Raw genomic sequence first — 72089 nt, forward strand, 5'->3', positions numbered from 1 at the left:
CCCACCTCCAGCTTGGGAAAACAAATATTTTCTATTCTATCTGTGCCCTTTACAATCTTATAAACTTCCATCAATTCACCCCTCAACCTCCAGTGTTCCAATGAAAACAAACCCATTCTATCCAGACTTTCTTCATAGCTACAATCCCCCACACCAGGCAATATCCTGGTAAACCTTCTCTGTGCTCTGACTGTGAGTCAGGTGCTGCATTCTTGATTATCACCCTTCCTGTATTTATCCTGTCCAGTCCTGTTAGAATTTTATAGATTTCTATAAGATGCTTCCTTGTCTGAAGTCCAGGGAATATCGCCCTGACAGATCCAGTTTCTTTTCACATGTCCGTCCTGCTATCCCATGATTCAGTCTGGCAAACCATATTTCAATGCCCTCACAGTCAGTACTTCTTTCCTCAGATAAAGAAACCAAAACCACACAGAATACTCCAGGCGTGGTCGCACCAAGGTAAAAACAATGACTGCAGATGCTGGAAACCAGATTCTGGATCAGTGGTGCTGGAAGAGCACAGCAGTTCAGGCAGCATCCAAAGTGCAGCGAAATCGACGTTTCGGGCAAAAGGCCTTCATCAGGAATAAAGGCAGAGAGCCTGAAGCGTGGAGAGATAAGCTAGAGGAGGGTGGGGATGGGGAGAAAGTAGCATAGAGTACAATGGGTGAGTTGGGGAGGAGATGAAGGTGATAGGTCAGGGAGGAGAGGGTGGAGTGGATAGGTGGAAAAGGAGCTGGGCAGGTCGGACGCCCTGTACAGCTGCAGCAACTCATCCCTGTCCCTGTACACTATCCTCTCACTATGAACGCTAACTTATCATTTGCTTCCTTCACCTCCTGCTGCACCTGCCCACGTACATTCAGCAACGGTATACAAGGACATCCAAGTCTCATTGCACATCCCCTTTTCCCTATCAATTGTCTTTCTGTTTGTGCTACAAAGTGAATAACCTCACATTTACCCATATCATATCTCATCTGCTGTACGTTTTCCCACTCACTCAACGTGTCCAAATCACACTGAAACATCTCTGTATCCTCCTCACAGCTCACCCTCCCACCCAAGTTCTCTCTGTTCAATGTGAGAGATTCACATGGTAGAAAACATTTCAACGTTTACAAAGTTAACTTCTTTTCAACAGCAACAAAAATAAAGATAAAACAAGGAAAAAGAAGCAGTATTTTCTTTGGGAACAAACACAGATCACTTGCCTTTCAATCATCAAGAAATTTACAGCCAACGGTTGGAAGTGTTCACCCTCTGGAACAGCTCGACAGAATGTTCGGACACTGGGAGGTGGTCAATGAGATCCGAAATGGACAATATACTCATGGAGCTGTCCTCTCAAATCCCCCCTTTAGAGTCATAGAGATGTACAGCGTGGAAACAGACCCTTCGGTCCAACCCATCCCGACCAGATATCCCAACCCAATCTAGTCCCCACCTGTCAGCATTCCCCTGTCCATGAGAATAGACATTCCGTATTCCCTGTACACACAGTCGAAAACCTCGAGGTGGGTCTAATTAAACATCCCGTTAGGAATGGATGAGATCAGATCCCTGTCCCTGTATTCCTGGACGGGACATAAGATTTATCAATTACTCTCATCTCTCACGGAGCTGCTGCATTCCCAGAATCTGCAATGCTTATGTTTTATATTGACACTGTGGAGATGTCCCCATATCCCCTAAATTCCTCATTGCTGGCATTACCTGGTGGGGCCCGGGGGGAGAGAGGCTCATGGGGGTGGGAATAACAAGCCGCCCGTTCTCTGGTCCCAGTGACTGGGGAGAGCATCCGACAGCCTTCGGTACCTCTTTACCTTTCAATCAAATGGAGGGAGCTTCCCAATGAGCTTCAATGTTCCGATGGGACATTTCCCCCTTTTCCCAACACACAGCTCCGACGGCCCAAGTCTCCTCCTTTCCAGGACAGTGCCATGCAATGCCCAGTGGGTACACCTCTCCCATCCCAACAGTGATGAAGACATGCCTTTCACAGCCACCATTCCCATCCTATCCCCACTGAAGCTGGGGCCTCTCCCAGGCCTCACCTCTTTCCACATGGTAGGCATTCTAGAAATCTCTACTCTTGCTGCACAGACATATTTTTGTCATTTGACACCAAACATTTATATATATATTATATCTCTATATCTCTTTTACACCATCATCACTTCTTTTGTCTTTTGCTCTGGGAACCTTCACTATCTGTTACTCTCTCTCTTCCTCCCCCTCTGCCATCAACACAAGATCACGCCATTTTCCAGCCCCTTTCAGTTCTGAAGAAGTCGTTCTGGTCTCGAACCACTAACTCTGCTTCTCTCTCCACAGATGCTGCCCGTCCTTTTGCATTCAATCTGCTGCAATCTCCAGCATTTTCAGGACCACCACCAATGGTCCACAAGATCTCCATTTCCCCAGTCTCACTGAGGAGTCCCGTTTCCGGACTGATTCCGTTGAAGAATAAACGTGGGAATAGTACCACCCTCTGGCGGCGAGCGGTCCTGCAGGTCACAGACGTCGCTGCAATTTCTAAACGGCGACGGTACTAGTGGTGTAGGATTGCCACCAGCTGGCCATCACCGGTACTGCAGCCAAATATCATTCATCATGGACGATCATAACCCAAAAATACTGCAGATGCCTGACATTGAAATAAAATCAGAAAAGGTTTACAATTGCTCAGCAGGTCAAGTAGCATCTGGGAACAGAGATAACGTTACAAATCTGTGGCCTATTGCCAAAATGTGAAAAAGTGAAAAATAAATCAGATGACAACAGGATCTTGACCAGATTGGCCAACAGGCTGAGAAGTGGCAGATGGAGTTTAATCCAGATAAAAGCGAGGTGCTGTATTTTGGGAAAGCAAATCTTAGCAGGGCTTATACACTTAATGGTAAGGTACTGGGGAGTGTTTCTGAACAAGGAGACCTTGGAGTGCAGGTTCATAGCTCCTTGAAAATGGAGTCGCAGGTAGATAGGATAGTGAAGAAGGCGTTTAGTATGCTTTCCTTTATTGGTCAGAGTATTGAGTACAGGAGTTGGGAGGTCACGTTTCGGCTGTACAGGAGATTGGTTAGGCCACTGTTGAAATATTGTATGCAATTCCAGTCGCCTTCCTATCGGAAAGATGTTGCAAACTTTGAAAGGTTTCATAAAAGATTTACAAGGATGTTGCCAGGAATGGAAGATTTGAGCTTCAGGGAGATGCTGAACAGGCTGGGGCTGTTTCCCTGGAGCATCGGAGGCTGAGGGGTGACCTTGGGATCAGGAATCCAGAACTAGAGGGCATAGGTTTAGGGTGAGAGGGGAAAGATATAAAAGAGACCTAAGGGGCAACTTTTTCACACAGAGAGTGGTACGTGTATGGAATGAGCTGCCAAAGGAAGTGGTGGAGGCTGGTACAATTGCAACATTTAAGAGGCATCTGGGTGGGTATATGAATAGGAAGGGTTTGGAGGGATATGGGCCGGGTGCTGGCAGGTGGGACTAGATTGGGTTGGGATATCTGGTCAGCATGGACGGGTTGGACCGAAGGGTCTGTTTCCATGCTGTACATCTCTATGACTCTATAACTCTATCTGAAGCCTGACAGAGACGGGGAAAGGTGAGAAAAGTAACAACCATAAAGGGGAGGATTTGTGATGTGGTGGAAGGATCCGTTCCAGTGCAGCCTCCCCCATTTGATTGTGGGAATAATCCAGCTGTTGGTGTCTCGCACCATTCCCACTGCAGTGTGCAGGCTCCTCCCACTAATCCGAGTGATATTCCCAATGAAAGGACCATCTGAAAGTATTTGTCTTGCTCCTGAGTTTTTTCCGCAGCTTTCCCTCTTGTTGTCCTCTTGAGGTCGAAGCTTTTGGCACACTGAGCCTGCATCGTGGCAGAGAAGTTTAGTATCTGCACTGTCAGCACCCCCCCCCCCCCCCCGCCTCACTCCACCCCCCCTCCCATTAGTGTCAGTGCTGCCCTTTAGGGAAAGCAATCTGCCCTCCTCTCAGGCAGGGCGGGGCCGAGAGGGGGCGCTCGCGGGCGGTCGGTAACCAGGGGGTAATGCAGGGGGAGAGAGGGAGGGACAGGAATTGGACAGCACCGGTCACCGTTCATCCTTCATTAAACCGGTTCAGGCAGATTGTCGCTCTCTCCTCGCCCCTCCCCTTCTCCGGGGGCGGATTGAAAGAGACTGGGATCTTCCTGCGCTCTGATCCTCCTCTTCCCCATTTATTTAAGGGAGGGAGGGGGCGGGTGGGGATTGTGTGAACCGACCCCCCGCGGGGGCAGCATCATGATGGAGGGTCGAGTGGGTTTGGGAAGTGGAGCTGCCTCTGGGCTATTTCTCTCTCTCACACACAATCACACACAGAGAGGGGAGAAAGCTGCTAGAGCCCACGCCCCTGAGTCTGAAATGGAGAGGTCTCTGAGCTTGCCCAAGGTGAAGGGTTACAATCCCAGGATTGAGGGGGCACCGTGTCTTCATGGAGGGTCTTGGGAGGAAAATATCACCAAATGACAACGGATTGAAATGTTCTTCATGACTGTTTCAGGAGGTTGTACAGGATGTTGGTGAGGACACTTCTGGAGCAATGTGTTAGATTCTCGTCACCCTGCTGTAGGATGGATATTATTAAACTGGAGAGGGTTCAGAAACAATCTACAAGGATATCACACAGACTGGAGGGTTTGAGTTACAAGGAGAGGCTGGACAGGTTTTTTCACTGGGGTGTTGGAGGCTGAAGGGTGACTTTATCGAGGTTTATAAATCATGAGGAACATGGAAGGGGCGAATAGCAAAGCTTTTTATCCCTCAGGGTAGAGGAGTTCACAACGAGAGAGAGGTTTAAGGTGAGAGGGAAAGATTACAGAGGGATCTGAGGTGAAACATTTTCACACAGAGTGAGGGTCGTGGATGGAACGAGCTGCCAGACAAAGTGATACAACGACAACATTTAAAAGGCATTTGGACAGGGAGGTGAATAGGAAACGGTCAGAGGGTTATGGAGCAGTCACAGGCTCCTAGGACTTGTTTAGTTTGGGAACGTTGGCCGGCATGTTCGAGTTAGTGTACGCCTCTATGACAGAGATTAAAGGATGTGAAAAACAATGATTGTAAATGGGAAAATGAGACAGAATTTGAATAAACACAAATAGAGAATGCTGGGGATACGCAGCAGGGTCTGGTAGGGTCAGTGCAGAGAGAAACAGAAACTGAGCGTGGAGTTCTGAACAAGAGACACATTGGACTGAAATGTTAATTCTGTTTCTCTGTTCACTGACTCGACTGTACCTGCTGTGTTTCTCCAGCACTTTGTACTTTAAATCACCAGCATCTGCAGTATTTTGCTTTATTATAGTACGTTCATTGTCATGCATCGACAAAGAGGTTCAAATGGAAACCGCAGAAGCAATCAGACAAAAAAAAAGGTCTACCCGAAAAAATAGAGAGACATAGAGTACGATTTCAAAATTCTAAATGAGATGTTGAATCTGCAAGGCTGCAATATTCCTTAAACAAAGTTAAGGGGCCATCTCTTCACTTTACAGCTTTATCGGAACGAGAGGATTTGGAGGGGAATGGTAAGTGGAGCAATACTACCACCAGGTGGCGGGCATAGGCAGTGCAGGGAAATGAAATAAAAATGTGGTATCTCAATAACAACCACCAGGTGGCGATGATGGTCCATGGAAAACATTATTTGTAACAGATGGCCTTCGTCAACTTCTTCCAAAATCATTGATCGACATTTACTCCGCGATTTATTTCAAAGACGATGTTGTTTGATTTGGTGGACAACCTACAGGCAGGGTTTGCTGGCAGAGCTAAGAAGGCACAAGCAGCTGGGTTTAGAGGAAATGCAAGAAGCGGATTCTCCAGGGAGTGAAGCAGTGAAATCAGGGCAGATGCAGTTCCAGTGAAGGCAGCTGGAGCATAAGGAGAGAATGAAGACACTAGAGAAGGCAGAAAAAGATAAAGTGGAGCAGAAAATGAGAAAGAAAGAACAGAGAAAGTTCAGGCAAAGGAGATGGATATAGGAAGCTCTGAAATAGAACTGAAGAGACAGGAAATGGGAAAGAGAAAACTAGATTTAGAAGTGAAAGTAAGAAAGAAGTGAAATAATGTGAACATTAGTTTAACATAATGCATTTGGAACAAGAGGCATCCTGTAGTATTGAGAGTTGTGGGGCTGCCGTCACTGACAGGATTTAAAGTGGAGGTTGATAGATGTTGAACTATCTGGGAGTTAATGGCTATGATGAGCTGCCATCAAATGGAGCTGAGCTCTGGGGCAGATTATCCATGATCCTGTTGAATGGCAGGGCAGACCTGAGGGGCTGAATGGCCTATTAAGTCTCCTATTTCTTATGTTCATATATCAGGTGCTCGCTTTTCAATCCTTCTTCATTTAATTTCCTCCTGTAGTTGTGGGTTTATTTTGTTTCTGAGGAGACCTTAAATCTCCTGGTTTTATATGTTTTCCCCAGCCCCCATGTTGTGTGTGTGTGGGTGTGAGACACAGTGACAGACAACAGGTGTACAAATCTTTATTTCCACCATCAGGAAGAAAGGAAAACGCCAGGGTGGTCAGTGACAAGCAGTGCCCTTCGCCTCAAAGAGCAATGCTGAGTGATCAAAAAAGTGAAGGGAAGGGTAGGGATTAAATCTAAATAGAGTTGGAGGGGGAAATAAAGCACTCCACTCTGTGCGGTGCACATCTTTCCCTGAACAACTCGAGGGAGTTGGTGGCCACCACATGCTCCCTCTCCAGGGACACCCTGGCTCAGACATAACCATCTGTTTCTCCTATATAATGCTTCATGCAGTCTTTGCATGCAACCTTGTAATGATGCAGAGACTGCGTGAAACACTGTACAGGGCAAACAGAGAGACAACTGGCAATCCTCATTCACGAACACCAACTCGCCACTAAACACCACAACCAACTGTCCCTGATAGCCACACACACACATGACAAGGATTACAAGTTTGATTGGGACATGACAACAATCAGAGGACAAGCTAAACAGAGGACAGCCAGAGAATCTCTAGAAGCATGGCACTCATCCACGGACTCCATTAACAAACACACTGACCGTGACCCAATATACCGGCCACCACAACGAACAACCGGAACCAGCAACTGGAACCAGCAGGAACGGAACCAAATACATTCCAGAAGAGACAGTACCACAGCGCCTCACTGGAGAATCCCAAACCTTGAAGATGTCCCCTGGACGGGAGAGAAAATGTCTGCAAATCAACTTCCCAGCTTGGTGAACATAACCACAACTACGGGAACTGGCATCCGAGCTACAAATCTTCACACAAACCTAGATCTTCATTTCCTCTTTTGGTTCACACGACACACTTCAATTCAAATGTAATGAATGACATCAAACTGATGGAGCCAAATGATAAGGTTTCCTTGAGTGAAAAACAAAGAGGAATTTTGTTCCCAAAACCCTGAGAAAATAATAAAAATGTACCATCAAGCATAAACACAGACAAGAAGGGACAGGGTGACCAGACTGGAAGCTGAAGTCTTTGAGTGTGAGAATTACCTAAATTCTGTCTGTTTTGCTGTTGTCTTGTTTGTTATAGTCCAACAGGTTTATTTGGAAATACAAGCTTTCAGAGTGCTGTTCCTTCGTCAGGAAGCAGGACTTAACATTTATCATAAACGATCAAAGTGTTTTTGCTTCTTGTAAAGGACCGTGGAAAAAAGCTCATATTTTCCATTCCATCTGTGCCATTCACAATCTACAATCCCCCACACCAGGCAACATCCTGGTAAACCTTCTCTGTACTCTGACTGTAGAAAGGTTTGTAGATATCCTGGAGTCCTTGGTGAATGGTTGTTTTGTCAACGTTGCTTTTCCACTGGGCACTGACTTTGAGTTTGACAGAGAGAAGCCTTTAGCTCTTTCACTTCACAAGGTGATATCACGTGGTGTTGGTTGGGATTTACGAGCTTGGGTGGAGGATTGGCTGACAAACAGAAAACTGGGAGTTGGGCTGAATGGGTATTTTTCTGGTTGGCAAGCTGTAACTGAGTGTGTCGCAGACCCCAGATATCTCCAATATTTATGAATGACTTGGAAACAGGAACAGAAGGAATTATGGACTAGTTTGCAGATGATGCTCACATAGTTGGGGAAATATATTGCAATGAACAAATCAGAAATATAAAAATGGATCTGGGTAGATGAGGTGAATGGGGCAGAATTTGATAGATGAAACATGAATACGTGTGAGGTTATCCATTTTGGACAGAGGAAGAGAAAAGCAACTTTTTATTGAAATGGAGAGTAACTTCCAAGTGCTTTATCCTCAACCACTTCCTGAGGCAGAGAACTCCCCAGGGTTAGCATCCTCTTAATGATGAAATTTCTCTTCATTTCAGACCAAAGGAACAATACAGCACAGGAACAGGCCCTTCGGCCCTCCGAGCCTGTGCTGACACATTTTGCCCTTCCATTCTAAAACTGTCTTCACTTACAGGATCCATATCCCTCTATTCACTTCCTATTCATGTATTCGTCCAGGTGCTTCTCGAATGCTGCTGTTGTGTCTGCTTCCACCTCACCACCCCCCCCCCCCACACCCACCCCACCCACCTCACCCCCCTGCCCTGTCAGCATATTCCAGACAATCACTGTCCTTTGTGTGAAAAATGTGACTTGGGCATCTCGTTGAAACAGCCCCCACCCCCAGCCCCCACACCTGGAAATAGTGCTTCTTGTAAAGGACCCCTCCATCATGGAAAAAAGCTCATATTTTCCATTCCATCTGTGCCATTCACAATCTACAATCCCCCACACCAGGCAGCATCCTGGTAACCTTATCTGTTCTCTGACTGTGACTCAGGTGCTGCATTCTTGATCATCATCCTTCCTGTATTTATCCTGTCCAGTCCTGTTCGAATTTTATTAGCTTCACTCCTCAACCTCCGACACTCCAGGGAAAACAGCCCCAGTCTGTTCAGCCTCTCCCTATAGCTCAAACCCTCCAACCCTAGCAACGTCCTTGTAAATCTTTTCTGAACCCTTTCAAGTTTCACAGCGTCTTTCCGATAGGAAGGAGACCAGAATTGCATACAATATTCCAACAGTGGCCTAAACAATGTCCTGTACAGCCGCAACATGACCTCCCAACTCCTGTACTCAATACTCTGACCAATAAAGGAAAAGCATACCACACGCCTTCTTCACTATCCTATCTACCTGTGACTCCACTTTCAAGGAGTTATGAACCTGCACTCCAAGGTCTCTTTGTTCAGCAACACTCCCTAGGACCTTACCATGAAGTGTATAAATCCTGAGAAGATCTGCTTTCCCAAAGTGCAGCACCTCACATTTATCTGAATTGAACTCCACCTGCCACTTCTCAGTCCATTGGCCCATCTGATCAAGTTCCCGTTGTACTCTGAGGTAACATTCGTCACTGTCCACTACACCTTTAATTTTGGTGACATCTGCAAACTTACCAACTGTACCTCTTATGCTCACATCCAAATCATTTATATAAATGTTGAAAAGTAGTGGACCCAGCACCGATCCTTGTGGCACTCCACTGGCCACAGGCCTCCAGGCTCAAAAACAACCCTCCACCAGCAGCTTGTGTCTTCTGCCTTTGCGCCAGTTCTGTATCGAACTGGCTCGTTCTCCCTGTATTCCGTGAGATCTAACCTTGCTCATCAGTCTCCCATGGGGAACCTTGTCGAACGCCTTACGGAAGTCCATATGGATCATGTCTACCACTCTGCCCTCATCAAACCTCTTTAACACTTCTTCAAAAAACTCAATCAAGTTTGTGAGACATGATTTCCCACACACAAAGCCATGTTGACTATCCCTAATCAGCCCTTGCCTTTCCAAACACATGTACACCCTGTCCCTCAGGATTCCCTCCAACAACTTGCCCACCACCGACTTCAGGCTCACTGCTCTATAAGAACCACTCCCGCCACATTCCCATTCCATGATCTAAAACCAATTATACAAATCAAAACCACACACATTTGAGCATTGATCATTAATAAACACCAATGTCTACCTCCCAGCAGTTTGAAAAGTAACCAGTTATCAAAGGGGAAGGTAGTGTTGCTGCCACTGAAAGTGTAATCCGTGAGCCCAGGCCTAGGATCAGATTAGATCAGATTAGATTACAGATTCCCGACAGCATGGAAATAGGCCTTTCAGCCCAACAAGTTAACACCGACCCTCCGAAGAGTAACCCACCCAGACCCATTCCCCTACCCTATGTTTACCCCTGACTAATGCACCTAACACCACAGGCAATTTAGCAAGGCCAATGCACCTGAGCGGCACATCTTATTCTGGCTAATGTGTCAGACATCTCTCAACCCTCCCACTGCAGAAAAGACCAACAAAGAATTAAATCAGATGGACCACTGGCATTAATCCAGCTACTGGAAATGACGCTGGCACACACAGTCCTGTCAACAAGCAAAACATTCCTTACTAATAACTCGGGGCTTGAGCCAGAATTGGGAGAGCTATTCCATGGAGTCATCAACCAATAGCCTGTTAATCCTCTGTCCAAGACAGCAACCTCCTCATTCAACAGGACACATCACCAGAGGTTAAAGTGCAGTGGTATAGAGGCAGGAATGAGTTGCCCTGGGGATTTTGGCATTGAATTGGGACCCCATGATGTCACATAGGCACAGGTTCAATCTGGCCAAAGAGTAACTGGAACAATCACTGAGGGTGGAAAATGTACAGAAGGTATTCTAGCTCTGGGCTTCAATGTCCATCACCAAGAGATGGCTGGTGAGCACCATTATCCATTGAACTGGCTCAGTCCTAAAGGATCGAACAGTTTGACTTGGTCAGTGACAGATGGTGAAAGAACCAGCAAGAGCAAAACAGATAGTGAACCTCATCGCCACTGACCCAGCCGTCAGAAATATACCTGACCATGGTATTATCAGAAGAAGGGACCAGAACACAGCTGTTTTGGAGAGAAAATCCAGTCATCACATTGACAATTCCCCCTGTTGTGCTGTGCAGCACTATCACCGTGCTGAATGGGATCGCTTTCCAAAAGATCAAAGAACTCAGAACAGGGAATCCCTGAGGTGCTGTGGGCCATCAGCAGCAGCAGAATTATATCCAGCTCCAATCTGTGACCTCATGGCCAAACACAATCCCCTCATATTTCCAGAATTTTCTGGTTTGATTTCTTGAATGATTGTGTGTGATGAAATCACCTGGATTTGTTATGAGGATGTGAATGTATTTGTTAACAACATGTTCATTGCAGCTTAAGAGGAGGCAGGAGATTCAAATGAAATGTCTGTCCTTTGCAAAAGTTTTAGTTTTTCATGTTGGTTTAGATGTTTTTGTTTATTGAAGTTTTGTAGTGTTTTAATGTTCAAATGCACATTTTACCCCAAGCTGAACCTACAAAGTATCTAAGTATGACAATAAACTGGAATTTTCTTGCAATGATTTATTTGTTGATTTAAAAACAGATGTAAAACTGCGATTGTGCAGGAGACCACTCCCCCTCCCTGAGAGTTTTCCACAAGTAACTTGCTCCTTGCTGAATGTATTTGTTAACAACATGTTCGTTGCAGCTTTAGAGGAGGCAGGAGATTCAAATGAAATCTCTGTGCGCTGCAAAAGTTTGAGTTTATAGATTTTGAGTTAGATATTTTTGTTCATTGGGGTTTTGTAGTATTTTAATGTTAAAATGCTTGTTTTCCCCCCAAAATGAGCCCACAAACTATTGAAGTATAATTATAAACTCGAATTTTCTCATAACAATTTCTTTTTAGGTTTAAAAACAGATGTAAAACTGTGATTGTGCAGGAGGACCACTCCCCCACCCTGAGAGTTTTCCACAAGTAACTTGCTCCTTGCTGCTTCCTGCATCCTTCAATGTAAACACATGGCAGACCTGGTTTGTTTTACAGTATCAGCTCCAAGTAATGTCAGTCATGCTCAGTCCTGTGACTGTTCTTGTGGAGCACGTTGTTACAAGTTGGGGAAGTTGAGATGACAGACAATGATGATTTGTGGGTGATGTGATGAACAAAATGTAAACAGGTTCAGGAATGGAACAGAAAGTCCACTTCTCAAAGTGATCAGGCTCAGTGGAAAAGGCAAACTGAACAATTCAAGTATGTTAGAGACCGTAGGACTGTAAGATAGGAGCAGAATTAGGCCACTCAGCCCATCGAGTTTGCTCCATCATTCGATCATGACTGTTCTGTCTATCAGCCCCGTGCGACTGCCTTCACCCGCTAACCTTTGACTAATTATGAACCTACCTATCTCTGTCTAAAACACACTCAATGACTTGTCCTCCACTGCTGTGGACCCTGTTGTGCAATGTGTTCCACAGAGTATCCACACTCGATCTGAAGAGATTCCTCCTCATTTCAGTTCTAAAGGGTGGTCTCTTTCCCTCTGAGGTTATGCTTTTGCGGCCTAGTCTCTCCGACTGGTGGAAACATCTTCTCCATGTCCAATCTGTCCAGGACTGTCAGTATTCTGAGATCCCCTTCTTTTCTTTTTGATTTGATTTGATTTATTATTATCACATGTCCTGAGATAAAGTGAAAAGTGTTGTTTTCTTTGCTAGTCAGGCCGACCATACTGTACAATATTACAGGTGGCACGGTGGCTCAGGGGTTAGCACTGCTGCCTCACAGTGCCAGGGACCCATGTTTGATTCTAGCCTCGGGCATCTGTCTGTGTGGAGTTTGCACATTCTCCCGTGTCTTCATAGGTTTCCTCCTGGTGCTCCGGTTTCCTCCCACAGTCCGAAGATGTACAGGCCTGGTGAACTGGCCTTGCTAAATGGCCCATAGCATTCCGGGATGTGTTGACCATGTGCACTAGTTAGGAGTAAATGTTGAGTAACAGGATAGGGAATTGGGTCTGGGTGGGTTACTCTTCAGAAGCTCGGTGTAGACTTGTCGGGACAAACAGCCTGTCTCCACACTGTAGGGAATTCTATGATCAGGGTAATTGAACAGTTTTGGAGGTGCAGAGAGAAATAAACTTAAACACTTGAGATGTCCATTCGGAAGTATGATAACATCAGTGAAGAAGCTGTTCTTGAATCTGTTGGTTTGTGTTTACAAGGTTTTATGTCTTCTGCCTGATGGAAGAGGCTGGAAGAGAGTACATTCGGGTTGGGAAGAGTCTTTGATTATATTGGCTGCTTTCCCAAGACAGCGGGAAGTGTAGGTGGAGTCAATGGATGGAAGGTAGGTGTGTGTGATGGACTGGGCTGTGTACATGATTCTCTGTAGTTTCTTGTGGTCTCGGGCAGTGCAGTTACTCTACCGTACTGTGATACATCCAGCTAGTATGCTTTCTATGGTACATCTGTAAAATTGGTAAGAGTCATTTAGACATGCTGATTTTCCTCAGTCTTCTAAGGAAATAGTAACATTGCGGTGATTTCCTGACTGCCGCATCAACATGGATGGACCAGGACAGATTGGTGGTGATTGTTACTCTGAGGAACTGGATGCTCTCCACCATCCCCACCTCAGCATCATTGATCCAGACAGGGGCATGTCCTCCACTCCACTTCCTGAAGCCTATCACCAACTCCTTCGTTTTGCGGACATTGATGGAGAGATTGTTGTCTCGAGACTATCCCATTAAGCACTCCATCTCTTTCCAACACTCTGTCTTTTCGTTGTTTGAGATCTCACCCGCTATAATGGTGCCATCAGCAAGTTTGTAAATGGAGGTGGAGTGAAATTTGGGCACACAGCCGTGAGTGTATAAGGCGTACAGCAAGGGCTGAGTGAGCAGCCTAGCAGGGCACCAGTGTTGAGGATTATGGGATTATAGTGGAGGAGGTGTTAGAGCCTATCCCTACTGCAGTCTGTGGGTCAGGAAGTTGAGGATCCATAGAACATAGAACATAGAAGAATACAGCGCAGTACAGGCCCTTCGGCCCTCGATGTTGCGCCGATCCAAGCCTACCTAACCTACACTAGCCCACTATCCTCCATATGCCTATCCAATGCCCGCTTAAATGCCCATAATGAGGGAGAGTCCACCACTGCTACTGGCAGGGCATTCTATGAACTCACGACTCGCTGAGTAAAGAACCTACCCCTAACATCTGTCCTATACCTACCCCCCCTTAATTTAAAGCTATGCCCCCTTGTAATAGCTGACTCCATACGTGGAAAAAGATTCTCACTGTCGACCTTATCTAAACCCCTAATCATCTTGTACACCTCTATCAAGTCACCCCAAACCTTCTTTTCTCCAATGAAAACAGCCCCAAGTGCCTCAGCCTTTCCTCATACGATCTTCCTACCATACCAGGCAACATCCTGGTAAACCTCCTCTGCACCCGTTCCAGTGCCTCCACATCCTTCCTATAGTATGGCGACCAAAACTGCACACAATACTCCAGATGCGGCCGCACCAGAGTCTTATACAACTGCATCATGACCTCAGTACTCTGGAACTCAATTCCTCTACCAATAAAAGCCAGTACGCCATATGCCTTCTTCACTGCACTATTTACCTGGGTGGCAACTTTCAAAGATTTGTGTACATGGACACCAAGATCCCTCTGCTCATCCACACTACCAAGTATCCGACCGTTAGCCCAGTACCCCATCTTTTTATTACTCTTACCAAAGTGAATCACCTCACACTTAGCTACATTGAACTCCATTTGCCACCTTTCTGCCCAATTCTGCAGCTTATCAATATCCTGCTGTAACCTGCCACATCCTTCCTCACTGTCTACAACTCCTCCGACTTTCGTATCATCCGCAAACTTGCTCACCCAACCTTCTAACCCCTCCTCCAGGTCATTTATAAAAATGACAAACAGCAATGGTCCCAAAACAGATCCTTGCGGAACACCGCTAGTGACGGCACTCCAAGATGAATCTTTGCCATCAACTACTACCCTCTGTCTTCTTCCAGCCAGCCAACTCCTAATCCAAACCTCCAACTCACCCTCAAAGCCATACCTCCATATTTTTTGCAGTAGTCTACCATGGGGAACCTTATCAAACGCCTTACTAAAATCCATATACACTACATCTACTGCTTTCCCCTCGTCCACCTCCTTAGTCACCTTCTCAAAGAATTCAATAAGGTTTGTGAGGCACGACCTGCCCTTCACAAAACCATGCTGACTATCCTTGATCACATTATTCCTATCCAGATGTTCATAAATCCTATCCCTTACAATTCTCTCTAAGATTTTGCCCACAACAGAAGTGAGACTCACCGGCCTATAGTTACTAGGGTTATCCGTACTCCCCTTCTTGAACAAGGGAACCACATTTGCTCGCCTCCAATCTTCTGGCACTACTCCTGTAGACAACGAGGACATAAAAATCAAAGCCAATGGCTCTGCAATCTCCTCCCTTGCTTCCCAGAGAATCCTAGGATAAATGCCATCAGGCCCAGGGGACTTATCTATTTTCACCCTTTCCAGGATTTCCAACACCTCTTCTCTACATACCTCAAAGCCATCCATTCTACTTAATTGTGACTCGGTACTCACATTGACAACAATGTCCTGTTCCTGATTGAATACTGACGAAAAGTATTCATTCAGTGTCTCCCCAATCTCTTCAGCCTCCACACGCAACTTCCCACTACTATCCTTGACTGGACGTATTCCTACCCAAGTCATTCTTTTATTCCTGACATACCTATAGAAAGCCTTAGGGTTTTCCCTAATCCTACCAACTAAGGACCTTTCATGTCCCCTCCTTGCTTCTCTTAGCTCTTAGATCCAGTCACAGAGTGGATCCAGAGGGGGAAGCAGAGTGCTAGGCCTCAGACTTTGGTGATGAGTTTGGTTGGAATTATGATGTCGAAGGCAGAGCTCTGACCAATAAGTAGGAGTCTGACATTGACATCTTTGTTTCCCAGGTGTTCCAGGGAATGAGAGTAGGCCAGTGAGATGGTGTCTGTTGTGGACCTGTTGTGGATCTGTTGTAAGGGTAGATGAACTATCCTGGATCTAACCTGGGAGGCTGGTATTGGTGTGTGCTATGACTAACCTCTTGAAGCACTTCATAGTTCTTCTGTTATACTTCATCAAGTACAGACCCAGAGACACAAACTGTTCCTCAAATGGTGAGTTCTTCATTCCCAAGACCATTCTTGTTAACCTCCTGTGTAACCTCCCCAAAACCAGTACATGCTTCTTCAGAATAGGGGCACAAAACTGCTCACCATTCAAAAAGACAGACCATCAGAGATGGCAGTGCAGTGGTACACAGTCAGGAATGAGTTGCCCTGGGGATCTAACCATTGCATTGGGTTCCCATGATGTTTCACATGAAATGGTTCAATATGGGCAAAGAAACAACTGAGGGTGGAAAAGCCAGTGCAGGTATTCTGGGTTTGGGACTTCATGGCCCATCACCAAGAGCTGGCTGGTAGCACCATTACCCACTGAATCTCCAAATCCTGACTGGGTCTGTCACAGTTGGTGAAGGAACCAACAAGAGCAAAATCATTGTTAACCTCACCGCCACTGATCTACCTGTTAGAAATACACCTGACCACGGTAGTTTCTGAAGAAGTGCCCAGAACACAGCTCTTTTGGAGAGAAAATCTTGTCTTCAAGAAATACCCTGTTTTGTGTTGGATAGCACAGCCACCATGCTGCATGGGATAGATTTCCAAAAGATCAAACAACTCAGAGCTTGGAATCCGTGAGGTGGTGTGGGTCACCAGCAGCAGAAGAATTGTATCCAACTATAATCTGTTACTCATGGCCAAACACATTCTCCCTGTATTTCTAGTATTCTCTGTTTTTATTTCTTGAATGACTGTGAGTGATGAAATCACCTGGATTTATTATGAGGACGTGAATGTATTTGTTAACAACATGTTCATTGCATCTTAAGAGGAGGCAGGAGATACAAATAAAATGTCTGTGCTTTACACAAGTTTAACTTTAAACAATTTGAATTAGATATTTGTTGCAGCTTTTTTGTGTATCCATTCATGAGACAGGGGCATCGTTGGCTGAGCCAGCATTTATTGCCCGTCCCTAGTTGCCCCTCCAGAAGGTGGTACTGAGCTGCTTTCTTGAACCACTGCAGTCCATCAGAGAGGGATTTCCCAGGATTTTGATCCAGTAACAGTGAAGGAACAGTGATATATTTCCAAGTCAGGATGGTGAGTCGCTTGAAGGGAAACATGGCTGGTAGACCCCTGTATCTACTGCCCATGACAATTTCATTTTTAAATTCAAACTTATCAAGTTGCCACCTGAATTCAGGAATGTTGGGTTAACTGGCATCCATAGAGTCATAGAGATGTACAGAAAGGAAACAGACCTATGCCTTCTAGTTCTGGACTCCCTGACCCCAGGGAAAAGACCTTGCTTATTTACCCTATCCATGCCCCTCATGATTTTATAAACCTCTACAAGGTCTCCTTTTTATATATGAGCTTGCTTGCACTCATATTTCATCTTCTCACCCCTTATTTCTTTTGAATTATCCTCGATTGATTTTTAAAGTGTTCCCAAATCTCTGGCGTCCCACACACCCTCACCACATTGTATGATTTTACTTTTGCTTTTATGCTATTCCTGACTTCCCTTATCAACCACGGTTGGCTTGTGCTCTCCTTAGAATGTTTGTTCTTCTTGGGGATGAAAATAGTGAAAATACCTTCAGCTGCCTGGGCCCAATTCCCGGCCGGCACTTTTCATCATCTCATTCAGCTTTCCTCCTTTAAGACAATCCTGTCTCTTTGACCAAATGTTTGGCTCATCTGTCCAAACACCTCTATCTGTGGTCTGATAGCCTCATAATCCAGAGGGACAGGCTAATGATCTGGGAACATAAGAACATGAGAACGAGGAGCAGGAGTAGGCCTTCCGGCCCTTCGAGCCTGCTCCACCATTCAATAAGATCATGGCTAATCTTTTCATGGACTCAGCGGTGTATAAGTCAGTGCGCCAAACTACCACTGCACCCTCCTTGTCCGCTGGTTTGATGGTGAGGATGGGATCGGAGCAGAGGGAGTGGAGGGCTGCGTGTTGAGGATGAGAGGTTGAAGTGGGTCTCCTCTAAATTGGGGAGACAGGATGCCCATTGCAGAGCGCTTCAGGGAACTTCTCCGGGACACCCGCACCAACCAACCCCATCAGCCTATGGCCAAGCACTTCAACTCCCACTCCGCCGAGGACATGCAGGGCCTCCTCCATTGCCATTCCTTTACCACCCGATGTCTGGAATAAAAACACCTCATCTTCTGCCTCGAGACACTCCAATGTGGATTTCACCAGTTTCCTCATTTCCCCCCCACTCCCCAACCTTATCCCAGTTCCAACTTTCCAGCTCAGCACCGCCCTCATGAACCTGTCCTACCTGTCCATCTTCCTTCCCACCTGTTACCTTTACCCCAACCTCCATCTACCTATTGCATTCTCAGCTACCTATGCCCCAGCCCCACCTCCCTCCCATTTATCTCTCCACCCCGTAGGCTCACAGCTTCATTCCTGATGAAGGGCTTTTGCCCGAAACATTGATTTTCCTGCTCCTTAGATGCTGCCTGGCCTGCTGTGCTTTTCCAGCACCACACTCTCAACTGATAAAGGTAAGTGTCCTGTGTACTTTCTTAACTACCTATTAACCTGTTTAACCACCTTCTGGAATCTGTAGGCAAGCACCCACTACCCCTCTGTTCTTCTGAGCTTCTTAATGTTCTGCCATTCATTGAGTACTCCCTTGTCTCCTTACTTCTCCAAAGTGTATTACCTCACACTTATCAGGGTCAAATTCCATTTGTCACAGATCTGCCTGGAAGTATAGATCAACAATATCCTCCTCACCATGAACCACCTAGCCAATCTACCTGTCATCCAAAACCTTACTTATCATCCCCCCACCTTCTTATTTTTGTTATTTATAAATAAACACAAACAATAACAGACCCATAGTGATCCCTGTCGTATGCCACTGAACAGTCACACAAATAGCCTTCCACAACCACCCTCTGCCGCCTGCCATGAAGCCAATTTTGGATCCAGCTTGTCAAGTAATTCTGGATCCTATGAGCTTTTACCAACTTTATCAGTTTCCAACACGGGACCGTGTCGAAGGCCTTGCTGAAATGTATACAAACAACATTAACTGCAATGCCATCGATACGAGTAACTTGGCTTGATAAAACATCTTTTGTCTTATTTTGGTTTTAATGAGGTGGTGTGTAACTGAGACAGAAGCATAGAATGATGTAGATTTTAACCAGAAGAAATGAAGGTTTTGTATAATAAACCGTACTGTATTTTTTCCTTCTCATTGGAGGACATTGAATAGGCTTGAGCAGCTCGAGAGGGGACCGGGTCTGTTGGGGATCACAAGTGGAGGTGATGGTGGGGTTGAGTAAATCAGTCACTGCAGAAATGTTGTGGTGAATGGAGGGTCAAAGGCCTGGATAACGTTTTTTGTTTTGAGTGTGTGGTTATCAGTGAATTGGGGAATAGTTCTTTTTCCCAAGGAGGAATACAGAAGGCCGCAGACCTGGAATGTGAATGTGGGATGTAGATTAGGGTAAGTGATCAGAGCTGGCCTTCTTTGTGATGGAAGGATGAGGATGAGAGGACTAAGGTCGGGTGAGACAGCAAGACCAAGGAGGTGGCCAGGAATCATGGTTGGAGAAATAACTGAAACTGACAGTCAGGACAACCAAGGAAACATCTAGAAAGATGATTATTCCTCACATGTAATCGATACTTTGCAATATTAATTACTGACACACAAAAAAGCAAACTTCAATCTGTCTTTTCGTTCCTCAAGTTGATAAAATTAGGAGATCACAGCAGGTCAGGCAGCATCTATGGAGAGACAGCGAGCAAATGTTTCAAGTCTAGATGACTCTTCATCAGATTGTGTTTGAAAAGAAAGGGCCGGCCCACAAAAAAGCATCAAATTTGGCAGTAATTACCTAGAGGTAAAAGGTCAAGTTACAATCACCACACCCCCACAAATTTTGGACAGCCCCAGTGTCCCAATGGATAAGTCACTGGCCTCCTAAAACTAGGATAGTGGGTTCAAGTCCCAGCTGGGGTGGAGCAAAGTTTGGTCAAGATACAAACCTCAAAGCCCTTTCTCTCAACATTGTTTGATCTGAATGTGGCAATCTGGGCAGTTCCCACTCAGCCCCTTCTCACTCTGTCACTTGCTTTCCAGTGACACAAACCAATGTAATACTTCTCTCAAGCTGAGCACCATCGCCATCTCACCCCAGTTCCCAGACAAATCCTGTCCCTTTAGATGCTGTCTTCAGTTTAACCAACACCCCACAATCACTACTTTGAAATGCCAATTGATGAAGTGTAAAATTCTATTGAGAGATTTATGTCAGAAAGGATTTTTTAAAATTTCAAAAATATACTTTATTCATAAAATAATTTGATGGTTTGTACAGTTGGTCATGCCATACATACGTAAAAATTTACATACAGAAATCAGAATTTTAAAAGACCCATACAACCCAAGGACAAAACGAATGTCATCTACAAAATTCCATGCAAGGACTGCCACAAACACTACATAGGACAAACAGGAAGAAAGTTAGCCACCAGGATACACGAACACCAGCTAGCCACAAAAAGACACGACCCTCTCTCCCTCGTAGCCCTACACACGGATGAAAAAAAACACCATTTTGACTGGGACAACACATCTATCCTGGGGCAGCCTAAGCAAAGACATGCCAGAGAATTCCTAGAGGCCTGGCACTCCAACCACAACGCCATAAATAAACACATAGATCTAGATGCCATCTATCAACCCCTCAGAAAATGAACAGGAAATGACATCACCACAACCCCCAGGAACCCCATCCAGGAGAAAGATATAAATAGAAAGCAGGAGACAACAGCTTCGCTTCACTTGGAGGTCGCCACTGATGATGTTACCTCGCCAGTTAATGAAACGTCTGGATATCAAACCTACAGCTCAGCGAACAAACCTACACCCTAAACCTCAACCTGAGCTACAAACCTTCACAAACCTCGCAAACCTGGTGTTGTGTGGTTTTTAACTTTGTTCACCCCAGTCCAACACTGGCATCTCCCAATCCAGCCTTTCTCTGGTCTGACTGGCCGCCAGGTTCGAATTGGGCTGTATTTAAAATGTCAGGTTCGCTTACCCTGTTCAGAGAAAAAGGAGCCGTCGACTCATATCGACAAACTGTCAGAGAAATTAGCCCAATAAAGCAGATAGCACACAACCAGATCGGGTGAAATCGACAAGCTATTTAGTCCAAGCGATTAAGATTAAAGGTGCCAGGTACCAGTAAATATTTCTCAACATTGTTTGGATGTGAGTTTAAACTGAGAGCACCATCTTCTCTGGCTGCACATTCCACGTTTTCAACACCCTTTGTTGCTCTGAAAAACAGTCGCCTGTGATTCCAATGTAAACATCGTTTCCACATGTCTTTGATTTACGGCACTTGCTTACTTACACTCATAACGGAACGTGGTTTACCAATGAGATGTGCTGATGATCGTTGAAACACAAGATAGATATCTGATGAGATTAGATTCCCTAGAGTGTGGAAACAGGCCTTTCGGCCCCAACAAGGCCATACCGACCCTGTGGGAGAAATTAGCCCAATAAGGCAGAGAGCACACAAACCAGATCGGGTGAAATTGACAAGCTGTTTATTACAAGCGATATGGTTGGAAGAGAAACTGACTAGTCTGACACAGAACTGACAGTCTGTACAGGGAGATCAAGGGTTCTCTTCCTCCAGCTGAGGTTGAAGCCAGGTTTTATAGGAATCTTGTACAAAAAGATTAATGAAAATGGGGAAAGATACAATGTATCTGGAAATGGAGTAATCTCGTTACAATGATGATAATTGAAAAACAGTTATCGAACGAATGTCCTGAATCTCGATACGATACAACATCCTGACAGTATCAACGGGATCAGGAGATTCCAGCTCTTTGCAGGTTGGTGAGAATGTCTCTTCTGAAACAGTAAGGGGCTTCCATTGTTCCTGTTCTGGGAGCGATGTCCTTGGTGGTGTCTCTCCGTCTGACCTGTTCTTTGTGGGGCTTTGGTATTGCTGTGTTATGAGACAGCCCTCGGGGTTGTGGGAGGTTCACAATCTGCTTTGAGAGCACAAGATTTCTTTTAATTTTAAAATTTATACTTTATTCATAGAAATGTCTTTACATAGATGTGTTTTCTCACAAATGCAGGGTACAATAGCAGATCAAAGAAACTATTACATATTGGAGTTTTACTCTCATCAACAAACAAAAGGCATCACTTAGATTAAATTATTTACAGTATGAACACAGGCCCTTCGGCCCAACAAGTCCACACCGATCCTCTGAAGAGCAACCCACCCATATCCATTCCCCTACATTGACCCCTTCACCTAATACTGTGGGCAATCTAGCATGGCCAATTCACCTAACCTGCACATCTTTGGACTGTGGGAGGAAACCGGAGCACCCGGAGGAAACCCACGCAGACACGGGGAGAATGTGCAAACTCCACACAGACAGTTACCCGAGGTGGGAACTGAGCCGGGGTCTCTGGCACTGTGAGGCAGCAGTGCTAACTACAGCGCCACTGTGCCACCCACAAGATTGCATTTATGGAATATGATAAAGAGGTTTATACCACCCCGATCATAGCGGGTCAAACTGAAGTTCAGGCTGTTCTTCCTGCTCCCAAAGAAGAATTGAAGCATAGACTATTTCTAAATGGGGAGAACATTTGAAAACCTGAAGTGCAAAGAGACTTGGGAGTTCTAGTCCACCATTCCCTCAAGGTCAAATTTGTAGGTTGAGTCAGTAGTTTTGAAGGCAAATGTAATGTTGGCATTTACTTTGAGATGAACAAATAACAAAGAAATTTACATGAACAGGCCCTTCAGCTCTCTAAGCCTCCGCCGATTCAGCTTCTCTGTCTAAACCTGCCACCTATTTTCAAAAGCTCTGTGTCGTTTTGTTCCCTCCCCATTCATGTATCTGCCTGGATACATCTTCAATGACGTTGTTGTTCTAGCCCCTACCACCTCCACTAACAATGTGTTCCAGGCACCCACAACCTTCTGCCTGATGAACTCTCCACATATCCCCCCTAAACTTTGCCCCTCTCACTTTGAACATGTGACCCCTCGCTTCTCGGTCTTTTGGCTAAGATCAAGTGTCTGTTCTTATCAGGACAGGGGTCGTGTCACGAGTCATCAGAGCTCGTGGAGCTCATCGCTGGATCATGATTGGACGTTGGAGGATCGTTTGGTGGTGCTGACCTGCTATTGGTGGATCTTCATGCTGGCTTCAGCCGAACGCCAATTCAGGGACTAGCCAACCTCAGAGCTATGGCCTCAACAGCTGCCCGCACCCTGGACCTGGGGGTTCGAAACACCGTCCGGGTGTCTGTCAAGAAGGTGGAAGAGCGTACACCAGTCGATCGGATGGTGTTCGTCAAGAAGGTGCTGTTCGAGTGCTGTGGGTTCGCCACAGCAGATGTGTACTGCCTGCACGCTTCAGGCTCACTGCCTTTATTCCTGATGAAGGGCTTTTGCCCGAAACGTCGATTTTGCTGCTCGTTGGATGCTGCCTGAACTGCTGTGCTCTTCCAGCACCACTGATCCAGAAAAAGCTTCTTGCTGTCCATCCTGTGTATACTTCTCATGATTTTTTAGGCCTGAATCAGGGTCCTCCTCCACCTCCGTCTTTTCAATGAAAATAATCCTAATCTACTTAACCTCTCTTCATAGTGAGCCATGGTCCACATTCTTTCGGGAATGTTGGGACCAGAATGTAGAACTCCTAATGTGGCCGGACCAAAGTCTGAAACAACTGTAACATGACATGCCAACTCTTGTACTCAATACCCCGTCTGATGAAGGAAAGCATACCGTATGCCTTTTTGACCACTCTACTGATGTACGTTGCCACCTTCAAGGAAAAAGTGAGGTCTGCAGACGCTGGAGATCAAAGCTGAAACTTTATTGCTGGAACAGCACAGCAGGTCAGGCAGCATCCTTCTTCCTGAAGAAGGGCCTGTGCCCGAAACATCGAATCTCCTGTTCCCTGGATGCTGCCTGACCTGCTGTGCTGTTCCAGCAATAAAGTTTCACCTTCAAGGAACAATGGTCCTGAACACTAAGATCTCTCTGTACATCAATTTTCCCCAGGACTTTTCCATTTACTCTATAGTTCACTCTGGAATTTGATCTTCCAAGATCCATCACCTCACATTTGTCCGGAGTGAACACCATCTGGCATTTCTCTGCCCAACACACCAATCTGTCTGTATTCTGCGGTATTCTCTGACAGACCCCTTCACTATCTGCTACTCCACCAATCTTAGTTTTATCTGCAAACTTGCTCATGAAGCAACCCACACATTCCTGCAAATGATTTATGTACATCACAAGTAACAGTGATCGCAGCACGGATCCCTGTGGAACACCATTGGTCACAGGTCTCCATTTTGAGAAGCTCCCCTCCACTAATACTCTCTGTCTGCTGTTGCCCAACCTGTTCTCTATCCATCTAGCTAGAACAGCCTGGACCCCGTGCGACTTCACCTTCTCCATCAGCTTACCAGAGGGAACCCTATCAAATGCCTTACCAAAGTCCATGTACATGACATCTACGTCCCTTCCCTCATTAATCAACTAGGACTTGAATATAAAAGCAGAGATGTACTTCTGAGGCTCTATAAAGCTCTGGTCATAGAGTCATAGAGATATACAGCATGGAAACAGACCCTTCAGTCAAACCCATCCATGTCGACCAGATATCCTAACCTAATCTAGGCCCATTAGCCAGCACTTGGCCCATATCCCTCCAAACCCTTCCTATTCATATACCCATCCAGGTCCCTTTTCAATGCTGTAATTGTACCAGCCTCCACCACTTCCTCTGGCAGCTCATTCCATACACGTACCACACTCTACGTGAAAAAGTTGTCCCTTAGTTCCCTTTCAGATCTTTCACTTCTCACCCTGAACGTATGCCCTCTAGCTCTGGACTCACCCACCAGAGGGAAAAGATCTGTCAATCAAAAGTTGGCGTAGAGGCAGAGCGGAAGAGTCAGACATCGCACAGAGCCGTGGTAATAGGGGCTCCATAGTGAGAGGAACTGACCGGGGTTTTTGTGGCAGCAGGCAGGACTTAAGGATGGTGTGTTGCCTTCCTGGTGCCAGGGTTAAAGACATCACAGACAGAGTGCAGGAAATCCTCAAGGACGAAGGTGCAGGTCACAGACGTCACTGTAATTTCTAAACGCGATGACATTCGTGGTGTAGGATTGCCACCAGCTGGCAGTCACCGGTACTGCAGCCAAATATCATTCATGCGCGATCGTAGCCCAAAAGTAAAATATTGCAGATACTCAACATCGAAATAAAATCAGAAAAGGTTTACAATTGCTCAGCAGATCAAGGAGCATCTTTGAACAGATATAACTTTGCAGATCTGTGGCCTTTTGCCAAATTGTGAAAAGGTGAAAAATAGATCTGATTTGAAGCATGACAGAGACGGGGAAAGGTGAGAAAAGTAACAACCATAAAGGGGAGGATTTGTGATGTGGTGGAAGGATCCGTTCCAGTGCAGCCTCCCCATTGGATTGTGGGATTAACCCAACTGTTGTCTCTCGCACCATTCCCACTGCAGTGTGCAGGCTCCTCCCGCTAATCCGAGTGACATATCCAAACAATGGACCATCTGAAAGTATGTCTTTCTCCTGAGTTTTTTCCTGCAGGTTTCCCTCTTGCTGTCCTCTTGAGGTCGAAGCTTTTGGCACATTGAGCCTGCATCGTGGCAGAGAAGTTTAGTATCTGCACTGTTACCCCAAAAGGACATCAGACAAACTGGAGGAAATCAGAAATTGCTGGAAAAGCTCAGCAGGTCTGGCGGCATCTCTTTGGATTGTGGAAGGAGACTGGAGAATTTCCCGGATGCTGTCAGACCGGCTGAGCTTTTTCCAACAATTTCTGTTTTGGTTCCGGTTTACAGCATCCGCGGGTTCTTTCGGTTTTTATGGAAGTCCATCTGAGTCTGGAACAGGACAGGGAACAGCTGCTGGTCCGTTCACTTTGTCCTTCCCAACTGCTCCATCCTGTGTACCACAATGTATTATCCCTCTCCCCGCCCCCACACCTAAAGCCACGTGATCTCCTCCTGTTGGATAAATTGTTCATTTTAAATCTGAAATAGATGCATTTTTTGGGTCAAAGGTGTTACGGGATTCGGGCTAAAGTCCGGAACATGAACCTGGGACAAGCTCAGTCATGATCTCATTGAATGGTAGAACAGACCCAAGGGGCCGAATGGCCTATTCCTGTTCCTATGCCCCTGTAATGGGGAGATGGCGGTGCAGTGGGAACCTCACTAGAGGAATAATTGCCGGATGGACGCGGGTCCCAATCCATCACGGTGCCTGTTAGACAATGCAAAGTCTCAGTCTGGAATGGAAAGTGATTCCCATTAAAGTGGCCCAATGTTGGAAAGCCCCCTCCCTCACTCCTCCCCCCCCCTCCGCTCCATTAGTGTCAGTGTTGCCCTTTAGGGAAAGCAATCTGCCCTCTTCACAGGCAGGGCGGGGCCGAGAGGGGGCACTCGCGGGCGGTCGGTAACCGGGGGGTAATGCGGGGGGAGAGAGGGAGGGACAGGAATTGGACAGCACCGGTCACCGTTCATCCTTCACTAAACCGGTTCAGGCAGATTGTCGCTCTCTCTCTCCCCCCCAACCACCCCCTACTTCCCCCTTTCTCTGGGGGCGGATTGAAAGAGACTGGGATCTTCCTGCACTCTGATCCTCCTCTTCCCCATTTATTTAAGGGATGGAGGGGCCTGGTGGGGATTGTGTGAACCGACCCTCCGTGGGGGCAGCATCATGGTGGAGGGTCGAGTGGGTTTGGGAAGTGGGGCATCTGGAGCCGGAGCTGCCTCTGGGCTATTTCTCTCTCTCTCACACAATCACACACACTCACACTCAATCACTTCACTCACTCACACAGACACAGACCCACACAGACAGACACACACACACACAGACAGACACACACACACACACTCACACACACACACACAATCACACACAGAGAGGGGAGAAAGGCTGTGAGCCAAGACCGGGCGGAAAACAGGAATCTGCCGGAAACAAGACGTGGGCGATGAGGCTGAAAGGAAGCTGCTGGAGCCCGCGCCCCTGAGTCTGAAATGGAGAGGTCTCTGAGCTTGCCCAAGGTGAAGGGTTACAATCCCAGGATTGAGGGGGCACCGTGTCTTCATGGAGGGTCTTGGGAGGAAAATATCACCAGATGACAACGGATTGAAATGTTCTTCATGACTGTTTCAGGAGGTTGGACAGGATGTTGGTGAGGACACTTCTGGAGCAATGTGTTAGATTCTCGTCACCCTGCTGTAGGATGGATATTATTAAACTGGAGAGGGTTCAGAAACAATCTACAAGGATATCACACAGACTGGAGGGTTTGAGTTACAAGGAGAGGCTGGACAGGTTTTTCACTGTGGTGTTGGAGACTGAAGGGTGACCTTTATCGAGTTTATAAATCATGAGGGACATGGAAGGGGTGAATAGCAAAGCTTTTTATCCCTTAGGGTAGAGGAGTTCACAACGTGAGAGAGGTTTCAGGTGAGAGGGAAAGATTACAGAGGGACCTGAGGTGAAACATTTTCACACAGAGTGAGGGTATTGTGTGGAACGAGCTGCCAGACAAAGTGATACAACGACATAATTTCAAAGGCATTTGGACAGGGACATGAATAGGAAACGGTCAGAGGGTTATGGAGCAGTCACAGGCTCCTAGGACTTGTTTAGTTTGGGAAAGTTGGCCGGCATGTTCGAATTCGTGTACGCCTCTATGACAGAGATTAAAGGATGTGAAAAAGAATGATTGTTAAAAGGGAAAATGAGACAGAATTTGAATAAACACAAATAGAGAATGCTGGGGATACAAAGCAGGGGCGCACTGCCCGGTTCTACCTCCTTCCCAAGATCCACAAGCCTGACCACCCTGGCCGACACATTGTCTCAGCATGCTCCTGCCCCACTGAATTCATCTCTACCTACCTCAACACTGTCCTATCCCCCCTAGTCCAGGAACTCCCCACATACGTTTGAGACACCACCCACGCCCTCCACCTCCTCCAAGACTTCCATTTCCCCAGCCCCCAATGCCTCATCTTCACCATGGATATCCAATCCCTCTACACCTCCATCCGCCATGACCAGGGCCTCGAAGCCCTCCGTTTTTTCCTCTCCAGACGTTCCCAACAGTACCCTTCCACCGACACTCTCATTCGTTTGGCCGAACTGGTCCTCACCCTTAACAATTTCTCCTTTGAATCCTCCCACTTCCTCCAGACCAAAGGGGTAGCCATGGGCACACGTATGGGCCCCAGCTATGCCTGTCTCTTTGTTGGCTACGTAGAACAGTTGATCTTCCGTAATTACACCGGCACCACTCCCCACCTCTTCCTCCGCTACATTGATGACTGCATTGGCGCCACCTCATGCTCCCGCGAGGAGGTTAAGCAATTCATCAACTTCACCAACACATTCCACCCTGACCTTAAATTTACCTGGACCATCTCTGACACCTCCCTCCCCTTCCTGGACCTCTCCATCTCCATTAGTGACGACCGACTTGACACTGACATTTTTTACAAACCCACCGACTCCCACAACTACCTGGATTACACCTCTTCCCATCCTATCTCTTGCAAAAATGCAATCCCATATTCCCAATTCCTCCGCCTCCACAGTATCTGCTCCCAGGAGGACCAGTTCCACCATAGAACACACCAGATGGCCTCCTTCTTTAGAGACTGCAATTTCCCTTCCCACGTGGTTAAAGATGCCCTCCAACGCATCTCGTCCACATCCCTCACCTCCGCCCTCAGACCCCACCCCTCCAACCGTAACAAGGACAGAACGCCCCTGGTGCTCACCTTCCACCCTACCAACCTTCGCATAAACCAAATCATCCGCCAACATTTCCGCCACCTCCAAACAGACCCCACCACCAGGGATATATCCCCACCCCTTTCCGTCTTCCGCAAAGACCGTTCCCTCCGTGACCATCTGGTCAGGTCCACGCCCCCCTACGACCCACCCTCCCATCCTGGCACTTTCCCCTGCCACCGCAGGAACTGTAAAACCTGTGCCCACACCTCCTCCCTCACCTCTATCCAAGGCCCTAAAGGAGCCTTCCACATCCATCAAAGTTTTACCTGCACATCCACCAATATCATTTATTGTATCCGTTGCTCCCGATGCGGTCTCCTCTACATTGGGGAGACTGGGCGCCTCCTAGCAGAGCGCTTTAGGGAACATCTCCGAGACACCCGCACCAATCAACCAAACCGCCCCGTGGCCCAAGATTTCAACTCCCCCTCCCACTCTGCCGAGGACATGGAGGTCCTGGGCCTCCTTCACCTCCTCTCCTTCACCAACAGACGCCTAAAGGAAGAACGCCTCATCTTCCGCCTCGGAACACTTCAACCCCAGGGCATCAATGTGGACTTCAACTGCTTCCTCATTTCCCCTTCCCCCACCTCATCCTAGTTTCAAACTTCCAGCTCCGCACTGTCCCCTTGACTTGTCCGGACTTGTCCGACCTGCCTAGCTCCTTTTCCACCTATCCACTCCACCCTCTCCTCCCTGACCTATCACCTTCATCTCCTCCCCCACCCACACCCTCCTCTAGCTTATCTCTACACGCTTCAGACTCTCTGCCTTCATTCCTGATGAAGGGCTTTTGCCCGAAACGTCGATTTCGCTGCTTGTTGAATGCTGCCTGAATTGCTGTGCTCTTTCAGCACCACGATCCAGAATCTGGTTTCCAGCATCTGCAGTTATTGTTTTTACCTATGGGGAACCTTGTCGAATGCCTAACTGAAGTCCATATAGATCTGCCCTCTTTAACACTTTTTTAAAAACTCAATCAAGTTCGTGAGACATGATTTCCCACGCACAAAGCCATGTTGACTATCCCTAATCAGTCCTTGCCTTTCCAAACACATGTACACCCTGTCCCTCAGGATTCCCTCCCACTTCAGGCTCACTGCTCTATAAAAACCACTCCCGCCACATTCCCATTCCATGATCCAAAACCAATTATACAAATCAAAAACACAGACATTTGAGCATCGATCATTAATAAACACCAATGTCTACCTCCCAGCAGTTTGAAAAGTAACCAGTTATCAAAGGGGAAGGTAGTGTTGCTGCCACTGAAAGTGTAATCCGTGAGCCCAGGCCAAGGATCAGATTAGATTAGATTAGATTACAGATTCCTGACAGCATTGGAAATGGGCCTTTCAGCCCAACAAGTTAACACCTACCCTCTGAAGAGTAACCCACCCAGACCCATTCCCCTACCCTATGTTTATCCCTGACTAATGCACCTAACACCACAGACAATTTAGCAAGGCCAATGCACCTGAGCTGCACATCTTATTTTGGCTAATGTGTCAGACATCCCTCAACCCTCCCACTGCAGAAAACACCAACAAAGAATTAAATCAGATGGACCACTGGCCTCCAAATCTTTTCTGAACTTTTCCAAGCTTCCCAAAATCCTTCCCAACACCAGAGCCTCCAACAGAGACTGAGATCATGAACAAAGGATACTTGAGGACATGACAACAATGAGACAGGATCAGCATCATCAGGTCATTCCTTTCAGAAATGGAAGAAGTCATTGTCACAATCAATAGCCCAGACAATATCCACCGCATCATGGAAGGAGATACATCCTTCTATATTCGGATCAATTTGGGAGCCAGGGATACAATTTCCCCTAAATCCCTTACTGTTTCAAACCCGCCTGCATTCCCCGTCCTGTGAAGGGCCTGATCTGACTCCACCGCTTATGGGAGCCCCTATTGGGAAAACACCTCTTACTTGGATCTGGGCCGCCCAGACAATTCCCCCAATGACTCCATGTGGCAGTGAGTCCCACATCCCACCAGCCGATTGAAGAGAAGGACACTCTCATGGAGACTCATGTCCTGTCAGGCCCTCCCCCTGCCCCGTCTCCGGGAGAGGGAGATACAATCTGAGGGAGAATTGCTGCCGTGTGTCCAGTTTGATGGAAACCCTTGGGGTTGAATATCCCTGGTGCGGATTCCCTGGACTGTCTGCGGTATTTAGTGGGAACCAGCAGCGAGCCCAGAGAAATAGTGGAAACAGCACCAACAGGATTCCCACTGGTCTCCCGCCCAAGCTGCAGACAATTCTGGGCCTGCCCTTTCGGAAGGATGTCAAGGCCGAAGGGATGGTGCAAAGGGAGATTTCCCAGAATGGGACCGGGGATGAGGCCCTTCAGTTCTGTGCAATGACTCCCAAAGTGAGGATTGAGAGAATCCTGGTGGATTGTAAGGGAGTGATGAGGAGGCGCTGGACAATATGTTTCAGCTTATGTTTCCCACAAAGACCAACACAACTTGGCCATCCGTGCCTGGGGCTGTTTTGGGACTGAAGGATATGAAGGAGAGCAGCAGGCTGCCAGTCACTCCCAGGACAACATCCCCACCCCCTACCATCCTCTCTCCACCCACCCACACCACTCCCAACCGGCCTACCCTCTCACCTGCTGGAAATGTGTTGCTTGAAAAGCGCAGCAGGTCAGGCAGCATCCAGGGAACAGGAGAATCGACGTTTCGGGCATAAGCCCTTCTTCAGGAATCAGCCCTTTTTTCCCTCTCACCTCCCGGCTTCAGGGATTCCCATGGTTTTGCCAGGACCAAGCACTTGATGGGAGGGCCAGGAGCTGAACAATACACAATTTATATTTAAAGGCTGAGAAACCACCACCAAAAATACAACATAATTTTGTTTCAGTGAGTTATGTACCAACAGAGATCAGTGGGAGAGAATGTAGGGAGAATATTTTCCGCTCAGTGTTGGGGGGTTGGGGTCTGTTACTCATTTCCTGAAAACGGAATGCTCCAGTCTCATCCAGCCGACGGCGAATGATGGACGGTGCCGGTGGATACAGAAAGGAAGCCCTGTGTGAACTATCACCATCTCGGTGCTGCCTGAGCTGAATGTGTTCAGCAGCTCAGGGACAGCGAAACTGAAAGGGGTTTGCATCAGGAAGTGCTGAGGGTGAACATGGCTTTCAGACAGCAGGTCCTGAGTTTGACCGAGGAGGTAATCTGTCCCATTTGTCTGGATTTCTTCACCGATCCGGTAACACTGGAGTGTGGACACAACTTCTGCCGCTCCTGTATCACCCAGAGTTGGGAAAGGCAGGAGATAAACTCCTGCCCGGAATGTAGAGAGGAGTTTCCGGACAGATCCCTCAGAGGAAACCGGGCCTTAGCGAATCTGGCCGAGAAAGCTCGAACATTAAATCTGAATCTGCAAGAGAAGGAAAGTAAACATCACTGTGAGGAACATCAGGAAGAACTGAAGCTGTTTTGTGAAACTGACAAGAAATTGGTCTGTGTGATTTGTAGAGATTCCCGGGAACACAAATCTCACAACTTCATCCCGGTTAAAGAAGCTGTTGGAATCTACAAGGTAAAAGGAAACAGATTCCATCCCCTGATTATTTCATCACATTTTCATGGTCTAACACTTTTATTTTCTGATTTTCTCTCCCAATCCCAGGATCGGGTGAAATCTTCCTTGGATTCTCTCACAGAGAAAAAATCAGCAGCTCTAGAAATGGAGCGGGAGCAGAAACAGAAGATTTCCCAAATTCAGGTAAAATCTCCCCGGGTTCGGCTTCAACATTTGATTTGTTCATTTGTTTTTTTTTGCAGAAACATATTGTTTTTATATTTCCCCTGACAGGAGGAATCCAGCAGCCTGCAGACTCACATCAAATCTGAGTTCACTAAAATGCACCAGATGCTGACTGAGAAAGAGCAGAGTTCACTCCGAGATCTCAGGGAACAAGAGGAAAACATTCTCAAAGCAATGGAGCAAAATCTTTGTGAAATTCAAAAGAATTTAAATTCTCTTCAGCAGAAACTCTCAAACTTGGAAAAACAATTGGAACAAACAGACGGAGTGATATTTCTAAAGGTGAGGGATTATGTTTCAGTTTAGTTCAGTGAAAGAGACACCCATCCTCCGTCACTATCTCCCTCTGCTGCTTTCTGCAACATTAGGTTCTCCACTTTCCTAGTCAATATATTTGTCTCAATCACACTGTGTGACTGTGGGTTCCACATTCTCATCACTTTCTTGATCAAGACATTTCTCCTGAATTCCCCATGGAATTGAATTGAAATGAATTTATTGTCACGTGCACCAAGGCACAGTGAAAAGCTTTGTGTTGCGAGCAATACAGGCAGATCACAGAGTTAAGTCACATAGACAGTAAATAATAGGCAAACAGCAGCAAAAACAAAAATACAGGTGCAGGGGAATGTTAAGAGTTTGTGAACCCATTCAGTATTCTAACAACAGTAGGGTAGAAACTGTTGCAAAACCGGCTGGTGCGTGTGTTCAGACTTCTGTACCTTCTCCCCAATGGTAGAGGTTGTAGGAAAACATTGTCAGGGTGGGATGGATCTTTGAGAATGCTGGCGGCCTTTCCTTGACAGCGGGCCTGGTAGATGGATTCTATAGATGGGAGGTTGGCCTTTGTGATTATCCGGGCCAAGTTCACCACTCTCTGTAACTGTCTCCAATCTTGAATGGTACAGTTGCCGTACCAGGTAGTGATACATCCAGACAGAATGCTCTCCATGGCACACCTACAAAAATTGGCATGGGTATTCGCTGTCATGCCAAATTTCCTCAGCTGCCTGAGGAAGAAGAGATGTTGTTGGGCCTTTGTAACCAGTGCGTCCACTTGAAGAGTCCAAGAAAGTTCGTTGTGGATGACCACTCCCAGGAGCTTGACACTCTCCACTCGTTCCACCTCTGTGCTGTTAATGTGCAGGGGAGGCATGAATAACATCCCACCGAAAGTCAATAATAAGTTCTTTGGTTTTCCGGCATTGAGAGCTAGGTTGTTCTCAGTGCATCATTTTTCTAAGTCTTCCACCTCCCATCTGTAGTCTGTTTCGTCGCCATCTGAGAGTCAACTGACTGTAATGGTATCATCATCGAACTTGTAAATGGCATTAGTCTGGTATTTGGTGACACAGTCATGGATATACAGTGAGTACAGTAGGGGGCTGAGTACCCACCACTGGGGGGACTCCAGTGTTGAGTGTTAGTGAGGATGAACTATTGTCCCCAATCTTCACTGATTATGACCTGTGGGTCAGGAAACTGAGGATACACTTGCAGAGAGTGGGGCTTAGGCCGAGATCACTAAGTTTAGTAAATCAGTCTCGAGGGGATAATAGTGTTGAAGGCTGAACTGTAGTCAATGAGTAGGATTCTTATGTAGCTGTTCTTGGTGTCAAGGTGTTATAGGGAGGAATGAAGAACACTGATATGGCATCTGACATGGATCTATTGGTCCGATAGGCAAATTGGAGTGGGTCAAGAGTAATGGGGAGGGTGGAGTTGATTAATGACATGACCACCAAAGTTAGGGCCACTGGGTGGTAGTCATTGAGACATGCTGTATGAGCCTTCTTAGATACAGGGATGATGTTGGCCCTCGTGAAACAGGCAGGGACAGTGGCCTGCTGCAGGGAGAGGTTGAAGATGTCCAAGAAGACTTCTGCCAGTTGATCTGTGCATGCTCTGAGTGCACGGCCTGGTACTCCGTCTGGTCCTATTGCTTTCATTGGATTCACAGGAAGGAAAACTGATCTGAGCTCTGATGCAGTGGCTGTTGGGATAGGTTCATCCGGACTTGTCTCAATAGGTGCTACCTCTCCACCGAAATTTTGCTCAAAGTGAGCATAGAAGACGTTGAGACGATCTGGGAGGGATATGTCATTGTCTGCTATCTTGCACTGTCTCTTTTTAGAACCTGTGATGTCAATCAGTCCTTGCCACAGTCGCCGGGTGTCTGTCTGGGTCTCTGGTTTAGATCAGTGTTGGTCCTTGGCTGGCTTAATGGCTCTGCGAAGGTCATTTGAGTAGGTCTCCTGATCCGAAGGCCTCACGCCTGGTTTTTGACAGGTTCTGTATTTACTTATTGGATTTATTTTATAACAGGATGATGTTCACAGACTCACATGTTTAGATTCCTTAGAAGTGAAAATATCTTTACTGAATCTATGGAATCAATCCCTTTCTTTATTGTAATTTTAAATATCAAAGTCAGATTTTTATCCATTAAAATATATTAATGTTTCTTTCAATCCTTTGTAATTGTTCAAATTTTGTATTTATTCTTCTGGTCTTCAATATCCTTAGTGTCACATCCTCTTTCTATTCGATGCCTGCAACAATCAGAATTGGCAATTCTCAGCAGCTTGTAACAATGTGAGTGTTATTGCTGCTTTCTGGATGTAGACAGTCAGTCTCTGTCAACTCAGATTGTGTTTTGTTTATTTCAGGAGGAAGCATCTCGGAAGAGAAGGTAGGACATGCACTTTACTGAAACTCAGTGCAAGTTGGTGAAATTACTCAGGAAAGTGTTTATGCTAAATTTCTAATCAATTAATGTTTAATATTTACAGGATCAGTGACGACAGTTGTGTACTCTCACTAACAGATGGTACCATCTTCACTGAAACATTCTGCAGCCTCTTCCCTTTTCTTGTATGGAAAGAAATGCAGGAAGCCACTCACCCTGGTAAAGCTCAGATAAGTTCCTCTTTTGGCCTGATATATATTGTATAACTTGTATTTTTGTTCATGCAAATATCAAAGTCTGTAATGAGCAAAACTGTAGTTAATAGGAATCAGTGGAAATCTCTCTACTTTTGAGTCATACTGAACACAAGGGAAGATGGTTGTGATTGTTCAAGATCAACCATCTCAGCTCCCGGACATTTCTGGAGGTGTTTGTCAGAGTAATGGCTCAGCCTAAGCATCTTCAGCTGCTTCATGAATGGACTTCCCTCCGTCATAAGGTCACGGTGGAGGTGATGAGATATTCACTAATGATTGCACAATAACAGCACCGTTTCCAACCTCTCAGATCCTGAAACAATCCATGTCCAAATACAACGCAGCCATGACTCTGTCCAGCTGTTCAGCTTTGAGCTGACAAGTGACAAGTAACATTTGTGCCACACGAGTGCCAGGCAATGACCGTTTCCAACAAGAGAGAATGTAACCATCAACACTTGATGTTCAGTAACAATTCCATTCATCACTGCATCCTCCACTTGCAACATCCTGGAGGTTACCATTGACCGGAAACTGAACTCACCTGCCAAACACACACTATAGCTACAAGAGCAGGTCAGAGAGTGAAAGGTCTGCAGCCAGCAACTCACCTACTGACTCCTTAGTTACTAGTCCTCCATCGATAAGGCAGAGATTTGGCATATAATAGAGGTCTCTCCACTTGCCTGGATGACTGCAGCCCCAATTGTACTGAAGAAGCTCAACACAATCCAGGACAAAACATGCTGCTTGAATGGACTCTGTCTAATACCTCTAACATTCACTCCCTGCACCACTGACACACAGTTGCAGAAATGTGTACACTTAAAAAAAAGTGTGAGAAAACTCACCAAGCCTCCTCAGAGAGCAACTTCCAATTATGCAACCTGAACTGACTGGAAGGGTAAGGATAGCAGATAGACAGGAACACCATCACTTGCAAATTGTCCTGTATGCCATACACCATGCTGAATTGGGCCAAAATGCTGGAAATCCTCTCCTAACTGCCCAGTGGGTGTCCCTCCCCTTCATGGATGACAATGGGTTAATGAGCAGCCTCCAGGATAATTAGGGTTGGACAATAAATGCTTGCCTAGACAGTGATGCAGAAGTCTCCCGAATGTGAAATATCATCTTCAGCTGGTCAGCTGTGACTGTTCAATCCCAAACCTTCACCAAGACAGGAACTCTCAGACACTGCTCTGTACGAGTTTTGAGAAGATTTGTAGCTCAGGTTGAGATTCTGGATGTAGGTTTGCACGCTGAGCTGGGAGATTAATTTCCAGACGTTTCATCAACCTACCAGGTAACATGTAGGTTGTGGGCCTCAGGCAATTCCTGCTTTCGATTTATATGTTTGGGTGTCTTTGGGTTGGTGATGTCATTTCCTGTGGTGATGTCATTTCCTGTTCTTTTTCTCAGGGAGTAGTAGATGGGGTCTAACTCAATGTGTTGTTCCAGTCAAAGTGATGTCCTATCTTATCTACATCAGAATGTCACTTCAATGAGCCAACACACACTGCAGCACAGAGGAACTACGGCAGAGCAGAGGAAAATCACCTATATCGTGTATTCAAAAAGAATGGATAGCCAATGAACACAGTCCGCCAATTTCTCAGCAACAAACCCAAGCAGACAAAACACATCCAGAAACCCTAGCCACTTACCCCTACATCAAAGACATCTCGGAAACAACTGCCAGACTACTCAGACCCCTCGACAACATGGTAGCCCACAAACCCACCAACACACTAAACTAGCAGCTCATGAACTTGAAAACCCTATATAGACAACAAGCAAAACTAATGTCATTTACAAAATACCATGCAAGGATTGTAACAAACACTACATTGGACAAACAGGCAGAAAACTCGCCACCAGGATACATGAACACCAACTAGCCACAAAACGACATGATCCTCTGTCACTAGTATCCTTACATACAGATAAGGAAGGACACCACTTCGACTGGGACAATACATCCATCTTAGGACAAGCCAAACAGAGAAATGCACGAGAACTCCTAGAAGCTTGGCATTCCAACCGGAACTCCATCAACAAAGACATCGAGTTAGACCCCATCTCCCACCCCTGAGAAAAAGAACAGGAAATTACTTCACCATGAGAAATGACATCACCAACCCAAACTAACCCAAACATATAAATAGAAAGCAGGAATCATGTACACTGCCTTTGCCTGAGGCCCACTGAAGATGTTACCTAGTAGGGTGACAAAACGTCTGGAAATGAAGCTGCCAGCTCAGCCTCTCTGTCTCCAGTGGCTGAAGAAGGGGGAGGTTGATCAGAGGTTGATCACTCTTTGATTTTCTCACAGACCACTTGAGGCTCCGTTCTTAGTTTCAATGGTTCTATTCAAGCAAATACAGGGGACAGGTCCATTGGTCAGGCTGATGCACAAACTCTGATTTAATTACAAACAAAGAGTTGATACTTTGTTCATTTCATAATCGATAACATTGATTACATTAGCTTTGGGAAGTTGTCCGACCAAGATACTGCACACACTTTTGATGTGATAATCACATGATCACTGGCCAATCCCCTCGATGTTCATGGTGATGACATCACAATGACCAGTTGTAGCAGTGCCCTGTACACCTCAGGGATTTACTGACATCATCAGGTTGAACAGTCTTGTGATGTAACATCTCCTACGGGTCAGCTGACACTGCCCCATTATCCCAGATAAACCTGGCTCCCTGTCAAACCCATCCATACTTTACAAACTTCACCAAGTGGAAACCTTATTTTTCCCAGTTGAATTGTTCTGAGGAAGGGTCACTCGACCCAAAATGTTCACTCAGATTTCTCTCCACAGATGCTGCCAGACCAGCAGAGCATTTCCAGCAACTTCTGTTTTCATTTATAATTTCCAGTATCGTCCCACTCTCCTCAACCACTCCTCACGATATAGTCTGTCAATCCCTGGAATAGCCCTAGTGAACCTTCTTTGGACTGCCTCCAACACCAGCGTATATTTCTCCTGATAAAACAGAACTATTCACAGTATACCCAGAGCAGAGCCCACATTGCTGAACACCTACTCTCTGACCATAAAGATGACCTTGAACTTCCAGGTGCCTGCCAATTCAACACAGCCCCCACCTCCATGTTTCCATGCTGAAATTTCCATCTCAGGCCTGCTGCAGTGCTCCAATGAAGCTCATCACAAGCTCGTCTTCTGCCTTGGTACCTTGCAGTTACACTGAGTTGAACAATTTCGCATGGTACATTACCCACCCCCACAACCCCAAGTCCTGTTCTGTGTTGGTTGTTCCCAGCAAAACCAACCCTTTTGTGAAGGTGGAATCATGTCTGACAACTTCACTCAAAATCTCTGAGAAGGTATTAAGCAGGATAGATGGGAGAAAATATAGGGATGTAATATATTTGGATTTTCAGGAGACATTTGATAAGACATCACACATTCAACTGGAGAGATGATTGTCTAACTAATAAAAGACTGAGAATTGGGATAGCTCGTAGCTCGTGGTGAGCCACAAGGTTCAGTGCTGGGTCCACAATTATTTTTGAAATACATAAATGGCTTGGTTGTGGAAGGTGAATGCCAAGTTTATAGGTGAAACAAAAAAAGTTGGGAAAGCAAGTGGTGTGGATGACATAAGGAGTCTGCAGAGGATTATGGTCAGGTTGAGTTAGTGGACAATACTTTTGCCAGATGACATATAATGTAAAGGAACTTTAGGTTAAGGACATTGGCAGGAAGAATAGAGGAGCTGGATATTATTTAAATGTACAAAGGCTGCAGGGAGCTATGGAACTGAGGGATCTGGGAATCCTTATCCATGAATCACAAAGAACCAGCATCTAAGTTCAGTGGGTATGTTGGCCTTTATTTCAAAGGGAATGCAATGTAGAAGTAGGAAGCTTTTGCTAAAACTTTACAAGGGACTGGTCAGAACACAACAATTACAATGAAACGAGGGTAGAGTTATCTGAAGTGAACTGGGTGAATAGATGAGGAGGAATGACAGTAAACAAGCAGGGGTAGACATTTAAGGAGGTTCACCTCAGCTCTCAGCATTATTATATATCTTGAGTAAGAGGAAAGGATCTAAGAGCAAGATAAATTTAAGGAAGTTGGGCAGAGTATAATGTTGAAAATGTGTTGCTGAAACAGCGCAGCAGGTCAGGCAGCATCCAGGGAACAGGAGAATCGACGTTTCGGGCATAAGCCCTTGTTCAGGAAAATTCCTGAAGAAGGGCTTATGCCCGAAACGTCGATTCTCCTGTTCCCTGGATGCTGCCTGACCTGCTGCGCTGTTCCAGCAACACATTTTCAGCTCTGATCTCCAGCATCTGCAGACCTCACTTTCTCCCCAGAGTATAATGTTGAAATAGTGTGAGACAAACTAATGGGGCGAAAGACAGAGAGGTTGCTTGGCCCTGATGGCTTACATCTGAGGATTCTAAAACAGGTCACTACAGAGATAGTGAAGGCATTTGTTGTAATTCTCCTTAAATTGCTCAATTCTGGAAAAGTACCAGAGGATTGGAAAACTGCTGATATGACACATCTGTTTAATAAGGGAAGGAGGCAAAAAGCAGGTAACTATAGGTAGATTATCCCATGATCTATTATTGGAAAAGTATTGCAGTTGGTTACTGTGGAAGTAACAGTAGAATATTCAGAAAATCATAACCTCATCAAGCAGAGTCAGCGTGGTTTTATGAAAGGAAATTATCTGTCTCAGTTATGAAAGCTTTTGAGGAGATCTCAACTAGAGGGAATGGAATGGAAGGGAGCCAGTAGAGTTTTATTTGGACTTCTAGAAGCATTCAACAAGATACTTCAAGAAAGATTAAGAGGCCATGGTACTGTTGGCAGGATTATGGGATGTAGAAAGAATTGGCTTATGGGCAGGAAACAGCAGGTGGGGATAAGGAATGCTTTTTTAGGTTGGTGACCTGTGGCCAGTGGGGTTCCACAGGGATCAGTGCTGTGACTGCAAATGTTTACAATAAATATTAATGATTTGGAGGAAAGAAGTTAATGCACTGTCACCAAATTTGCAGACAATTCTAAAACAGGTGGATACAAACAATTCACAGAGACATTGATGGTTCAAGTAACTGGCATAAAGTTGGCAAACGGAGGATTAATTTGGGAAAGTTATTTATTTTGAAGAGAAAACAAAAGAACAAAGAATTATTTAAATGGAGAAAAACTGCAGAAAGGTGCACCACAAAGGCACTTGAGAGTATTTGCGCATGAAATGCAGAAAACTAGCACTCAGGGGCAGCATGTAATCAGGAAGAGCTATTGGAAAGGTGGCCCTTTCAATGTGGTTGGAGTGTAAGAGCTGGGAATTACAAGGCCCACATGGAATACTGAAAGAGCAGCTGGGAATTTCAGAAAGTAATTGAGAGAGCAAAGTAGGTGCATGAGAAAACACTAGTGGCTAAAATGAGGGAGAATTCCAAGATATTTCATCAGTATTTTAAGGGGAAGAGAATAACCAGGAAAATGTAGGGATCAAGGAGCAATCCAGGTATGGAGCTGGAGGAGAGACACAGGGTGTTAATTTACTATCTTGCTTCTGTCTTCACTTGGGAGAAGGACGATGTAAGTTAGAATTTAGAGTCAGAGAGTCATAGAGATGTACAGCATGGAAACAGACCCTTCGGTCCAACACGTCCATGCCGACCAGATATTCCAACCCAATCTAGTCCCACCTGTCAGCACCCCACCTGTATCCCTCCTAGTCATATACCCATCCAAATGCCTTTTAAATGTTGTAATTGTACCAGCCTCCACCACTTCCTCTGGCAGCTCATTCCATACACGTACTACCTTCTGTGTGAAAAAATTGCCCCTTAGGTTTCTTTCATATCTTTCCCCTCTCAACCTAAACCTATGTCCTCTAGTTCTGGACACCCCCACCTCAGGGAAAAGACTTTGCCCATTTACCCTATCCATGCCCGTCATAATTTTGTAAACCTCTATAAGGTCACCCCTCAGCATCTGACGCTCCAGGGAAAGCAGCCCCAGCCTGTTCAACCTGTGGCTCAAATCCTCCAACCCTGGCAACATCCTTGGAAATCTTTTCTGAACCCTTTCAAGTTTCACAACACCTTTCCGATAGGAAGGAGACCAGAATTGCACGCAATATTCCAACAGTGGCCTAACCAATGTCCTGTAGAGCCACAACATGACCTCCCAACCCCTGTACTCAATACTCTGACCAATAAAGGAAAGCATACCAAACGCCTTCTTCACTATCCTATCTACCTGTAATTCCACTTTCAATGAGCTATGAACCTACACTCCAAGGTCTCTTTTTTTTATTTCAAAAATATACTTTATTCATAAATAATTTGATTGTCTGTACAGTTGGTCATGCCATACATATGTAAACATGTACATACAGAGATCAGAATTTATCATTTTTATACAGGTCTGTACATTTTTGATCATATGCCCATATGATTAGCTGAGGTGCCAGCAGAGCCCAAATGACTGCATGGGCCCCCTGCTCTTCGTTAGGCAGGCAGATGTTACACAGTGGTCTTTCCCCACCGCGCCTTGGCGGCAGCTGCCCCAAGCTTCAGCGCGTCCCTCAACACGTAGTCCTGGACCATGGAATGTGCCAGTCTGCAACACTCAGTCGGGGTCAACTCCTTCAGCTGGAAGATCAGCAGGTTTCGGACCACCCAGAGAGCGTCCTTCACCGAGTTGATGATCCTCCAGGCACAGTTGATGTTCGTCTCGGTTTTCGTCCTGGGGAACAGACCGTAGAGCACGGAGTCCCGCGTCACGGCGCTGCTTGGGACGAACCTCGACAAACACCACTGCATTCCTCTCCAGACTTCCTCTGCGTAGGCACATTCCAGAAGGAGGTGTGTGACAGTCTCTTCCCCCCCGCAGCCGCTTCGAGGGCAGCGTGCGGTGCGGCTGAGAGTCCGGGCGTGCATAAAGGATCTCACAGGCAGAGCCCTTCTCACCACCAGCCAAGCCATGTCTTGGTGCTTGTTGGAAAGTTCTGGCAATGAGTCATTCTGCCAAATGGCTTTGACAGTCTGCTCAGGGAACCGCTCGATAGGATCCGCCCTCTCCTTTTCCCAAAGGGTCTCAAGGACACTACGTGCTGACCACTTCCTGATGGACTTGTGGTCAGAGGTGTTTTTCTTCATAAATTTCTCCACAAAGGACAGGTGATTCGGAACGGTCCAACTACTCGGAGCGTTCCGCGGCAGCGAGGCCAGGCCCATCCTGCGCAACACCGGGGACAGGTAGAACCTCAGTACGTAGTGACACTTGGTGTTTGCGTACCGGGGATCCACGCACAGCTTGATGCAGCCACACACAAAGGTGGCCATCAGGGTGAGGGTGGCATTGGGTGTATTTTTTCCCCCGTTGCCCAGATCTTTATACAGTGAGTCCCTTCGGACCCGGTCCATCTTTGACCTCCATATAAACTGGAAGATGGCCCGGGTGACTGCAGCGGCACAGGTGCTGGGAATAGGCCAGACCTGTGCCACGTATAATAGCAATGACAGTGCCTCACACCTGATGACCAGGTTTTTTTCCCGCGATGGAGAGCGACCGTAGCTTCCATCTGCCCAGTTTCTGCCTCACTTTGCTGATATGCTCCTCCCAAGACTTGGTGCATGCCCCAGCCCCTCCGAACCAAATACCCAGCACCTTCAGGTGGTCGGTCCTGACGGTGAAGGGGATCGAGGATTGGTCGGCCCAGTTCCCGAAGAGCATAGCCTCGCTCTTGCCTCGGTTTACCTTGGCCCCTGAGGCCCGTTCGAACTGGTCACAAATGCACATGAGTCTGCGCACAGACAGCGGATCCGAGCAGAAAACGGCGACGTCATCCATGTACAGGGAGGCCTTAACCTGCAGGCCCCCGCTGCCAGGAATAGTCACCCCTCTCAGGCTCGCATCCTTCCTGATGGACTCGGCAAATGGCTCTATGCAGCACACAAACAAGGCAGGAGAGAGGGGGCAGCCCTGCCTGACTCCAGATCTGACTGGGAAGCTATCTGATTCCCACCCGTTGATTGAGACTGCACTGACAATGTTGGTGTAGAGCAGTCTGATCCAATTGCAGATTCCCTCCCCAAAGCCCATTTTGGAGAGAACATCTCTCATATACGTGTGTGATATCCTGTCAAAGGCTTTCTCCTGGTCCAGGCTGATCAGGCAGGTGTGCACTCCAAGGTCTCTTTGTTCAGCAACATTCCCTTGGACCTTACCATTAAGTGTATAAGTCCTGCTAAGATTTGCTTTCGCAAAATGCAGCGCCTCACATTTATCTGAATTAAACTCCATCTGCCACTTCTCAGCCCATTGGCCCATCTGGTCCAGATCTTCTTGTAATCTGAGGTAACCCTGTCCACTACACCTCCAATTTTGGTGTCATCTGCAAACTGTACCCCTTATGCTCGCATCCAAAACATTTATGTAAATGACAAAAAGTCGAGGGCCCAGCACTGATCCTTGTGGCACTCCACTGGTCACAGGCCTCCTCACACACACACACACACACACACACACACACACACACACACACACACACACCCCTCCCCCCCACACAAACACCCCCTCCCCCCCCCACACACACACCCCTCTCCCCCCACACACACACCCCCACCCCCCCCACACACACACCCCCTCCCCCCCACACACATCTCCCTCCCTCCCACACACATCCACCTCCCCCCCCACACATCCCCCCCCCCACACACACACCCCTACACGCACACATCCCCTTCCCCACACACACTCCCCTCCCCCCCACTACACGTACACATCCCCTTCCCCACACACACACATCCCCTTCCCCACACACACTCCCCTCCCCCCCACTACACACACACATCCCCTTCCCCCCCACACACACAACCCTATCCCCCCCACACACACACCCCTCTCAACCCACCCCACAAACATCCCTCTCCCCCCACACACATCCCGCTCCTCCCCCCACAAACATCCCTCTCCCTCCCCCTCACACACCCCTCTCCCCCCCACACACACATCACTCCCCCTCCCCCACACACATCCCTCCCCCTCCCCCACACACATCCCTCCCCCTCCCCCACACACACCCCTCCCCACACACACACCCCTCCCCTCACACACACCCTTCCCCCCACACACACATCCCTCACCCCCCCACACACACATCCCACTTCCCCACACACACATCCTTCCCCCTCCCCCACACACACATCCCTCTCCCCACACGCACACATCACTCCCCCTCCCCCACACACACCCCTCCCCTCACACACATCCCTCTCCCCCCCACACACATCCCCTTCCCCACACACACCCCCCCTACACGCACACATCCCCTTCCCCACACACACACCCCTCCACCCCCCACACGCACACATCCCCTTCCCCACACACACACATCCCCTTCCCCACACACACATCCCCTTCCCCCCCCACACACAACCCTACCACCCCACACACACACCCCTTTCCCCCCACACACACACCCCCTCCCCCACACATACATCCCCTCCCCCCCACACACACACCCCTCTCAATCCCCCCCACAAACATCCCTCTCCCCCCACACATATCCCGCTCCCTCCCCCCACAAACATCCCTCTCCCTCCCCCCCAGACCACCCCCACACAGAAACCCCTCCCCCTCACACACCCCTCTCACCCCCACACATACCCCTCCCCCTCCCCCACACACACATCCCTCTCCCTCCCCGCACACCCCCCCCGCAACAGACACCCCTCCCCCCTCACACACCCCTCTCCCCCCACACACACCCCTCCCCTCACACACACCCCTCCCCCCACACACCCATCCCTCACCCCCCCCACACACACACCCCACTCCCCCCCTACACACACATCCCTCCCCCTCCCCCCCCACACACATCCCTCTCCCCACACGCACACATCACTCCCCCTCCCCCACACTCACCCCTCCCCCCCACACACAAATCCCTCTCCACCTCCACACACCCATCCCCCTCCCCCCACACACACACCCCCTCCCCCCCACACACTCCCCCCCACCCCACACACACTCCCCTCCCACACACACTCCCCTTCGCCCCACACATGCACATCCCCCCACACACACAAATCCCCCTCACCCCCTCCACCTACACACACCCCTCCCTCCCACACACACCCCCACACACATCCCCCTCCCCCCCTACACACACGTCCCCCTCCCCCCCCACACACATCCCCCTCCTCCCCACACACACACATTCCCCCCCAAACACACACAACCACCCCTCCCCACACACATCCACCCCACACACACATCCCTCTCCCCCCCACACACACACATATCCCCTCCCCCGCTAACACACACACACATCCCCCTCCCCCACACACAGACACATCCCCTTCCCCCCCACACACACCCCTCACACACCCCCACACACACACCTCACCGCCCCAAACACACACCTCACCCCCCACACACACCCCTCACCCCCCACACACACTCCCCCTCCCCCCAAACACACACATCCCGCTCCCCCCACACATACACATCCCCCTCTCCCCACACATACACACCCCCCTCCCCCCACACACATATGCCCCACCCCCCACACACATCCCCCTCACCCACCACACACATCCCCTTCCCCCCACACATCCCCTCCCCCCCCCACACACATCCCCCTACCCTCCACACACTTCCCCCTTCTCCCCACACACATATCCCCTTGCCCCCCCCACACACACACATCCCTTCCCCACACACACCTCCCGCTCCCCTCCACACCCATATCCCCCTCCCCCCTACACACCCATCCCCCTCCCCCCCACACACACACTCCCCCCACACACTCCCCCTCCCCCCACACCCCCCCCCACACACACACACACACATCCCCTTCCCCACACACACATCCCATTTCCCCCCCCCCCACACACATCCCCCTCCCCCCCACACACACACATCCCCCTCCCCCCACACACAACCCTCCCCCCCACACACACCCCTCCCCCCCACACACACACCCCTCCCCCCACACACACACCCCTCCCCCCACACACACATCCCCTCCCCACACACACATCCCCTCCCCCCACACACATCCCCTCCCCCCACACACACATCCCCTCCCCCACACACACATCCCCTCCCCCCACACACACACCCCTCCCCCCACACACATCCCTCTCCCCCCACACACAACCCCCTCCCCCCACACACACAACCCCCTCCCCCCACACACACAACCCCCTCCCCCCCACACACACAACCCCCTCCCCCCACACACACAACTCCCTCCCCCCACACAGACACATCCCCCTCCCCCACACACACCCCTCCCCACACACACACTCCCCCTCCCCCCCCCACACACACATCCCCCACCCCCCATACACACACATCCCCCTCCCCCCACACACACCATCCCGCTCCCCCCCCACACACACCCATCCCCCTCCCCACACATACACACACATCTGCCACTCCCCACACACACAGATCCCCCTCCCCCAACACACACATATCCACCATCCCCCCCACACACACAACCCCCTCCCCCCCCACACACACACATACACATCCCCCTCCCCACACGCACACTCACCCCCTCCCCCCCAAACACACATCCCCTTCCCCCCACCACACACACACATCACCCTCCCCCCCACACACATCCCCCTCCCCCGTACACACACCCACCCACCACCCCCCACACACACACCCATCCCCTTCCCCCCCCCACACACATATCTGCCTCTCCCCACACACAGATCCCCCTCACCCCCCCCACACACATATCCCCCTCCCCCCACACACACATCCCCCTCCCCCCCACACACATATCCCCCTCCCCCCCCCACACACACCCCTCCCCCCCCACACACACATCCCCCTCCCCCCACACACACATCCCCCTCCCCCCCACACACACACCCCTCCCTCCCCATACACACCCCTCCCCCACCACACACACACACATCCCCCTCCCCCCCACACACACCCATCCCCCTCCCCCCCTACACACACCCATCCCCCTCCCCCCACACACACCCATCCCCCCCACACACACACCCATCCCCCTCCCCCCCCACACACACATCCCCCTCCCCCCCACACACACCCATTCCCCTCCCCCCCCACACACACCCATCCCCGTCCCCCCCACACACACACCTCCCCTCCCCCCCACACACATCCCCCTCCCCCCCACACACATCCCCCTCCCCCCTACACACACCCACCCACCTCCCCCCCACACATACCCATCCCCCTCCCCCCCCACACACACATCTGCCTCTCCCCACACACAGATCCCCAACCCCCCACACACATATCCCCCTCCCCCCCACACACACATCCCCCTCCCCCCCTCACACACACATCCCCCTCCCCCCACACACACCCCTCCCCCCCACACACACACCCCTCCCCCCCCACACACACACATCCCCCTCCCCCCCACACACACATCCCCCTCCCCCCCACACACACATCCCCCTCCCCCCACACACACATCCCCCTCCCCCCCACACACACATCCCCCCCCACACACACATCCCCTCCCCCCCCACACACACACACCCCTCCCCCACACACACACACCCCTCCCCCCCCACACACCCCCACCACCCACCCCCCACACACCCCTCCCCCCCACACACACCTCCACCCCCCACACACCCCTCCCCCCCCCACACACACACATCCCCCTCCCCCCACACACACCCATCCCCCTCCCCCTCCCCCCCACACACACCCATCCCCCCCACACACACACCCATCCCCCTCCCCCCCTACACACACATCCCCCTCCCCCCACACACACCCATCCCCTCCTCCACACACACCCATCCCCCTCCCCCCCACACACACCCATCCCCCTCCCCCCCTCACACACACATCCCCCTCCCCCCCACACACACCCATCCCCCTCCCCCCCTCACACACACATCCCCCTCCCCCCCACACACACATCCCCCTCCCCCCCACACACATCCCCCTCCCCCCCACACATCTAACACACACACCCCCAACCAATCCCCCTGCCCCCCACACACATCCCCTCCCCCCCACACACACCCATCCCCCTCCCCCACACACACACCCATCCCCCTCCCCCCACACACACCCACCCCCCCTCCCCCCCCACACACACATCCCCCTCCCCCCCCACACACATCCCCCTCCCCCCCCACACATCTAACACACACACCCCCAACGAATCCCCCTCCCCCCCACACACATCCCCTCCCCCCCACACACACCCATCCCCCTCCCCCACACACACACACCCCTCCCCCCCCACACACACACCCCTCCCCCCCCCACACACACATCCCCCTCCCCCACACACACATCCCCCTCCCCCCCACACACACACCCCTCCCTCCCCATACACACCCCTCCCCCACCACACACACACATCCCCCTCCCCCCACACACACCCATCCCCCTCCCCCCCTACACACACCCATCCCCCTCCCCCCACACACACCCATCCCCCTCCCCCCACACACACCCATCCCCCCCACACACACACCCATCCCCCTCCCCCCCACACACACACATCCCCCTCCCCCCGACACACACCCATTCCCCTCCCCCCCCACACACACCCATCCCCGTCCCCCCCACACACACACCCATCCCCGTCCCCCCCACACACACACCCCCCTCCCCCCCCACACACACATCCCCTCCCCCCCCCACACACCCATCCCCCTCCCCCCCACACACATCCCCCTCCCCCCCACACACATCCCCCCTCCCCCCTACACACACCCACCCACCTCCCCCCACACACACACCCATCCCCCTCACCCCCCCATACACATATCCCCCTCCCCCCACACACACATCCCCCTCCCCCCCTCACACACACATCCCCCTCCCCCCACACACACACCCCTCCCCCCCACACACACACCCCTCCCCCCCACACACACACCCCTCCCCCCCACACACACATCCCCCTCCCCCCCACACACACATCCCCCTCCCCCCACACACACATCCCCCTCCCCCCACACACACATCCCCCTCCCCCCACACACACATCCCCCCCCACACACACATCCCCTCCCCCCCCACACACACACCCCTCCACCCCCACACACACACCCCTCCCCCCCACACACACACCCCTCCCCCCCCACACACACACCCCTCCACCCCCCACACACCCCTCCCCCCCCACACACACCTCCACCCCCCACACACCCCTCCCCCCCCACACACACACATCCCCCTACCCCCACACACACCCATCCCCCTCCCCCTCCCCCCCACACACACCCATCCCCCCCACACACACCCATCCCCCTCCCCCCCTACACACACATCCCCCTCCCCCCCACACACACCCATCCCCCTCCTCCACACACACCCATCCCCCTCCCCCCCACACACACCCATCCCCCTCCCCCCCTCACACACACATCCCCCTCCCCCCCACACACACCCATCCCCCTCCCCCCCTCACACACACATCCCCCTCCCCCCCACACACACATCCCCCTCCCCCCCACACACATCCCCCTCCCCCCCCACACATCTAACACACACACCCCCAACCAATCCCCCTCCCCCCCACACACATCCCCTCCCCCCCACACACACCCATCCCCCTCCCCCACACACACACCCATCCCCCTCCCCCCACACACACACACCCCCCTCCCCCCCCACACACACATCCCCCTCCCCCCCCACACACATCCCCCTCCCCCCTCACACACACATCCCCCTCCCCCCCACACAAACCCATCCCCCTCCCCCCACACACACCCATCCCCCTCCCCCTCACACACATCCCCTCCCCCCCACACACATCCCCTCCCCCCCACACACATCCCCCCCCACACATCCCCCCCTCCCCCCCACACATCCCCCTCCCCCCCACACACACCCCCCTCCCCCCCACACATCCCCCTCCCCCACACACACATCCCCCTCCCCCCCACACATCCTCCTCCCCCCCACACACATCCCCTCCCCCCCCCACACACCCACCCCCCCCACACACACCCCTCCCCCACACACCCCTCCCCCCCCACACACACACACATCCCCCTCCCCCCACACACACCCATCCCCCGCCCCCCCACACACACCCATCCCCCTCCCCCCACACACACATCACCCCTCTCCCCCACACACACCCATCCCCCTCCCCCCTCACACACACCCCCCTCCCCCCACACACATCCCCCTCCCCCCCACACACACACCCATCCCCCTCCCCCCACACACACATCCCCCTCTCCCCCACACACACCCATCCCCCTCCCCCCTCACACACACCCCCCTCCCCCCCACACACACCCATCCCCCTCCCCCCCCACACTCAACCCCCTACCCCCTCACACACACACCCCACCCCCACACACACACCCATCCCCCTCCCCCCCACACACACACATCCCCCTCAACCCCACACACACCCATCCCCCTCCCCCCTCACACACACCCCCCTCCCCCCCACACACACACATCCCCCTCCCCCCCCCACACACACACCCCACACCCACACACACCCCACCCCCACACACACATCGCCCCTCCTCCCCACACACACCCATCCCCCTCCCCCCCCACACACATCTCCCCTCCCCCCCCACACACACATCCCCCTCCCCCCACACACACCCATCCCCCTCCCCCCACACACACCCATCCCCCTCCCCCCCACTCACACCACCCCCACCCCACACACACACACCCCTCCGCCCCCACACACACATCTCCCCTCCCCCCCCACACACACACATCCCCCTCCCCCCACACACACCCATCCCCCTCCCCCCACTCACACCACCCCCACCCCACACACACATCCCCCTCCCCCCCACACATCCCCCTCCCCCCCACACACATCCCCCTCCCCCCCCACACATCCCCCTCCCCCCACACACACCCATCCCCCTCCCCCCACACACACACATCCCCCTCCCCCCACACACACCCATCCCCCTCCCCCCCACACACACCCAGCCCCCTCCCCCAAAACACACATCCCCCTGCCCCCCACACACACCCATCCCCCTCCCCCCCACACACACCCATCCCCTCCCCCCCCCACACACACCCATCCCCCTCTCCCCCCCACACACACATCCCTCTCCCCCCCACACATCCCCCTCTCCCCCCCACACATCCCCCTCTCCCCCCCACACATCCCCCTCCCCACCCCCACACATCTCCCTCCCCCACACACACATCCCCCTCCTCCCCACACACACATCCCCCTCCCATCCACCCACACCCCCTTCCTCCCCCACTCACACCACCCCCACCCCACACACACATCCCCCTCCCATCCACCCACACCCCCTTCCTCCCCCACTCACACCTCCCCCACCCCACATATCCAGACCCAGGGACTGTCTCTAACTCTCTGTGTTTCTCTCCCAGTCCCTGTGACCCTGGATGTGGAAACAGCGAGTCCCCGGCTCGAGGTCTCTGAGGATCTGAAGAGTTTGAGATGGACCCGGACCCGGAGGAGTCTCCCTGACACCGAGAAGAGGTTCACAGCCTGGGACTGTGCCCTGGGATCAGAGGGATTCACATCGGGGAGACATTACTGGGAGGTGGAGGTGGGGGGGAATCGGGACTGGAATCTGGGAGTAGCCTCAGAGTCTGTGGAGAGGAAGAGACCGGTCAGTCTGATCCCAGAGAATGGATTCTGGACCATGGGGCGGGATTGGGATCAGTTTTATATAAACACCTCTCCTCAATCCCCTCTCTGTGTCGGTCAGATCCCCAGGAAGGTGGGAGTTTATCTCAGTTATGAATCTGGGACAGTTTCATTTTACAACGCGGACACCAAGTCCCATCTCCACACCTTCACTGGGAATAAATTCACTGGGAAACTTTATCCTTTCTTCGAGGTTTGGGATTTAAACCAGTTTCTAAGAATCAGCTGTTAAAGGGGCGGGGCCTCCCTGACGTCACAGTGACCCCCGGGTTTAGGGTCTGGGTCAGGGATTGGGGTCAGAAACCTCCCATTGACAACAGGATGTTACTGAATGTGTTATTGAATTCTGAGATTATACTTTGTAACATCACAAACAAACTGTCAATAAATCAGATACAAATATAAATGTCAGATGGTGAAAATAAAAAGTAAATTAAATATCTTGTGTCTCTCCTTCCTTCATTTACTCCCTGTTTCAGTCCCATCCTTCATCTCTTCACCTGTTTCCCAGTCTGGAGCTGGGATTTCTCTGTGTTTCTCACTCTGCACCCGGAACATGAAATCCTGAGGGAGAAATGCAAACACTGGAGGGTGTAACAAAACTGCATTTACATAGCATCCTCCACTGAGCTGCTTGTATCATTGGGGCGGAGATTTACACAGAATCTCTGTCAGGATATACAATATCCCCAGTGTTTAACTGCCCGTTAACTCCGGTTCTCTGTGCACAGATGCTGCCTGACCTGCTGAGGATTTGCAGCATTTTCTGATTTTATTTCTGATTTCCAGCGTCCCCAGGATTTGTTTGTGTGTCACCGCCATCTGCTGGATGGAATTAGTACTGAATGATATTGGGCCGCAGTACCGTCTCCCGCCAGGCGGGGGCGGTCCTGTACCGTGTGTCTGAAAAGGCTCCGAGGATCATCGATCAATTTGTAAATTCACTGAAAAGTCAGTGTCCAGGGTCGAGCTGTTGCTGTGATCATGTTTATTCTTTACACATCTGTTGGAAAACGTGGAAAATCGTCAACAAAATACCAGATAGTAAGAACTGAGCCCCAGATCCTCTTTAATTTCAGGAAGAGGTCATTCCCGGTGGGATCGGGTGGGTATCATTCCCGCTGAAAGATCCCAAACAAATACAAGGAGTTGGGCATCGTCCAGGGAAAAGGTGAGAACTTTCTCCAATGTCTCTGATCAGCTGAACAGAGCCTGGAACTGGCTCCTGTCAGTATAAGGGAACAGCAGGGAGAGGCAATCTGCAACATTAAAGTCTCAGACTCAAACACAGAGACTGGAAAGGGAGGCAGAAGTGAAAAGGAAGAACATAGTGAGGGCCATGAGGTTAAATATGACCCAATGGGGTTTCTATTTAAAGACAAAATATTGCTCGGTGAAAGACAATCCTTGATCTGCCTGAAACCTGTTGGTCCAGAACAAGGAGTTGACCCTGATCGAGTGTTACAGACTGGCACATTCCAAGGTCCAGGACTACGTGCTGAGGGACGCACTACAGCTCAGGGCAGCTGCTGCCAAGGTGCAGTGGGGAAAGAAAATCGCCTGGCACAGGGTGATTCCCTGATCCAGAAGGTGGGTCTCCCAGGACGGGACTGAGCTGAGAGCCTGCATCATCAGAGGATCTTGAGCCCTGATTTATGGGCGGCACGGAGGCACAGTGGTTAGCACTGCTGCCTCACAGCGCCAGAGACCCGGGTTCAATTCCCGCCTCAGGCGACTGTCTGTGTGGAGTTTGCACATTCTCCCCGTGTCTGCGTGGGGTCCCTCCGGGTGCTCCGGTTTCCTCCCAGAGTCATAAAGATGTGCAGGTTAGGTGAATTGGCCATGCTAAATTGCCTGTAGTGTTAGGTAAGGGGTAAATGTAGGGGTATGGGTGGGTCGCGCTTCGGCGGGTCGGTGTGGACTTGTTGGGCCGAAGGGCCAGTTTCCACACTGTAATCTAATCTAATCTAATCACAAAAGCAGTTAGGTTCTGTGCAGAGTTGAGCACAGCGTCATGGCGCTGCTCGGGATGAACCTCGACAAACACCACTGCATTCCTCTCCAGACTTCTTCTGCGTAGGCATATTTTTCAAACCCACCGACTCCCACAGCTACCTGGATTACACCTCTTCCCAGCCTATCCCGTATTCCCAATTCCTCCGCCTCCGCCGTATCTGCTCCCAGGAGGACCAGTTCCACCACAGAACACACCAGATGGCCTCCTTCTTTAGAGACCGCAATTTCCCTTCCCACATGGTTAAAGATGCCCTCCAACGCATCTCGCCCACATCCCGCACCTCCGCCCTCAGACCAACCGTAACAAGGACAGAATGCCCCTGGTGCTCACCTTCCACCCTACAAACCTTTGCATAAACCAAATCATCCGCCGACATTTCCGCCACCTCCAAAAAGACCCCACCACCAGGGATATATTTCCCTCCCCACCCCTTTCCACCTTCCACAAAGACCGTTCCCTCCGTAACTACCTACAACCCACCCTCCCATCCTGGCACTTTCCCCTGCCACCGCAGGAACTGTAAAACCTGTGCCCACACCTCCTCCCTCACCTCTATCCAAGGCCCTAAAGGAGCTTTCCACATCCATCAAAGTTTAACCTGCAAATCCACCAATATCATTTATTGTATCCGTTGCTCCCAATGCGGTCTCCTCTACATTGGGGAGACTGGATGCCTCCTAGCAGAGCGCTTTAGGGAACATCTCCGAGACACCCGCACCAATCAACCACATCGCCCCGTGGCCCAACATTTCAACTCCCCCTCCCACTCTGCCGAGGACATGGAGGTCCTGGGCCTCCTTCACTGCCGCTCCCTCACCACCAGAACGCCTCATCTTCCGTGTCGGAACACTTCAACCCCAGGGCATCAATGTGGACTTCAACAGTTTCCTCATTTCCCCTTCCCCCACCTCACCCGAGTTCCAAACTTCCAGCTCAGCACTGTCCCCATGACTTGTCCGGACTTGTCCGACCTGCTTAGCTCCTTTTCCACCTATCCACTCCACCCTCTCCTCCCTGACCTATCACCTTCATCCCCTCCCCCACTCACCCATTGTAATCTATGCTACTTTCTCCCTACCCCCACCCTCCTCTAGCTTATCTCTCCACACTTCAGGCTCACTGCCTTTATTCCTGATGAAGGGCTTTTGCCCGAAACGTCGATTTCGCTGCACTTTGGATGCTGCCTGAACTGCTGTGCTCTTCCAGCACCACTGATCCAGAATCTGGTTTCCAGCATCTGCAGTCATTGTTTTTACCTGGCTGGATATTGAGGCTTCCCAAACAAAATGCCCCCTCATCAATCTATTATTTATGGATAAGATGAGAGTTATTACAGATTACCGTAAAAATCGAATTGTATGAAATACAATCAAAGCTTGGAGGATGACATGACAGGATGAGGATAATTTACAAAAAACTTCTCCTTTTACCCCTATAGTGAGAACGTTGGAATTTCAGCCAGGCCTGACTGATGCTGGATTTAAAATCTGGGAGTCCAGAGGCACCTCCTGTTTGGGAGATCTGTTCGATGGGGAGGTCATGATATCCTTCAAACAGTTGTGTCAGAAGCAAGGACCTTTTTCAATATTTTCAAGTACAAGACTTCAGACAAAAAAAAGACCACATTGATGATTAATCCATACAAATCAGATTCGGAAAGGAGAGTGCTGCGGCCAATGGATGCGCCCTGGGTCAGTACTGTCTACCACTCACAAGGTAATACGGTATTGAAGGACATGGAACGGTTATATAAAATCTGGAATCAAGAATTAGGGATAGAAATCTCCTTCGAGATGTGGGAGGATATCTGGGAAAATGCCATGAAGATCTCCATCTGTCATAGAACTCAGGCTATTCAATAGAAAATACTTCATAGGGCTCATATGGCACCAGACTGATGTGCAAAGTTCAAAGCAGAAGCATCTCCAATGCCCTAAATGTAAAATAGAAGTGGGTACTCTCACTCACTGTTTGTGGACATGCCATAAGATTTATTCCTGATGAAGGGCTTTTGCCCGAAACGTCGATTTCGCTGCTCCTTGGATGCTGCCTGAACTGCTGTGCTCTTCCAGCACCACTAATCCAGAATCTGGTTTCCAGCATCTGCAGTCATTGTTTTTACCTCGTTGATTTTAACCCTACTGCGAATCCTCTTGCAAGGATGCCGGCCTTGAAGAAGTTTTCCTCCTCTCTCTCTACAAGAATCTCAGGGATTCCCTCTCCCACTGCAACTCCCGTGTCATTTCCTCTGAAGCTCTTCAACCATGTCGTGAAACAAACTCGGTACCACAGCCACATTTGCTTCCTCACTGCCTGCCTCCGGAACCAACTCATCCCACACGGACTCCGGACCACCTTTAAACCAGCAGAGTTCGGACCCGAACAGGACAAACAGTACAGACTACAGATTCAAAAACACCAGCAACAGTTCTCCTTCAAGATCCTCCGCTCCACGCTCGCAGCAATGCGCCGGCACCTACCCTCTCCACAGTCAGCCCTGCCTCAGCTGAGGGCCACACTCTGTCAGAATTACAAAGGACCCACTCTGTACTACATCCTCAGGAGAAAGCTTTATTCCTGGTGAAGGGCTTTCGCTGCTCCTTGGATGCTGCTTGAACTGCTGTGCTCTTCCAGCACCACTAATCCAGAATGCCATAAGGTTTGCAGATATTGGAACAGCATAGCGAATGTCTTGGCAAAGATTTTGGGAATGGAGATTTGGGTTGGACCCTGTGTTTCTTTTTTTGGGCTTTCCAAATTTCCCCTCTCTCGATGCATCCGGGAAGAAGTGGTTCACTATCCTTTCCTTTTGTGCGAGGAAAAGCATTTCAGTAAGTTGGGATCCGAAAGTCCTCCAGAACTTTCGAATTGTCATAGGATAGTCATGGAATATATTCCCCTTGACTTCCTTACGAATATGGTGCACCAAAAAACTGAATTTTTTGGTGCATGGCAGCCCTTTTTGAACTACACCAATGCAGAACATCGGCCAGATGTTCAGGGCCTTTGTTTAGCCGTGGGGATGGTGCTTGTTGGTTCGGGGGCCCCTGGGAGGAGGAATCCCGTATAAATATGGGTTTTGTTATGACTTAATATAATTTTATTTTGAATGTGATTTATTTCATTATTTTTTTCCTTTTTTGAGTTATTGTGAGTAATGTACGATACTGTGGTTTTCTTTTTATATACAGTCTTCTTTCCTGTATCCTATTTTGTGATTTGGTAGTCTGTACAGTAGATTAGTAGTTAGTTTTCTTAATTTTATATTGATGCTGTTATTCTATTGTAAAGTGGATAAACTATTTTGTATTAATTTTGTAGTTTTGTAAGAAACAACTCAAATTTTTTCAATAAATAAATATTTTACAAAATAGCAGGTATGATGGGCTGAATGGCTTCTATACTATCATATAACCGGGGAGGGTCAGGAGAAAATATGGAGACAGATTTTACCCAAAGCTGTCTGGCTGACCTGGGTCTGAAAGGGGCAGATGATTTACCCCACAGATTGTCAGGGGTGGAGGTGAGGTCGGAGTGGGGCATGTTGGAGATAGAGGGGTGTCTGGGAAAGGAAAGAAAGGCGAAAGGAAGAGGGAGGCTGCCTCCCACTCACTGGAAACTGAAACCCAGGAAGATAAGGCAGAAATGGGTGATTGGTGAGAGTGGCTGTGGGCGCAGATGTAAAAGCTGAGAATTAGGAAACAGACTGAGAGCCGGAGAGCTACAGGAGTTCACAGGCTCTGTGTCTGTCCGGGTGGGTGTGTGTGAGAGAGAAATCACAGCACAGTCTCACACACATACACAGCCCCCAGCCCTGTTCGGCTGCACCTACCAGAGGGAGTGAGACACTCAGAGCAGACAGTCCTCCCCACCCCCACAGCCCAGGAGAGCTCCCCCAGCCCCATGCCTGACTCGGAGAAGGGAGCGGACGGAGCTGGTGGCCGCCTGGCCCCTGTACTCGGCACCGTCTTCCTGAGCCTGGGGCTGTCAGTGCCCACCACGGCCCTGCTCGTCATCTACTTCCGATGTGGAGCCGAGCCAGAGCAGCCCGAGCAGGTGAGAGAGCGGGGAAAAGGGAGGGAAGCACGTCACCGAGCCGGCTGCTGGGACAGGCGCTACACAAATGCAACTCTTCCTTGTTGTTAAAAGGAAGGTCATTTGATGTTTTGACGTTTCCCCGTTTACACCAGACCTTTCCTCGTTATAAATTGCTGCCGCTCGGAGTCAGGGCACGGGAATCTCTCGGGAAATCCCGGGAATGGCACTGAGGCCAATTGGGAAGCTGGTCTCTGAGTGGTCAGCATGTGGAGCATCCCATTGGCCTCAGTACCCTTGGAGAGGAAGGAGGGGGAGGGGGATGGGGAACCAGGATGGCTGCAAGGACCCCACTCCCCAGCCGGGGATGACCTTGAGAAGATCCCAGTCACCACTTAAGGGACTTAATGTCCTCCATCACTCACCTGTGGGAGCTCAGCCTTTGGGGGAGGAGGGGGTGGTAATGTAAAATGGGGAGGATCAGGACGGGGACCCGGGGGGAGGGAGACCCCGAAGAGGGTGTACTTGAGAACCCGGAGGGCTGATCCCAGCCAGCGATGCCCACATCCCCATGAATGAATGTATAAGAAGCCCCCTCCTTGTGGGCTGCCATTGCAATGCCCCTCTTAAACACTTTCCCTCTCAGAGTTAACCAGGTTCATCAAAAGGCCAGACAGAACTAAACACAGTGCTCTCACTGAGAAAGCGGAGTTTGAGCCATTCGCTTGCCCTTATTGGTCAGTGCATTGAGTATCGGAGTTGGGAGATCACGTTGTATCTGTACAGTCTGTTCAGCCACTACTGGAATACTGCATTCAATTCTGGTCTCCCTGCTATAGGAAGGATGATGTGAAACTTTAAAATGTTCAGAAAAGATTTACAAGGATGTTGCTGGGGTTGGAGGGTTTGACCTACAGGGAGATGCTGAACATGCTGGAGCTGTTTTCCCTGGAGTGTCGGAGCCTGAGGGGGACTTTATAGAGTTTCATAAAATTATGAAGGGCATGGATAGGGTGAATAGTCAAAGTCTTTTCCCTGGGCTGAGGTGTCCAAAACTAGATGGCAGAGGTTTAAGGTGAGAGGGGAAAAATTTAAAAGGGATCCATGGGGAATTGTTTTTTTTCATGCAGAGGGTGGTGAGTGTATGGACTGAGCTGCCAGAGGAAGTGGATGAGACTTGTACAATTACAACATTTAAAGGGCATCTGGGTGGGTATGTGAATAGGAAGAATGAATGTGGATATGTGGCAAGTGCTGGCAAGTGGGGCTAGATTAATTTAGGACATCTGCTTGGTGTGGATGAGTTGGACCGAAGGGTCTGTTTCTATGTTTTACGAATAAGACTCTATCTGAAAAGTGCTGGTTCCCTTTTGTTGCTTTTGTTGTTCTCACTGCTGCTTTGTTACTTCACATTAAACAGCATTGTCTGCTTCGTTTGACTTACAACCCTACTTTTACAGTGGTGTACATAAACTGCAGGGTCTCTCCCTCCCCTCTGTGTTCCTGCAACCTCCCTCAGACTGGGCTGGGATGGGGCTATTCAAGCTGAGTTTCTCAAGCTGCCTGTCACCCCTGTGCAGACCGAGGTGAGGCAGTGATGTCTCCGGGTGAAACTGGGAAACCACAGCCTCCTGTTGTATTGACCGTGGGCCAGCTTTGGAGGCTCAGAGAGAGAGAGAGAGAGAGAGAGAGAGAAACTGCAGACAGAAATCAGAGGAAGCTGCTGGCAGGTGATCACAGCCTGAGATTGGGCGAGAGTGAGAACTGCAGATGCTGGAGATCAGAGTCGAGAGTGTAGTCCTGGAAAAGCACAGCCGGTCAGGCAGCATCTGAGGAACAGGAGAATTGATGTGCCAGGCAAAAGCCCTTCATCAGAGTCTGAGATTGCTCAGTCCCTCTGCAATCTGAGAGCTCCACATGGGAATACAGACAGGAACACTGTCTCCAACCCTGAGCCGAGCATCTCTCCTGCTGGATCACTCTGTCAGGTCTCTGAATTGTTCATCTGCCATGGGGGAGGTTCAGATGTTGCTTGATATCACTCTGAGGTGGCGCCACAGTCTGCCCACTCTGTGCACAGCAAGATCCAAATAACAGGCGGACGGGAGTGAGCTGACCATTTCCTTTCTGAGTTTCTCTTCAGCATCGGGGACAGATATTGATCAGGTTCATTGCACTGAGCTCAGGGGAGCAGCTGAACCCACTCTCACTTCCTGTGAGGGCTCAGCTTTTCTCTCCCCTGATTCCTGCGTGTTTTCCAGGAACCTGAAGACAGGGAAAGTGAGACTTCCTGGGAATACGCAGTGCTTTCTGTTACCAGCAGAGGTGGGTTCAGGTGGCTTTGGGTTTGAGGGAAAGGGTCCCACTGCAACAGCACCTTGGGAATATCCTGTTCCTGTTAACAGCTGGAGAATTCCAAGTGCCCATCCTGAGGCGAAGTGAGAGAGGGGGCCTCCATGGGTCGAGCTCTCTCCCCTCGAAGTGGGAAGGTGGTGGTGGGCTCAAGCCCCATTCCGGGGAGGGTGGTCAGTGCCCATGGTGAGCCCCTTTGAAGTGTCTCCTCTCAGAAGTGGCCTCTCTCAGGTTGTCAATGATCTCCCTTGCTCTTTTTTTCTCAGAAAAGTGACAAGGCAGGAATTCAAGGAGGTTGCTCCACCTTACAACTGGTTCCATTTTAACAGAGGAAGAAATACCAGACAGATTAAACAACAAAGACAGATCTTCCCTTATTACATGATGGATACACACCAACACTGAAAAAACCTCACAGCTTCAAGTCGATGTTATTCCCAAAGAACATGACTCCACTTGTGAATCTGCTCCACTCACCTTATCCAGTCCCTTCAGGAACATCTTCAGCCACTTTCCTGTTCTCCTGTCCCTGAGCCCATGACCTTGGTCAGACAACAGACAGACAACGATAAATCCAAGCTCACAACCAGGACGTGAGAGAGAATTCATCCCCAAGGATGGAGTTCGAGGCTAAGACCAATGTCACCCCATTGACCCCCGTCACCAGTCTCTGCTCTTTCTCCCTTCATTGTCTGTTCTTTTCACAAATAAATGGATCCCGCTGTGTGAGCCGAGCTGGACAAACCCGGACCTCCCCAAGTCATCCTGGGCCCCGAGTGCCCTGTCCCTGCGCCTTGCTCAGAATGGGACACATGGGCCTGGGGTTTTCGCGCCCAATGCTTTCAGTTGGAGAAGAGGATGAGGCGTGTCCCCTTCCTCCAGGACAGGGGAATCCAGAACCAAGCCGAGCCAGGCCAGGCTCCTGTTCCCCGGATGGCCCTCAGGCTTCACCAGGGAATCCCAGCACCAGGCCCGGATTTGACAGATCTCGGTGGTAAAAGTGCACACGGCTCGAAGGTATTTCTCAGGAACCTGGGTGGTTCATTTCCTTCCTCGTCCGGAGCCGAAACGTAACTCTGATTTCTCTCCACAGATGCTGCCAGACCTACTGAGCTTTTCCAGCAATTTCTGTTTTTGTCTCTGATTTCCAGCATCTGCAGTTCTTTCGGTTTTTAATTCTCAGGTGGACATGGGGTCCAAACCATCATGGTGCCTGTTCATACTTAAAATGTAGTATCTCAATCTGGAATGGATTAAAGTGGCCCAATGTTGTAATCCCTTCCCCCCCCCCATTAGTGTCAGTGCTGCCCTTCAGGGAAAGCAATCTGCCCTCCTCACAGGCAGGGCGGGGCCGAGAGGGGGAGCTCGCGGGCGGTTCGGCTCCAGTCGTTTGGGGCGGGCGCGGGCTCTCGCGCAGGCGCAACGGTTAGATTCAAATTTGAATGTGCGCTCGCGGGCGGAGGTGACGGTTAAGATGGCGGTGAGTGGCGGGAATGGCTCTGTTGACAATAATGGCGGCTTTGGGCGGGTGAAGGGAGAGACTGGGATCTTCCTGCACTCTCTGTCTCCTCTTCCCCATTTATTTAAGGAATGGAGGGGGCGGGTGGGGATTGTGTGAACCGACCCCCCGCGGGGGCAGCATCATGATGGAGGATCGAGTGGGTTTGGGAAGTGGGGCATCTGGAGCCGGAGCTGCCTCTGGGCTATTTCTCTCTCTCACACAATCACACACAGAGAGGGGAGAAAGGCTGTGAGCCAAGACCGGGCGGGAAACAGCAATCTGCCGGAAACAAGACGTGGGCGATGAGGCTGAAAGGAAGCTGCTGGAGCCCGCGCCCCTGAGTCTGAAATGGAGAGGTCTCTGAGCTTGCCCAAGGTGAAGGGTTACAATCCCAGGATTGAGGGGGCACCGTGTCTTCATGGAGGGTCTTGGGAGGAAAATATCGCCAGATGACAACGGATTGAAATGTTCTTCATGACTGTCTCAGGAGGTTGTACAGGATGTTGGTGAGGACACTTCTGGAGCAATGTGTTAGATTCTCGTCACCCTGCTGTAGGATGGATATTATTAAACTGGAGAGAGTTCAGAAACAATCTACAAGGATATCACACAGACTGGAGGGTTTGAGTTACAAGGAGAGGCTGGACAGGTTTGTTCACTGGGGTGTTGGAGGCTGAAGGGTGACCTTTATCGAGGTTTATAAATCATGAGGGACATGGATAGGATGAGCAGCAATGATTTTTTCCCCTTAGGGTGGGGGAGTTCAAAACTAGACAGAGAGGTTTAAGGTGAGAGGGAAAGATTACAGAGAGACCTGAGGTGAAACATTTTCACACAGAGTGAGGGTCGTGTATGGAACGAGCTGCCAGACAAAATGAAACGACGACAACATTTAAAGGGCATTTGGACAGGGACATGAATAGGAAACGGTGAGAGGGTTATGGAGTAAACAAAGGCTCCTAGGACTTGTTTAGTTTGGGAAAGTTTCCTGGCATGGTCGAGTTGCTGTATGCCTCTATGACAGAGATTAAAGGATGTGAAAAAACATGGTGATGGTAAACAGGGATATGAGACAACAATTGTATAAAGCTGGAAATGTGTTGCTGGAAAAGCGCAGCAGGTCAGACAGCATCCAGGGAACAGGAGAATCGACGTTTCGGGCATAAGCCCTTCTTCTTTCCTGAAGAAGGGCTTATGCCCGAAACGTCGATTCTCCTGTTCCCTGGATGCTGCCTGACCTGCTGCGCTTTTCCAGCAACACATTTCCAGCTCTGATCTCCAGCATCTGCAGACCTCACTTTCTCCTCAACAATTGTATAAATACAAGTAGAGAATGCTGGGAATACACAGCAGGTCTAGTAGGGTCAGTGCAGAGAGAAACACAAACTGAGCGTGGAGTTCTGAACAAGAGACAGATTGGACTGAAATGTTAATTCTGTTTCTCTGTTCACTGACTCTACTATACCTGCTTTCTCCATCACTTTGTTTTGTACTTTAAATCACCAGAATCTGCAGTATGTTGGTTTAATATTATTATAGTAATGTTAAATGCAATGAAAAGATGCATCAACAAGAGATTCAAATGGAAACTGCAGAAGCATTCAGACACACAATCGATCTTCATGAAAAATATAGAGGGACATAGAGTACAATTCACAATTTCAAAATGGGATCACATTATTGGGATTGCATTATAGACCCCCTAATAGTTAGGTGGAAATTGAGAAACAAATTTGTCAGGAGATCTCAGTTATCTGTAAGAATAATAGGGTGATTATGGTAAGGGATTTTAACTTTCCAAACGTAGTCTGGGGCTGCTATAGTGTTAAGGGTTTAGATGGAGAGGAATCAAGTGTGTACAAGAAAATGTTCTGATTCAGTATATCGATGTACCTACCAGAGAAGGTGCAAAACTTGACCTACTCTTGAGAAATAAGGCAGGGCAGGTGACTGAGGTGTCATTAAGGGAGCACTTTGGGGCCAGTGACCGTAATTCTATTAGTTTTAAAATAGTGATAGAAAAGGGTAGACCAGATCTAAAAGTTGAAGTTCTAAATTGGAGGAAGGCCATTTTGATGGTATTGGGCAAGAACTTTCAAAAGCTAATTGGGCGCATATGTTTGCAGGCAATGGGATGGTTAGAAAGTGGGAAGTCTTCAGAAATGAGATAATGAGAGTCCAGAGAAAGTGTATTCCTGTTAGGGTGAAAGGAAAGGATGGTAGGTATAGGGAATGCTGGATGATTAAAGAAATTGAGGGTTCGGTGAAGAAAAAGAAGGAAGCAAATGTCAGGTATGGACAGGATAATTCGAGTGAATCCTGAGAGAAAAAAATGCAGTAGGAGTACACTGAAGAGGGAAATCGGGGGGGCAAAAAGGGGACATGAGATAGCTTTGGCAAATAGTTAATGAGAATCCGAAGGGTTTTTACAAATACATTAAGGACAAAAGGGTAACTAGGGAGAGAATAGGACATCTCAAAGATCAGCAAAGCGGCTTTTGTGTGGAGCCGCAGGAGATGGGGGAGACACTAAGAGAATATTTTCCAACTGTATTTACTGTGGAAAAGGACATGGAAGATATAGAATGTAGGGAAAAACTGGCGATATCTTGAAAATCATCCATATTGCAAAGGAGGATGTGTTGGATGACATGAAACACATAAAGGTGGATAAATCCCCAGAACCTGATCAAGAGTACCCTCGAACTCTGTGGGAAGCGAGGGAAGTGATTGGTGTGCCTCTTACTGAAACATTTGTATCAATTAGTTTAAAATAGTGCCGAAAGTCTGGAAGTTGGCTAATGTGGTGCTACTGTTTAAGAAGGGTGGTGAGGACAAGCCAGGGAACTATAGACCAGTGAGCCTGACGTCAGTGGTAGGCAAGTTGGAGGAAATACTGAGGGACAGGATGTACATGTATTTGGAAAGGCAAGGACTAATTAGGGATAGTCAACATGGTTTTGTGCATGGGAAATCATGTCTCTCAAACTTGATTGAGTTTTTTGAGAAGTAACAAAGAGGATTGATGAGGGCAGAGCAGTAGATGTGATCTATGTGGACTTCAGTGAGACGTTCGACAAGGTTCCCCATGGGACATTGGTTAGCAAGGTTAGATCTCTCAGATTACATGGAGAAATGGCCATTTGGATACAGAACTGGCTCAAAGGGAGAAGACAGAGAGTGGTGGTGCAGGGTTGTTTTTCAGACTGGAGGCCTGTGATCAGTGGAGTGCCACAAGGATCTGTGCTGGGACCTCTACTTTTTGTCATTTACATAAATGATTTGAATGCGAGCATACGAGGTGCAGTTAGTAAGTTTGCAGATGACACCAAAATTGGAGGTGTAGTGGACAGCGAAGAGGATTACCTCCGATTAAAACAGGATCTTGACCAGACGGGCCAATGGGGTCAGAAGTGGCAGATGGTCTTTAATTCAGATAAATGCGAGGTGCTAAATTTTAGGAAAACAAATCTTAGCAGGACTTATACACTTAATGGTAAGGTCCTGGGGAGTGTTACTGAACAAAGACACCTTGGAGTGCCGGTTCACAGCTCCTTGAAAGTGGAGTCGCACATAGGTAGGATTGTGAAGAAGTGTTTGGTATGCTTTCCTTTATTGGTCAGAGTATTGAGTACAGGAGTTGGGAAGTCATGTTGCGGCTGTACAGGACATTGGTGAGGCCACTGTTGGAATATTGTGTGCAATTCTGGTCTTCCTGTCAGAAAGATGTTGTGAAACTTGAAAGGGTTCAGAAAAGATTTACAAAGATGTTGCCAGAGTTGGAGGATTTTAGCTGTAGGGAGTTGTTGGATAGGCTATGGTTGTTTTCCCTGGAACATTGGAGGCTGAGGGGTGACCTTATAGAAGTTTATAAAATCATGAAGGGTTTGGATAGGATAAATAGACAAAGTATTTTCCCTGGGGTTGAGGAGTCCAGGAGTAGAGGGTGTATTTTTAGGGTGAGAGGGGTAAGATATAAGAGACCTAAGGCGCAAGGTTTTCACGCAAAGTGCAATGTGTATGGAATGAGCTGCCAGAGGAAGTGGTGGAGGCGACAATAATTGCAACATTTAAAAGGCATCTGGATGGGTATATCAATAGGAAGGGTTTGGATCGATATGGACCAGATGTTGGCAGGTAGGATTAGTTTGGGTTGGGAGATCTGGACAACATGGAAGAGTTGGACCGAAGGGTCTCTATGACTCTATGTATTAGCACAGCACCTGGGTTTCGAGGAAATACATGAAGCCAATTCTCCAGGGAGTGAAATCAGGGCAGATGCAGTTCCAGTGAATGCAGCTTGAGCATAAGGGGAGAATGAAGAAATTGAGAAGGCAGAAAAAAGATAAGGTGGAGCAGAACATGAGAAAGAAAGAGCACAAAGTTAAGGCAAAGGAGATGGAATTATGAAGCTATGAAATCAAACTGAAAAGGCTTGAAATGGAAAAGAGAACTTGGTTGAGAAGTGAAAGGGAGAAAGAAGTGAAATAATATGAATATCAGTTTAACACAATGCATTTGGAACAAGAGACATCAAATACTAATGTAGTACTGAGAGTTGTGGAGGTGCCATCACTGAAAGGATTTAAAGTAGAGGTTGATAGATGTTGTAATATCTGAGAGTTGATGGCTGTGATGAGCTGCCATCGAAATGGAGCTGAGCCCTGGGGCAGGTTACCCATGATCCTGTTGAATGGCAGTGCAGACCTGAGGGGCTGAACCGCCTATTATTTCTCGTATTCCTTATGTTCTTATTTAAATATATCAGGTCCTCTCTTTTCAATCCCTCTTCATACATCGCAACAAATATCTTCATTTACTACCACAGTTGTGGGTCTGTTCACCGAGCTGGGAAGTTGTTTTGCAGATGTTTCATCTCCTGACTCCGGGACATTAAGCGCTTTGGATCCTCCTGTGAGGCGCTGCTGTGAGGTGTTTTCTGGAAATTATTTGGTTCTGTTCCTGCTGCTTCCAGTTGCTGGTTCTGGTTGTTCGTTGTAGTGGCCGGTATATTGGATCACGGTCTGTGTGTTTGTTAATGGAGTCCGTGGATGAGTGCTTTGCTTCGAGAAATTCTTTGGCTGTACCTCTATTTAGGTTGTCCCTGTCATCTGTTCATATGGCCACTTGGGACAGTTGATCATGGCGTTTTGTGGCGAGTTGGTGTTCATGGATGTGGATTGCAATTGTCTGTCCGTGCTCGATAGTGTTACATACAGTCTAAGCATTTTTACAAGATTTCTTGGAAAGACTGCATGAAACATTGGAGAATTTCTAGCAGCATGGCCCTCAGCCATGGACTCCCATCAACAAGCACATAGACCGCCAACCAATATACTGGGCACTACAATGAACAACAGGAACCAGCAACAGGAGTCGAACCAAATAAATTCCAGAAAACAGTACAGCAGCACTTCACAGGAAAATCCAAAGCACTGAAGACTTCACCTAGACAGGAGACAAAACGTCTGCAAATCAACTTCCCAGCTTGGTGAACATACCCACAACCATGGAAACTGGTACCCGAGCTACAAATCTTCACACAAACCTTGATCTTCATTTCCTCTTCTGTTTCACACTTCATTTCAAATGTAATGAATGAGATCAAACTGATGGAGCCAAATAATAAGGATTTCTTGAGTGAAAAAAAGAGGAGTTTTGTTCCCAATAACCCTGAGAAAATAAAAAAAAGTACCAACAAGTATAAACACAGACCAGAAGGGACAGGGATGTTTGATCCACAGGGGAAGCTGAAGTTTAAATTCCTTGAGTTGTGAGAATTATCTGAATCCTGTCTGTATTGCTGTTGTCTTGTTTGTTTAGCAGTCGAGAGGTTTGAAGATATCCTGGAGTTCTTAGTTGTTTTTTTCCAAGTTGCTTTTTCACTGGGCACTGACATTGACTTTGACAGAGAGAATCCTTTAGCTCTTTCACTTCTTGTTGTTTTTCGCAGAAAAACGTGTGTAAATCTTTATTTATATTCCACCACCAGGAAGAAAGGAAACACCTGAGTGGCCAGTGACGAGCGATGCCCTTCCTCAGGACAATGCTGCGTGATCAAATATGAAGTGGAGGGCAGGGATTAGATCAAAATCGATTTGGAGGGGGAAATAATACACTCCACCGCTCTTTCACTTCACAAGGTAATAGCACACTGTGTTGGTGGGAATTTGAGCTTGGATCGAGAATTGGCTAACAGAAAGCCAAGAGTTGGGCAAATTGGGCCATTTTCTGTTTGTCAAAATGTAACTGATAGCATGTCACAAACCCCAAATATTTCCAGTCGTTATGAATGACTTGGATGGAAGGATAGAAGGAATTATGGACAAATTTACAGATGATGCTAAAAGAGGTGAGAAAACATATTGCAATGAATAAATAAGAAATATAAAAATGCATATGGATAGATGAGGTGAATGGGCAGAATTTGATAGATGAAACGTGAATGTGTGTGAGGTTATCCATTTTGGACAGAGGAAAAGAAAAGCAACTTTTTATTGAAATGGAGAGAAACATCTGAGTGCTTCAGTGCAGAGGGATCTGGATATCCTTGGGTGTGAATCGCAAAAAAGTCAAATGTAGCTACAGCAGGTAACCAGGAAAGCAAATGGAATCCTGACATTTATTACTAAAGGAATAGGGTATGAAAGTAGATGAGTGTTGCTACAATTGTACAAGGCATTAATGAGACCTGAGGATTGTGTACAATTTTAGTTCCCATATCCTTGAGGACGAATATAGTGGCACTGGAGTTAAGTGAGGGGAGATCTCAGTGAGTATATAAGATGATGTAGGGGATTGAGAAATTAAATGTCCAGAGGATACTTCCCGGAATGAGATCATAGTTGTTAGGAAAAGGTATTGTAGTTTTTAAACAGAAAAGAGGAAAGATTATTTCTTTCACAGGGTCGTGAATATGTGTAATTCACTATCCCAGAGTACAGTGCATGCTGGGACATTGAGTAAACTTAAGGTGGATATAGGTTTCTAATTGATCGGTGAAAGGGTTAGAAGGAGCAGGCAGGAAGTGCAGTTGAGGCTGAGATCGGACCATGACTGACCTCATCAAATGGTGGAGCAGGTTCAAGGGCCTGAATGGCCTATTCCTGTTCCTAGTTCTTATGATCTTTCTGATAATTCCAGCTTCCTTCTCTCTGCTCTACTGCAAAAAAAAATCTTAAGCTATAAATTCTGTGATCCTGCCCCCCAAGCAACCTGACGAAGAAGCAGTGTTCTGAAAGCTTGTACTTCCAAATAAACTTGTTGAACTTCCAAATAAACCTGGTGTTGTGATTTTTTTTTAGCAAAAGACATTGCTGTTGAAATATAGTTCAGCGTGTGTTGCAGAGTGAGGATCCATCAAGCGAATGTTATCAAATATCAGACAAGTGTCAATTTTGGGAAGTTCCATGGATGGGATCATTCAGTGAGTTTTCTCACAGTTCTCCATAGCTCACCTCATTGAACATGAACCGTGACTCCAAGATGCCTTACTCTGACTATTGTCACTTCACAGTGCCCGTAGTGACAGGGCAATGAAAGAAATGCTTCTGGGGGCCCCACAGGTGACCCTTCATTGGAAACTCCCATTCATAAATGTATTGCTGTTATACATCATCTTATTTCTGATTGATTCATGTAACAACACCTGCAATGGCAGTCAATCTACACAGGCTGCATGTCCTGAACACCATACCATCTTTCAGTTTTGTGTAATGGAATGTTAATCTTTCCCTAAAACATATCGAAGCATTACGCTATCTCATAGACATAGAAAATAGGATCTGGAGTAGGCCATTTGATCTTTTGAAACTGAACCATGGGTGATCATTCAATGCAGTCCCTTATTCTAACTTTCTCGCACATCCCCCTTACTCCTTTAGCCCAAGACCTATGTCTAAAGCCTTCATGAAAACATTTAATACTTTACCCTCAACCACTTTGTGAAGCAGAGAACGCCCCAGGCTTAGCATCCTCTGGAAGATGAAATTTCTCTTCATTTTAGACCAAAAAAGCAAAACAGCACAGGAACAGGCCCCTCAGCCCGCGAGCCTGCGCCAACACATTTTGCCCTTCCATACTAAAACTGTCTTCACTTACAGGATCCATATCCCTCTATTCACTTCCTATTTATGTATTCATCCAGGTGCTTCTCAAATGCTGCTGTTGTGTCTGCTTCCACCACCACCTCTGACAGCATATTCCAGGCATTCACTGTTCTTGATGTGCAAAATGTGACTTGCATATCTCTTCTAAACATTTCCCAAACCCTCCCAGTCCCCACAAGTTGAATCTGTGCCTTCTAGTAATTGACTCCTCCACTCTGAGAAAACCCCTCATATTTTCCATTCTATCTGCCATTCACAATCTCATAAACTTCCATCAGGTCAGCCCTCAACCTCCTGTGTTCCCTGTGAAAACAAACCAATTCTATCCAGACTTCATAGCTACACCACACCAGGCAATATCCTGGTAAACCTTCTCTGTACTCTGACTGTGACTCAGGTGCTGCAATCTTGATTATCACCCTTCCTGTATTTATCCTGTTAGAATTTTATAGATTTCTATAAGATGCTTCCTTGTCTGAAGTCCAGGGAATATCGCCCTGACAGATCCAGTTTCTTTTCACATGTCCGAGGATTCAGTCTGGCAAACCATATTTCAATGCCCTCATAGTCAGTACTTCTTTCCTCAGATAAAGAAACCAAAACCACACAGAATACTCCAGGTGTGGTCCCACTAAGGCCCTGTACAGCTGCAGCAACTCATCCCTGTCCCTGTACACTATCCTCTCACTATGAACGCTAACTTATCATTTGCCCCCTTCACCTGCTGCACCTGCATACTTACTTTCAGCGACAGGTGTACAAGGACATCCAAGTCTCATTGCACATCCCCTTTTCCCTATCTATTGCCTTTCTGTTTGTGCTACAAAGTGGATTTACCCATATCATATCTCATCTGCTGCACGTTTTCCCACTCACTCAACGTGTCCAAATCACACTGAAACATCTCTGTATCCTCCTCACAGCTCACCCTCCCACCCAAGTTCTCTCTGTTCAATGTGAGAGCTTCACATGGTAGAAAACATTTCAACATTTACAAAGTTAACTTCTTTTCAACAGCAACAAAAGTAAAGATAAAACAAGGAAAAAGAAGCTGTATTTCTTCTGGGAAGACACACCACTTGCCTTTCAATCATCAACAAATTTACAGCCAGTGATTGGAAGTGTTCATCCTCTGGAACAGCTCGACAGAATGTTAGGACATTGGGGGGTCAATGAGATCCGAAATGGACAACATACTCATGGAGCTGTCCACTCAAGTTCCCCCCTTCACAGTAATATTCACCTGTCCATGAGAAGAGACATTCAGTATTCCCTGCACACCCAGTTGAACACCTTGAGCTGGGGTTAAACTAAACATCCCATTGAGAATAGAACTGATCAGATCCCTGTCCCTGTATTCTCAGATGGGACACAATATTCACCCAATACCCTCATCTCTCACGGAGCTGCTCCATCTCAACACTTGGTGCAGCATCAATTCTGCAATGCTCATGCTTTATATTGACACTGTGGGGGTGTCCCCATATCCCCTAAATTCCTCATTGCCAGCATTACCTGGTGGGGCCCATGGGGAGAGAGGCTCATCGGGGTGGGAGTAACAAACAGCCCGTTCTATAGTCCCAGTGATTGGGGAGAGCATCCGGCAGACTTGGGTTCCTCTTTTTCTTCAAAGCAAACAGAGGGAGCTTCTGGGTGAGATTAATGTTTTTCCAATGG

General features: G+C 48.8%; 1 protein-coding gene and 2 long non-coding RNA genes across 4 annotated transcripts; 2 read left to right on the forward strand and 1 right to left on the reverse strand.

The window, feature by feature from the left end:
• Positions 1–21664: 21664 nt before the first annotated feature.
• Positions 21665–32010, reverse strand: LOC148140025 (uncharacterized). The gene is made up of 3 exons (XR_015753016.1): positions 31875–32010; positions 31612–31791; positions 21665–22132 (listed from the first exon to the last, which is right to left on the reverse strand). It is a non-coding gene; the product is annotated as an uncharacterized LOC148140025 (long non-coding RNA).
• On the forward strand, positions 31764–52833 carry LOC148140026 (nuclear factor 7, brain-like). The gene is made up of 6 exons (XM_087979210.1): positions 31764–32546; positions 32637–32732; positions 32823–33056; positions 35444–35466; positions 35567–35682; positions 52117–52833. Exons 1-6 carry the CDS (start codon positions 32136–32138, stop codon positions 52629–52631), a joined length of 1395 nt encoding a protein of 464 aa, XP_087835336.1. The 5' UTR covers positions 31764–32135; the 3' UTR covers positions 52632–52833.
• A 5411-nt stretch (positions 52834–58244) lies between these two features.
• Positions 58245–69584, forward strand: LOC148140027 (uncharacterized). Of its 2 annotated transcripts, XR_015753010.1 has the most exons (3): positions 58245–58472; positions 61070–61820; positions 68297–69584. It is a non-coding gene; the product is annotated as an uncharacterized LOC148140027 (long non-coding RNA). The 2 variants fall into 2 exon arrangements; XR_015753011.1 differs by lacking the exons at positions 58245–58472; positions 61070–61820 and adding an exon at positions 62237–62283.
• The last annotated feature ends 2505 nt before the right edge of the window (positions 69585–72089 follow it).

This window comes from Chiloscyllium plagiosum, unplaced genomic scaffold (assembly GCF_037043375.1).
Source record: "Chiloscyllium plagiosum isolate Xiang-an unplaced genomic scaffold, Cpla_swu_hap1 HiC_scaffold_35, whole genome shotgun sequence".
NCBI classification, from domain to species: domain Eukaryota; kingdom Metazoa; phylum Chordata; class Chondrichthyes; order Orectolobiformes; family Hemiscylliidae; genus Chiloscyllium; species Chiloscyllium plagiosum.

Bases quoted from the DNA above. Each gene is read 5' to 3' on its own strand.
- LOC148140026 (XM_087979210.1), top strand. From the start codon at position 32,136: ATGGCTTTCAGACAGCAGGTCCTGAGTTTGACCGAGGAGGTAATCTGT. The intron at 32,733-32,822 runs GTAAAATCTCCC...TTCCCCTGACAG, and splicing joins AGAAGATTTCCCAAATTCAG to GAGGAATCCAGCAGCCTGCA. The intron at 35,683-52,116 runs GTAAAGCTCAGA...TTTCTCTCCCAG, and splicing joins GCAGGAAGCCACTCACCCTG to TCCCTGTGACCCTGGATGTG.